At 41.9% G+C, this 67,782-nt stretch overlaps 1 protein-coding gene across 4 annotated transcripts; it reads left to right on the top strand.

The window, feature by feature from the left end:
* Positions 1-18,015: 18,015 nt before the first annotated feature.
* LOC133445696 (interferon gamma receptor 2-like) lies at positions 18,016-55,862 on the top strand. Of its 4 annotated transcripts, none has more exons than XM_061723052.1 (9): positions 18,016-18,061; positions 24,670-24,754; positions 24,848-24,968; positions 38,847-39,022; positions 39,127-39,293; positions 40,271-40,424; positions 42,847-42,974; positions 49,154-50,759; positions 55,518-55,862. In XM_061723052.1, the coding sequence occupies exons 2-8, from the start codon at positions 24,673-24,675 to the stop codon at positions 49,844-49,846; spliced, it is 1,521 nt and encodes a 506-aa protein (XP_061579036.1). In that variant the 5' UTR covers positions 18,016-18,061; positions 24,670-24,672; the 3' UTR covers positions 49,847-50,759; positions 55,518-55,862. The 4 variants fall into 4 exon arrangements, with proteins under 4 accessions (XP_061579036.1, XP_061579039.1, XP_061579038.1 ...); XM_061723055.1 differs by lacking the exon at positions 18,016-18,061 and having other exon boundaries at positions 24,483-24,754; positions 49,154-50,108; positions 50,171-50,759; XM_061723054.1 differs by lacking the exon at positions 18,016-18,061 and having other exon boundaries at positions 24,483-24,754; positions 49,154-50,108; positions 50,140-50,759.
* The last annotated feature ends 11,920 nt before the right edge of the window (positions 55,863-67,782 follow it).

Below are 67,782 nucleotides of genomic sequence, written 5' to 3'. Positions count from 1 at the left end.
GGGACGGTAGTTATTGTTCCAGGTATTAGTCAGACCCTCAGGTGTTACCAAGGAAACTGAGTTATGGCTTGTTAAAAAACTTTGTAACTTACCAGGTTCCAACGGCTGCAGACGAGAGATTAAATAGTCGCTCAGCCGCTCAGCTGTGGTTGTTATAAAACTAATGATTTCTCTGCTTTCTTTACTGTGTGCCGTGTTCAGGATGAGCCTTTACATCCTCATATGGTGACAGGTCTCTGGGTTGAATGAGCTGCTGGAACAATGAGCTGCAGGTGATCAGTATTCAGGAATGGGTGCACATTCATGCAAACATATTCAAGTTTTATGCATTTGTGAATCTGTAGAATCTTTCTTTATGGAAGATTCTTTTAAGTGTAGAACTTCTCACATAGAAAATTTCATGAATGCTAATTCTTGGCATTATGTTAAAAGACACTCCTCGGCTTCACTTTTGCTAACTAAATAGTGGCAAATAATTTAAAAAAAAAAGTTCTATATCGCTGTTTCAAAAGGTTTGGGGAAACTGTCCTACTTTCCATAGCGACAGCCCAGTCTGTTAAGCTCAGGCTTCCACACCCAGATCAAACACACTCAACCCTTGTGTTGTCTTCGGGTCAAAATGACCCAATTCTTCTATCCTTCTTTCCTCCTGCCATGCTCTCTCCTTCCTTCTTCCTTCCCTCTTTTCCTCCTTTTTTACCCTCCTTTACCTTCCTTTTTCTTCCTACCTCCCTTTCGTCATTCGTTCCTTTATTACCTTCTTTGCTTTTCCTTCCTTCTTTCCTTATTTTCTCTGTTCCTTCCTTCTTCCCTCCCTTCTTTCTTTCCTTTTCTCCCTTCTTTCCTTCCTTTCTTCCTTTCCTACTTCCTTCCTTCTTTCCTTCTTTTCTCCCTTCTTTCCATCTTTTCTCCCTTCTTTCCTTCCTTCCATCTTTTCTCCCTTCCTTCCTCCCTTTCCTACTTCCTTCCTTCTTTCCTTCTTTTCTCCTTTCTCCCTTCCTTCCATCTTTTCTCCCTTCTTTCCTCCCTTCCGTCTTTTCTCCCTTCCTTCCTCCTTTTCCTACTTACTTCCTTCTTTCCTTCCTTCCATCTTTTCTCCCTTCCTTACTCCCTTTCCTACTTCCTTCCTTCTTTCCTTCTTTTCTCCTTTCTTCCTTACTTCCCTCTTTCCTTCCTTCCATCTTTTCTCCCTTCCTTCCTTCCTTCTTTTCTCCCTTCACCCTCCCTTGACCCAAAGACAGCACAAGACATCTTTTTGGGGACCCTGTAGGAGGTTTAGAGCATCTGAGATTGCGTAACAGTCCAGCAACAGAAATGTCCAAAGAAAAACCATTTCCTTTCATCTAACGACACTCTTTGAGTGGTTTAGTTTCAGTTCTAGGAAGGATCACTCTTTATTTTATTTGATGTTGTACGGCGACCTTGAGTGCCATGAAAGGCGCCCTATAAATAAAATGTATTATTATTATTATTATTATTATTAAACCAGTGTTTCCCAGCACGTTACCATCAACAGACTGGGATTGTTCCAGTCCAGACTCTGGTGAAGCTGCTCCTCCCGGCCGGCACCATTCCACCTTCTCTTCCAGGCCGTTGGCACACCGGCCAAACCTCCACACAACGCTGTAAAAAGAGCTGGGAAACCAATCACGCGGCCACAAAAATGGAAGGATATGAGCTCATGCAGCCTGACATCATTCTGGTAGTGGACTAACCCGTTCCTGCTCCTTAACTCTCTTCTTCTCTGTTTTATTTGATTTGTTTCTGAGTTTAATTAAATGTGTAAAGAAAACTCATATGTGTTTATAAATTGGTGGAACAAGTTAAAACTCAGAAAAGAACAGGATGTTACAGAAAAGTATTAGGGCCATAAAGGAAAAAAAATATTAGATTTTTTTTTTTATTGTGCACTTCGAGAAAAAAGTCGAAATGTCAAGAAAAAGGTCACAATGTCGAGATTAATGTTGAAATACAATTTTGAGAAAAAAGTTTTCTCAACATTTCGACTTTTTTCTCTAAATTGTATGTAGAATAGAATAATAGAGGCCCCAAAATCAAATTTTGCTTAGGGCCCCATGGAGGCTTGGGCCGGCCCGGAGCAGTGTGTTTATATTTATTGCATTGTCAACTCTGTTTTTCTGAGCTGTTTGACAACTGATTTTCCCCAGAGGGGACAATAAAGGTTTCAATCAATCAATTCAAATCAATCAATCAATCAGGAGCAGGAAGTGCATGAATACAGGTGTCTTTAATAGAACAAAAAACTAAAAAGCTGGTCATGGCTAATAAAGAACTTGTTCTCCAATATATTCATCTTCATCAGTTAACAGGATCTGTGCAGGGATTACAGCTCCTGACAACCAGACAGAAAAGTAGAAGCAGAGTAAAGTTTCTAAGGTTTATTCAAACTCCCCAGACTCCAGTGAGCAGAAGCTCAGAGGTCGTAATGCTGCTTCTCTCTGTTGCTGATGCAACAAAGTGGAGGTTGTGAGTATTTTCCATGCAACAGGAGAGACTCACTGTTGCAGGATATTACTGTTTTCCTAATCCCCAAGCAGAGGAACATGACCTATTTAATTCAACACTGGTAAATGATTTTCTAAATAGAGAACATGACTGTCCTTTAAACAGTGCATGGATGAATGCCAGGCCAACTTCTCCGTGCACAGACGGGCCATTCAAGCGCGAAATTAAGATGCATGTTGTTTTTCCTTGTTGGGGAAAATGTGATCCAGTGACATGCGAATAAAACTCGCAGTGGGGGAAACACACTGTAGCTCCCAATGTATGTAGCGCAAGAAAAACAAAACAGGTGGAACAAAAAATGTAACTATGTTTTCTTTGTGCAGACATGACAAAACTCTTACAAAGAATGAGAGAGAAAAGAAGGAGAACTGGAATATTCCTGGCTTTGCCTGGGTTGCTGTGACACCTGCTAGTTTTGGAGGTTGAAAGGCAATGAGGGAATGGCTGTGGTGAAACACAGATTTGGAGGAAGTGATTCACATCCCCGCTGCTTCACCCTCAGCTGCAAACACCAGCAGTTCCAGGTGAAGAGCCACGCTCACCAATGCTACCCTGATCCATTCATCATCTGCAAAAAAAAGTGATAAAATCCTGAGACCATTGAACTTGAACCCCACTGTTTTTGGGTGTACAAATAAATGTTGTCCATAAAAGTTAATTCAATTCAATTCAATTTTATTTATATAGCGTCTAATACAACAAAAGTTGTCTCTAGGATCTTTCCAGAGACCCAGAACATAAACCCCCAAGCAATTATTACATAAACAATGGCAGGTAAAAACTCCCCTAGTGGGAGAAAAACCTTAAGCCCCCTTTAGGAGGGAAGAAAACTTGAGCAGGACCTGGATCATAAGGTGGGACCCTCCTGCCGAAGGCCAGACTGGGGGTCGGGGACGTCAACAGCACAGCAGGCAGGTGGAAGCAGCAGCGGGATGACCGGGGGTGGGGACCGCAGGCCAGCATGCAGCTCCCGAAGCTCCGGCCCAATCAGCAAGTCCCAGGTTAGGTGCAGGGTCGGGGAAAGGTTGAGAAGGGGCAGGGCCAGGGAGAGGTGTCTTGACGGACAAACCTCTCCCCCGCCTGACCGGGCCGTTACCCTGCCCCTCTCACTCCCACGCTGCAGGTTCCGGTGTTGTGCATTCAGAGATGCTCTTCACCACCGGCAGAGGATGCTGCACCATGTACAAAAGAGAAAAAAGAGAAAAAAGGGGGGCCAGCACAAGAAACTACAGGAGCGATGGACTAAAATGATAGCTATGAGATACTTATAATAAATAACAATGAAAATGGAGAATGACTACTGACTCTAACACACTAGAGTTTACACTACCTAGAGATTTACCAACACCAGCTAGAGGTTTACTAAACACTAACTATAGGCTTTACTAAACAGAAAGGTTTTAACTTTAGTTTTAAAGGTGGAGGTGGTGTCAGCCTCCTTAACCCAGATTGGAAGTTGGTTCCATAGTAATGGTGCCTGATAGCAGAACGTCCTCCAAATCTACATTTGGATACTCTAGGAACTACGAGTAAACCTGCAGTCCGAGAACGGAGAGCTCTGCCAGGAACATAAGGCACTATCAGGTCTTGCAAATAATGGGGAGCTAAGTCATTTTTGGGCTTTATATGCAAGTAATACAATTTTTAATTGGATTCTGAATTTTACGGGTAAACAATGGAGTGACGCTAACACTGGAGAGACGTGGTCTCTCCTGCTGATTCCTGTCAGTACTCGTGCTGCTGCATTCTGGATCAGCTGGAGCCTATTCAGCAAATTACTTGGACATCCTGCTAATAACACATTACAGTAATCTAGTCTAGAAGATACAAACGAATGAACTAGTTTTTCTGCATTACTCTGCGAGAGGATTTTCCTAATCTTTGCAATATTACGGAGATGGAAAAATGCTATTTTACAAGAACAATATAGGTGACAAAGACCAGCCATCATGGAGTTTTTTTGGCCTCAAGTAGCATCCCGGATGGGTGATATAATCGGAACCAGTATACCTTGTAATCCAATTATTTTGTTGTTAAGCGGTGACTCCCACCTATCACTCTTTTTAGGCTTGACAGCCACAAAGAAAATGCTGATAATGAGGTGGAAACCCCCACACTTACTCCATATCTCCCAGTGGACTGCCATGCTGTATGACATCTTGACCTTAGAACTTTCTATTGCCTGTTCTAACGGGGCCAAAGCAGAATGTTGAGGGTCTGTCTAAGGCAGGGGTGTCCAAAGTCGGTCTTCGGGGGCTGTCCTGCACGTTTTAGATCAGGGGTGGGCATTCCTGGTCTTCAAGGGCCGGTGTCCTACAGGTTTTAGACGTTTCACTGCTTCATTGTACATTGATACAAGTGACTGTGTCATAAACAGAATTGTGCAGACCTTGATGACAAGCTGATGACAATGATTAATTAGAATCAGGTGTGTTAAAGCAGGGAAACATCTAAAACAGGGGTAGGCAACCCTGGTCCTCGAGGGCCGGTGTCCTGCATGTCTTAGATGTTACCCTGCTTCAGCACACTGTGATAAAAGTACCTGTGTCATTAACAGAATTGTGCAGCCCTGGATGACAAGCTGATGACGATGATTAATTAGAATCAGGTGTGTTAAAGCAGGGTAGCATCTAAGACATGCAGGACAGTGGCACTCGAGGACCAGGGTTGCCTACCCCTGATCTAAAACATGCAGGACAGCGGCCCAAGGACCAGGGTTACCCACCCCTGTTTTAGATGTTTCCCTGTTTCCACACACCTGATTCAAATTAATGCTTATCACCAGCTTGACTTCAAGGTCTGTTTAACTCTGTTAATGACACAGCCATGAAAAAAAAACATGGAAACATCTAAAACCTGCAGGACACTGGCCCTCGAGGATCGACTTTGGACACCACTGGTCTAAGGCAATTGAGAAAGTTAGAACTATGTAGATAAAATAAATGTATTTAAATGCACATTTAATTGTAGAGAATGAAAGGAGGTAGTGACCTCCTAAATTCTTCCTCATTCCGCTGCCCTGTTTGTCATTGAATGAGAAAGAAAAGAAGGTTTTTGAAAGTTTTTCTTTTTAATATCTTATATTATAGATATTATTTATTTTTCTTTCTTTTTGTTTCTCTTTTTTCTTTCTTTTCTCCTATGTTTATATACCACAGATTCTGTAAGCCAGCAAGGGGAGGGGAGGTAGGGGTGGGGAAACAGCCCAGTTATCTAAGCTATAATGCCTGCAACAATGTAAAGAAATGTACGATTGTGTATGAATGTAGTCTCTGTAACTATGTATATATGATTTATTGTTGGTATGCTGTTGAAACGTTGTCTTGGTTTGTACTGGGACTAGCGGCCCATAGCAACCCGTGTTCCTGGACCAGGAAACCCCAAGTACAAACACCTTCTCCAGGTCGACACACTGACTGGTTGGGCAAACTCCTACGCTTCCTCCAAGATCTTAGTGAGGATCACAGAGCCTGTCAGCATTGTTCAGCATTGTTACTCCTCAACTTGAGGTCAGAATCCACTTTTCTGATTGTGTTGTGTCTTTCATGACAGGAACAGATGGGGAGATGTTTTCCCATTTGCTCAGCTGTTGTGGGCAGCTAATTACTAATGTAACAACCAACACTGTCATCGATATGAAATCAACATAATTCATTAGATAATTATTCTTAAATCACCATTACTGAAGTTTTGTTCCCCTCTGGACTTAAAATGTTCCTTGCTCAAAGGCAGAGGCTGACGGCGTCGCTTTGGCCACTCTGCTCGCCAGGCCATTCATTTTATTCCAATAGCAGGAGGCACACCCCCCCAACTTTACTCACATATAAGGGATAAGGGATTTACTCTATTTTTTGAAACTAGAGAAAATAAAGCATTCCATGAGAGGCTCTGCTAAAACTTTTTCTAAATTGTGGAACCCTTTCCTGAAACCCAAATCAATAATATCCAATTGTCTGCAGTCCCATAATCATTGAATCCTGCCTACCAATTTAAAAAACCACCATGCTTCATTTCTCCTGATCTCCATGCGTCATGTGTGACGTGCCTACTATTAGTATTGTCTTTTCTTTTTTTTTCTTGTTGGTTTTGTTGTTGTTTTCATACTCTGTGCTCTGACTTTACATTTTGCTGAGGGCATCACTTCCTTTATTGTACATACCATATTTTACATTGTAGTTCATGTATGTGCTGCCTCTACCTAGATGATGACCATAATCTTGTTTTTTTGGTCTTGGTTTTTGTACCTGTCTTTACTAAAAATTGAAAATCTTAATAAACAAAGTTTAAAAAAAAAAATGTTCCTTTCAGATAAAAACCTTCAAGGACTTTGACCCAGTTCACATGATGTACAACATTGACACCCAGTGGTTTAAACTGATATTACGTCATGGCGTCATTATCAGCACACACACGTGTCATTATAAAACTCAACTCTTCTCAGAAGCAGGAACTTATCAGGAGTAATTTTCACATTCTACCAGATAATTATGAAGAAAGCTTCTAACCTATGTAGGCTATCATGCTAGATACCTATAAATACCAGGTTTATCTTGTGATATGCAAACAACATTCAAAACCCAACTCAAAACTCACCTGTTCAAACTCACTCACTGTAACCAGACACTGCACTACAATGCAGGACTGTCTCCGAAAATTAGAATATTGTGATAAAGTTCTTTATTTTCTGTAATGCAATTAAAAAAACAAAAAAGTCATACATTCTGGATTCATTACAAATCAACTGAAATATTGCAAGCCTTTTATTATTTTAATATTGCTGATTATGGTTTACAGTTTAAGATTAAGATTCCCAGAATATTGTAATTTTTTGAGATAGGATATTTGAGTTTTCTTAAACTGTAAACCATAATCAGCAATATTAAAATAATAAAAGGCTTGCAATATTTCAGTTGATTTGTAATGAATCCAGAATGTATGACATTTTTGTTTTTGTAATTGCATTACAGAAAATCACAATATTCTAATTTTCTGAGACAGTCCTGTACACCAGTTTGTTTAATGTATTGATTTATTTACTCTTTTATGCTGTCTGTTGCTGCTTTGTTTGTATTTATTGTATTTTAACTTATAAAATATGTGTTTTTAACTGTATGTCTTGTAAGGTGACCTCGTGTGACCTGAAAGGTGCCTCTAAATAAAATGAATCATTATCATTATTATCATTATTATTATTATTATTATTATTATTATTATTATTATTATTATTATTATTGTTATTATTATTATTGTTATTATTATTATTATTATTACTATTATTATTATTATTGTTATTGTTATTATTATTATTATTATTATTGTTATTATGTGGCAGGTTTAATTTTAAATTTGTCCGAACATCATAAGTAAGTGAAATTAAAAAAACATTGATGTCTAAAAATATCTAAATTCTGCCATTTTTTAAATGAATTATACTGTCTTTGAATATTGTTACGGTACACGTCATGACAACTATATGTGGGGTGAATATTTACCTTATCTGGTACAATTATATAAAACCATACAGAAGAAATAATGACACAGTTGTTGTCCTTACATGTTAGTAGTAAGTGATTTATTAGGACTGACTTAACTAAACAGTGGAGAAACTGTTATGTTTGGCTAAAAACTCATAAGCGGTTACAGAAGCACAAGACAAGGCAAGTTTATTAGTACAGCACAATTCAACACAAGGTCATTCAAAGTGCTTTACATCAACATTAAAAGCAGCAAGACACAATTAAACAGTAAATAACAAATAAAATGAAATAAAATGATTAGAAAAGAGGGAAAATATTAAGAAGCACAAGTTGTTAAAAAGTAAGGGCAGTAGATCCAGCAGGTTCATCTCATTCTTACAATGGCAAGAATTACGTTTCTATACGATCAAAACGTACAAAGACCGGGTCAAATACAGGATTACAAAAGTAATCTGTGCTGATTCGTGCAGTGAATTCTACGTCACAATGCCTGCATTCAGGGCTTATCCATCACTTTGCGCGGTTTTCAAAAAGTATTTAATTTAAGAGTATGCTTAAATAACAAATAAAATGATAAATGGTAAAATGGTAAAATAATAAAAAGCATAAGTTGTTTAAAAATAAGGGCGGTAGAGTCCAGCAGGTCAGTATTTCATTGGCACACCCTCCACCGTATTATTTACTCACACACCCACTACTCTCTTCATCAATAAACCACTAAATATCATTTGCTTAAACTTTGGACCAAAATACATGCTGGATCCGTTAGTTCCTATGAAGCTCCCAGACCCCTGAGCTTCATCTGGATCTGTTAGTTCCTATGAAGCTCCCAGACCCCTGAGGTTCATCTGGATCTGGTTTATTGTGGTTCCAGAACCAGAACCAAGCAAGGTTTCATCAGCGTTCAGTTATTCTGCTCCTCACCGGTGGAACAAACTTCCTGTAGACCTGAGGTCTGCTCCAACTGTAGATCCTTTAAATCAGGCCTAAAAACATTACTGTTTACTGAAGCTAACCCCTAAATGAAATACTTATGATTTTTGAAAACCGCACAAAGTTACACTAGTGATGGATAATCCCTGAATGCAGGCATTGTGACGTAGAATTGTCAAATTGGTCTGATTCACCGCACAGATTACTTTAGTAATCCTGTATTTGGCCCGGTCTTTGTACGTTTTGACCGTATAGAAACGTAATTCTAGCCATTGTAAGAATGAGATGTACCTGCTGTACTCTACTGCCCTTACTTTTTGATAACTCTGCTTTTTATTATTTTACCTCTTTTCTAATCATTTTATTTCATTTTATTTGTTATTTACTGTTTAATTGTGTCTTGCTGCTTTTAATGTAGATGTAAAGCACTTTGAATTAGCTTGTGTTGAATTGTGCTATACAAATAACTTGCCTTGCCTTAAATCGGTACTATTTGCATTTGCACCAGTCACGTGTGAAAATGGCAGTCTATCTGTAGAGCACATCTCATGAAGATAGCAGCACCATTTTAACGTTTCATAAGACAACATTGAGGTGAAGAGGTACAATCGAACATGCCAAGTGAGCACATTAACATATAAATGGATGAGAGTTGAAGAATGAACGCGTCTCGATTGCACTGCGTTGTATTGACCAGCAGATGTCCTACTGGTTTGAAACCTCAAGTCATGAAGCATTTTTAGAATCAAGTGATGAAGTTTCAACAAGGCCTCAATCAGCCGTCAGCTTAGTGATGGTCTTATGACCTTAACTTTTAACATTATTGTCTATATTGATATATATTGAGTTGTATTATATGTACAGTATATAATTGCAGGTAAATATATGAACCAATGTATATATACAGGACTGTCTCAGATAATTAGATTATTGTGATTTTCTGTAATGCAATTAAAGAAACAAAAATGTCATCCATTCTGGATTCATTACAAATCAACTGAAATATTGCAAGCCTTTTATTATTTTAATATTGCTGATCATGGTTTACAGCTTAAGAAAACTCAAATATCCTATCTCAAAAAATTAGAATATTCTGGGAATCTTAATCTTAAACTGTAAGCCATTTAGTACCTCTTTATTTAGTGCCTGTTAGTACAGTTAACAGCACAAGGCAGAATTATCTTTAAAATAGGATAGATTAACCTCCATTAGGTCTTTATTCACAGTCTACAAATCAAGTTCACCATTGGAGCCAAGTAGCTTAATTGTCAAACTAATGGTTTGACACCATAGATGTCCAATGAAAAGAGCACGTCTGTAATTATAACAAATGTAATATGAAGGTGAATGAGATTAACTTGATTTTATACTGAGACTCTAATGACGAGTCAATGAACCGTAATTTTCCTAGATTATGTCAGACTAACTCATTTGACGGGTGGTGTTGGTTATGTTGGCTATGTCACTTTCATGGGGTCCATTAAGTGTGAAGTTCAGATGCTTAGTGATTGATCTTGTGTGGTTTTAAGGTAAAACCAGGTATTATTATTAAGAATGATCCCCTGCAGATGACGTGTATCGCTGCTGCAAGCATGTTATCCACTTACAAAGCTCTGTTTCTACACTGTTACAAATATTGTGCTTGATCTACTTTAAAAAATGAAGGCAACTTTTTTGCATGAGATTATTATGTAGATCAAGAAAGACTAGTCTTTGTATAAACTACTTAATTTTTTGTATGTAAATAATACAATTTGCAATGTTGCATGTTGTACATACTAAAAATTAAGTAGTTTATAAAAAGACTAGTCTTTCTTGATCTACATAAAAATCTCATGCGAAAAGGTTGCCTTAATTTTTAAAAGTAGATCAAGCAAGATATTTTCTACTGTTGTGTTCTACTTAAACAAATAAAGCATGTTTCATCTAAACATTGGTAAATCTGCCTAATAAATTAAAATTGTAAAAGGAAAAGTAAATACAACAAGATCATTGCTTGTTGTTTGTGTGTAAATGAAAAGATTACTGGGATTACATAAATACTGCTTGTTAAAGGAGCTTGAGGCCGGATTGTGGCAAGATTTATGAAAAAAATCCGTATACATTTTAAGTTTTCTAGTAATAATGTCAGATGAAGCGTTCCAAACCCAAAAGAATGATTCCTCTAGTGTATCTCTCCGTTGCCTTGAACAGGCTGTGTGCTGCAAAATGTGCTGCAATTCGGTCCCGAATTTCCCGCGCTGTCCTGCGGATGTGACGTCACATGACGCTGCATGTGCGTTCTCCCCGTTCTCCTGTGCCGGCTTCACTGTTGGCTGCAGTACCCCCAACGGCCGTCGTGGTGAAGGGTGGCGCTAGAGAGTCTCATTTCTTAAAAGGAGCCTCAAGCTCCTTTAAGGAATAAATGCACAATGTCTTGTTTTTTGAACAAATGCAGATTAAGTTCAAAACTAGATGTATTCACGTAAAGCAACAAACTTCATTTTTAATTGTTAATATCACAGATTTAAATATGTTATATTTACATGTGCTTAGATTTATGTTTTTCAGTGTACCCAAACTAAGTTTGTCTCCAGACTGTTCCCCACTTTGAAGGCAGACTTGTGTTGGTGAGATGAGCAGGATGGAGGTTTTATTGGAGGAGAGACCCAGGAATTGAGCCAGGCCTTGCTGCCAAATGTGGAACGGTTATTTTCCGTGGCTCATGTGGACCTGCACTTTCCTTCCCAGAGAGGGAGGCACATATTAATGCTGGTTTAGTTTCTAGTCTGGAAGCAGGAAACACACCATCCTTTGTATTGCCACGTGGTAGAATAGATTATCTAATATCTCGTAAATGTTTGGAAGATACTCAAGTGTTTTGCAATATATGGCAAGTTCCCTTATAGTTTTCTCTCCACTGTGTCCTCTGGAGGGCTCCATAGTCCAGAACTGCTGTTTCTGACAGGACATGAGCACATTTGGACATATTAGCTGCGTTGAATTTCAGTCAAACATGCATTATTAATCTGTTTAAAACCTTTCATAGATATAATTTAATCTAAATGTACAGGACTGTCTCAGAAAATTAGAATATTGTGATAAAGTCCTTTATTTTCTGTAATGCAAAAATGTCATACATTCTGGATTCATTACAAATCAACTGAAATATTGCAAGCCTTTTATTATTTTAATATTGCTGATCATGGCTTACAGCTTAAGAAAACTCAAATATCCTATCTCAAAAAATTAGAATATTCTGTGAATCTTAATCTTAAACTGTAAGCCATAATCAGCAATATTAAAATAATAAAAGACTTGCAATATTTCAGTTGATTTGTAATGAATCCAGAATGTATGACATTTTAGTTTTTTTAATTGCATTACAGAAAATAAAGAACTTTATCACAATATTCTAATTTTCTTAGACGGTCCTGTATGTGCATTATTTCACACTTTTTTTTGTTTTTAATAATTTATTATTGAAATATACAAAACAACAGGTATACAGTAACAAACAGCACATTGTTGACAGTACATGAAAGTATATCAATTACATTAGGGGTAGTTATATATATTAGTTATAAAAGTAAGTCATTACAAGAGATGGTTTAAGAAAAAAAAAACTAAATAACACATACATCGAGAGTACAATAAATAAATAAATAAATCAAACAGGGGTTTCAGGAAAAAAACTTTTCATAATGGATCAATAAGGTATTACTTTTTTTGTTATTTAACAAAAACAGACATTAAAGCAAAGAGTTAAGTACCAGGAGAAAAGGAGCAATGTTAGGTAGTGATTTTGGCATTATTTGACACTTTTTTTTCCTGTTGTCATAGTAGGCTATGTTTTTTTTTTTTTCAGATCACAACTTGTGCAACAGCAGCAGCACAGAGCACATGTATCATCAACAACAACAAGAACATTTGAAAAGAAAAGAAATAAATAAAATTAAATAAATAAAGATAAAAAAAATAATAAATACATACAAGAAACAGAACCTTGGGGTGACAGACTTTATAATATTTCGCATAAAATGAAAATTATATTTGTGACAGCTTAATGGTTGAAAATCTCAGAATGGATATCCATCATCGATATACATTTCTTATTTGTGATTAATTTAAGAGACTTGAGATAATAATTAACTTCAAACTACATGAAAAGGAGCAGAGACATTATTATCCCACTTGACCTGGAATGTTTGCTGAGCATACCAATACATAAGAATTCTAACAATATACTTATACTATTAATGAAATAGCGTTTTCAATCTGATGTTTGTCCTTTAAGACATTATTTGACACTTTTTTTTCTCTCTCAACTTTATTGAAGCAAAAGACATAAGTATACACAGAATTGAGAGCAACATCAGACATATGTGTATACAACATAAACTACACAATTATACAGTCACAAATACGCCAGGGGAATTAGTCATTGACAAAGAAAAAAAAAATTAAACAAATATCTTATATAGCTTACAAAGGTCATACGTTTTAACAGCTTTTTTATTTACAGAATCAGATATGGAGAATATGTATTGTTTGACATATGCGGACAGCTCCGGAAAATTCGGCTTTTTATTTAAAAATTTGGATCTGTGGATATAGAATTTAGTTAAAATAACGAGCAAATTGATCAAATAAAATGTACAGTTGAGATTCCTGTCAAATTCAGTATATCCAAACAATACTTTTTTCCAGCACAAATTAAATTGGGGGTAGATGTGATGGTCCATGTTAAAAACCTTGGTCACACTAGCAGTATGCAGAAGTAAGATTCTAAAGAATAATCGACTTAATAAACTTTCAGCCAACTGTGGCGTATTTATTCCAGCTTCAGTAATGCACATACAGGCTGCTCTCATCAACAGGTGCAGAGGAAGAGAGTGAGCAGGGCGCGAACACACCCTTTTATACGACGTACCGCTGACGTCATCACGTCAGCTCCTCTCACATCAAACAGCAGTACAGTAACAGTCAGTCATATATTAACATTTAACACTCCCACTTATGAATGTTCTGTATACTGTACAGTCTTTACAAAATCAAATAAATAAAAATAATAACATGGCAGTCAAATGCTAAACATTTACACACCAAACATGACCCCTACAAATTTCCTCAACTTTAACTTGGAGGCAGGTTTGGTCATTGCATCTGCAACCATATCATCTGTGGGACAGTAAACCAGTATCATCTTCTCCTCTCTAATAGTGGACCTAATGAAATGGTATTTAATGTCCACATGCTTACATCTTTGCCTGCACACAGGATTTTTCACAAGTGCAATAGCTCCTTGGTTGTCTTCTAAAGATTTGATTTCCTCATCCATCGCTCTCTGCCATTTTTCTGACGCTGATGATGTCATGGCCTCTTTAAAGGTTGTCGGTATACCACACACCGCTCTATAGCAATAGTCTATGCTGGTGAGTGTGCTATCACCCTCCTCACTGTCCTCCTGAGTAACATAATCCCTCAGATACCCCGGCGGTTTACGCTCTCGGGTTGGATATCTCCCACTGCTTGAGGCATGTGACGTCACCTTGGGGTGCTTCTCGCCACCATCCTCAGTTGACTGTGGGCTAACAGCCCGCTCATCTATGCTCACACTAGACTGTGGTGTATCTATTTCCTCACCACCTGTTCTAGAGTCCATTCCCAGCATTTGCGTCTGCGTCTCGTTCTCACGTGTCGTCTGGGTGACAAACTTCACCAGTCTGTGCTTCTGCACTTTCCCTTTATCGGGATAATAAACTAGAAAAGCAGGACTGCCCTTGTCATGCCCTACAAAAAGTCCTCTATCACACCTGGATTCCAGTTTACCTCTGTCCTGTTGGTAAGCGTAACACACTGATCCAAACTTGTGCATCCTGGCTAGATTACACTCTTTCCCCGTCAGTGCTGTGTATGGGGTGGTACCTGTGTGCTTATTAAAGCACCGGTTTCTTGTGTACGCTGCTTCCTGAACAGCATGGTGCCACAGACTCTTAGGTAAGTTGCTGTCTATAAGCTTACATCTGGCCATCTCGAAAAGAGTACGTCCTTCCCTCTCAGCTATCCCGTTCTGATGCGGGGAGTAAGGACAGGACGTCTCATGTCTGATCCTGTTCTTCCTCAGTAATGCCCGGAACTCGATGTGAACTCGGTTCCGTTGTCTGATCGTATGCATTTTACGTTGCCATAAGGCGCTACATCGGCTAAAAACTTCTCAGTAGCCTGAAGTGCATCACTCTTCGCTCTCAGAAAGTAAAAAAAAACACTACTCCGGTACACACATCTGTGAAAGACTGCATATACTTAAAACCGTCTATAGACTTGTTGTTTACTGGACCAGCAAGATCTGTGTTCACCATCTCAAGTGGTTTATTTGCCTTTTCAGTTGGACCTCTGTTTCTCATTTGAGTGAATTTTCCCTGTATGCACACATCACATTCTTTATCAGGCCTGCGCTTTGCACCTTTAATATGCATGCCTACTGTCACATCCTGCAATTTCAGTATATCCTCGTAATTGCAATGACCCATTATCTCATGCCATGTCTGGATATCATGGCTGACATTACACACATCATATTCATGGATTTTTCCATCATGAGTGGGAATCAAAAAACAAAAAACGATTGGTTTATTTGATTTTCCTTTTAAAACAAAAAACAAATATTGAATTACACTGCATTTTTTCTTTTTCTGTGTTAATATGATTTAACAAAGATTCAAAATACGCTTTTATTTTCGTTTTCTATTTCATATAAGAAAAATGAAATTACTAGTCAACAGGAACGAAAAAACGAACCAAAAACAACCGTTTATTCATATTCAGTGCAGTGTTTGGCGGGTGTGCTTGTGAGAACTGGGGTCCCTGGAGGTCCTGGAGAGCCAATGTCCCCGTACCGGGAGCTGTCCCCGGTCCTGGCCGGGATCAGTGCAGTGTTTGGCCGGTGTGCTTGTGAGAACTGGGGTCCCTGAGGGTCCAGGAGGCAAAGGGAAAGCCCAAGTAGCCTACCCCCGTACCAGGACGTGGTCCCGGTCTTGGCCGGGTGCAGTGCAGCGTTTGGCGGGCTGGGTGTGAGTGTCTGGGGTCTCTGGGCGCCTGGGTCCTGGTCCCGGGACTCGTGGGTCCCTGGGTCGGGTCCCGGGACTCGTAGGTCCCTGGGTCGGGTCCCGGGACTCGTGGGTCCCTGGGTCGGGTCCCGGGACTCGTGGGTCCCTGGGTCCTGGCCACTTTCGCCCGATTTTCAGACACTTTGGCCGGCTTTCGGCTTCCTTCGGGCCCGCCTCTGCGGCGCTGCTCCCCCCGACCTCCGATCCACCAGCAACGGGACTCGGGTCTCGGCAGCCCCGTGCGGGGAGACCTCGGGAGCGGCCGGAACCTCGCCCCGCCTCGACGCACCGTTTTCTGGGCGGGCGGGTGGGTCCGCTCGGGCTGGGGGTGACCGGCAATCCAGGGCCCGGTTCAGCCGTCTGCGGCGTGGTAGGGTTTGAGAAACGCTGTTTTTCCCGGAGGACTAACACCACCGCCAGAGCGGCAGCCGACGTCGGTGGTCGGCCTGCCCGGCGCCGGCGGGGCTCCGTGGGGGGACACCTGGGGCGGACGGGTCGACTCGGTCTCGCTACCGAGAGGGAGGCGCTGCAAACCCCCCGGTGGTCGGGGGGAGCAGCGCCGCAGAGGCGGGCCGAAGGAAGCCGAAAGCCGGCCAAAGTGTCTGAAAATCGGGCGAAAGTGGCCAGGACCCAGGGACCCACGAGTCCCGGGACCAGGACCCAGGGACCCACGAGTCCCGGGACCAGGACCCAGGGACCCACGAGTCCCGGGACCAGGACCCAGGGACCCACGAGTCCCGGGACCCGACCCAGGGACCCACGAGTCTCGGGACCAGGACCCAGGGACCCACGAGTCCCGGGACCAGGACCCAGGGACCCACGAGTCCCGGGACCAGGACCCAGGGACCCACGAGTCCCGGGACCCGACCCAGGGACCCACGAGTCCCGGGACCAGGACCCAGGCGCCCAGAGACCCCAGACACTCACACCCAGCCCGCCAAACGCTGCACTGCACCCGGCCAAGACCGGGACCACGTCCTGGTACGGGGGTAGGCTACTTGGGCTTTCCCTTTGCCTCCTGGACCCTCAGGGACCCCAGTTCTCACAAGCACACCGGCCAAACACTGCACTGATCCCGGCCAGGACCGGGGACAGCTCCCGGTACGGGGACTTGTGCTCTCCAGGACCTCCAGGGACCCCAGTTCTCACAAGCACACCGCCAAACACTGCACTGAATATGAATAAACGGTTGTTTTTGGTTCGTTTTTTCGTTCCTGTTGACTAGTAATTTCATTTTTCTTATATGAAATAGAAAACGAAAATAAAAGCGTATTTTGAATCTTTGTTAAATCATATTAACACAGAAAAAGAAAAAATGCAGTGTAATTCAATATTTGTTTTTTGTTTTAAAAGGAAAATCAAATAAACCAATCGTTTTTTGTTTTTTGATTCCCACTCATGATGGAAAAATCCAATGACCAAAAGATACACGGACCTGTGATCTACAATAAAGCGGGACAATTTACTCCACAGTTTTTTTGGTACAGGCAAGACCAAAACATTATGCTGCGTTCCATTTCCCTCGGAAATCGGAACTCGGAACTGGGAATGCCGTCACAGCCGAGTTATCAGCGTTCCAGTTACAAAGTAGGTAAACAAGTTTGTAGTTCGCATATACCACATGAAAAATGTAAATTACACTATGGCAGCATATATATGCCGAACAATACTTGTATACAACTGATTTAGTGTGACCAAAACTAGAATGAAGTGCTACAAATTTTTACAGAGCTCTCTGCTACTGTTTACAACCGGGGCAGCCATCTTGGAATGTGAACTCGGGGGTGGTGAAGACTCTCCCACTTTCCCAGTGGGAAATCCCACTTCGAGGGGCGTTCCAGTTGAAAATTCCGACTGGGAACTGGGAAATCCCCACTTCCGAGGACAAATGGAACGCGGCATTATTTGACACTTATACACAGTAGGGAACCGAAAGTTGCGTAACCCATGTTGTGGGCGTGTCGTGCGCGCCCCCGCTCAGGTCTCGGGAGTCAGTAGTTTCTGCTGGAGTCACCGGGGCGGACGCGCCTGCTGTCGGTAAGTCTGAGAACAACCAAAATAAAAACCTTTATTTTATTTTTTACAAGTATGAAATGAAAGTCAGAAAAGTCCGTTCTGCCATTGTTTCTCCGGTCAAGTATAAAGTGAGTCGTTCTTCCACTTTAAGGCAGTTAAATACTCCGTGCGGAGGTTTCTGTGTCAGTCAGCCTATTAAAGGCGGATTTATGGTCCCGCGTTTAATCGACGGCGTGACCTACGGCGTACGGCGCGCGTACCTTACGCCGTAGGCTCTGCGTTGGTGTAACGCAGAACCATAAATCGCACTTTGTCCCGTATTACTGTGAGAGTCATAAATAGTCATAAAATGCCAATAGAAAATGGCATTGAGCTGTTGAGTTCATAAGTTATTGTTTTCTATTTTACTACAACTGTAGCCTACAGACATGGCCTTTGAGGCACAAATATGTTTACAAGTTTTCTACAGACTTTCTGTCTGCACTTTTGTTGTTGCACTAAAAATGTGCAATATTACAGAATGGATGTTCTGCTTTCTTTCTATTGTTTTATATTCATTTATACAATTTTAAGTTAAGCAGGACAGGTTTCTGTTTAAGAATGATACTTATTTTATTCAGTTTATTTTGTATTAAAGTGAATTGCTGGATAATAATTTGTTTTCCATGTGTTCATGGCATTTTAAAATATGCATCTAATTCAATTCAGGTTCAAGTCGAATAGTTAAAAAATCGTTTCACTCACAAAAAAAGGGGCAAAAGAATTTCACCACGCCAGGAAAGGTTTGATTTGATTTGAAGATTTTATTTTGAACATGCGTGATAAAAAAAGAGTACAAAAAAGTAAAAAAAAAAACAGAATTCAAATATATATATAACTATATAAAGATTGTATCATATGGGGAGAGATAATTTGTGCTGATTACAAATAATATAATATATTACAAATAATAGCAGTGACCAAAACACCTGCAGAAATACTGCAGGAATGACATAGCAGCAGTTAAATGCAGCCTTCTGTAAGCTTTAAATATCCACTGGGCTTACATCAAATACATCAAAACACAACAATAAAAAACACTTTTCTGAACTTATCAATATGACTCTGTCCTTCACAGGATAAGGAAAATGGATCACTGCAAAAACTCACAATCTTAACAAGAATATTTGTCTTATTTCTAGTTAAAATGTCTCATTTTAGTAAAAAAAAATCTCATTACACTTAAAACAAGACTCATCACTGGAAAAAACAACAATTTTCACCTGTTTCAAGTAGATTTTCACTTAAAATAAGTAGAAAAATCTGCCAGTGGAACAAGATTTTTTTGCTTGTAATAAGAAGATAAATCTTGTCCCACTGGCAGATTTTTCTACTTATTTCAAGTGAAAATTTACTTGAAACAGGTGAAAATGTTCAAATAAGTTATTTTTCTGATGTTCTTTTTCTGGTGATGACTCTAAATATTGAAATAGCAGTAAAACCACATTCATTGATGAAATGACATAAGGGATGGAAAGGAGGGATGGCAGTTTTACAGGGGGGATGATTTGGACCGTTTTTATTTCAGGGGGGGATGATTTGGACCGTTTTTATTTCAGGGGGGATGATTTGGACAGTTTTTATTTCAGGGGGGGATGATTTGGACCGTTTTTATTTCAGGGGGGGATGCAATCCCCTCTCATCCCCCTTCATCCCCCTCAACTCCAGTACTGATTATATGTATATATAAATATAGTCAAAATCAAAGCAAATCAGGGCAAACAAAAGAAAAGAAAACAATCTCCCAGCATGAAGTTGTGCTACTATGTTTGCATGTACACGGCCGGCCCTGCAGACGAGGTGGCCCTTATTTATTTCTCAGGGAGTTGGCAACCCTCCCAGCTGTAATTACAGCAGTGTGCGTGTTTCTGTTCCTGTTTCCTTTCTGTCCCAGTCTCAAGGTTGGAAGAGTCTGGTCCTTTAATCCTCACATTCTTTCACTTCATTCAGGGTTTGGGATATTCCCATATTTAAGGTCCCACTGGCCCAAAACAAGCAGCGACTAACATAGTTGGATCCTTGCAGGTATCATGTCGCTGTTTCACCAAACTACCGCCCAGAACACTGTTAATTACTGTAGCTTCGTCATTTAGTTGTGTTGTTCCAAACTGCGGTCCTTGTGTCACCAGCATGGATGACATGCTGCCATGCTGGTATGGGAGGTTCATCAACACAAATATTTAGAAAGGTGAGTCTGGGAATGCAGAAGTACGTTGACGATGTTTTATTTATAGTTGCTCAAATATGTCTGCTTAAAGCTGCTCTGGGAAATACAGTTTCATTCATCTGACAACTAAACAACAAAAAAGTAAATTCTCCAGCACTGTACTGTTGTACAGTTAAACCGGAATAAGCCAGTTGTGAACCACTGTATCAACCAATTTATGATGTTGGAAAAGAAATGTATATACGTTTTGATCAGAACAAATACCACAAAATGAACAAATAACATAAAAATTAATTACAAATAATTAAGTAGATAAACAGAAAAGAAATGACGTAGAATATTTTTAAAAATGAATAAATAATGTGGTCCTAGGAGCCGCAGGTTTTTCCTAACCAATTTCCCATCAGCTGGAACTCTATTTACATCTGCTGGAACTTTATTTCTTGTATCAGCGACTAGGAGATAAAAAAAAAAAGACAAAATATGTTTGTCATATATTCCCTTACATACTCAGTGCACGTACTGTATGAGTATGTATGAGTCAGCCATGCTCTGGTTACAGTGGTTTATTCAATCTGATTCAGTCTGATCTCAGAACAGCATGTGTAATCAGACAAGTGATCCAATCTTCTGCATGTCATTATCTGATCAGATCTGCAACCATGTTGAATCGCTGCATGTGTACGTACTGACTGTAAGTGCGAAGGCCCTATTGTATCTGTAGGAATTTTTCTTTATTCCTCTTTATTCTGACGAAAGGAGGGCCTTTTTGCCCCCCTAAACGTGCCCTAAAAGTCACCAAATTTTGCATGCAAGCCAGGCCTGTCGATAATTGTGATATTTCATGGTTTGCATTAATGGGCGTGGCCTAACGGCTCAACAGCGCCCCCTAGAAAACTTTTCTCTGCCATAACTTTTGAACGGGTTGTGATAAAGACATGTGGGTGGTGTTATCGGACTCTGTATTGAGTCCTTGACCATAACTGGTGAAAATTAGCCCTGCCCCTTCTTCTGATTGGTTGTCCCTATTTCCTGCTATAATTTTTGAATGGTTTGACATAGAGAGTCATGGGTGGTGTCATGGGACTCGGTTTTGAGTACTTGACCTTAATTGGTGCAAATTCCAAGCGTGAGGGCCCGTTCATCCCTGCTTTAATTCTGTTTTGTTTTGTGCTATGCTTAAAGCTATTATTTTTGGGGTCATTTCTATCTGATGCATTTGTAAGACTTGATTTTATTGATAATGTTGTGGTGGTTGGTATGCGATTGAAATATGAATAACGTAAAAATTAAATTCACCATCACTACTGTCTTATTTCTACATAACATTATAACAAATTGAGGTTTGGGTGTATTCCCAGCTACCAAAGTCAAACCACACATATCTGGTAACTACGGTGGTTTGAGATCGCATTGTTCTTAGTTTTCTGGAAACAGACTCCAGATTTTCAAGAGTGCAATGCTTCCTACTAAACTATCTTAGTTTTATGCTATCTTCAGTCGTTATACAGAAAACACAACCCAGGTTGAGGTCTGGACTTTGGACATTTCAAAACCTTGATTGTTTGATTGTCTTTTTGAGCCATTCTGATGTAGATTTAACAGCTTTGTTTGGAATCATTGTTCAATTCCATAAAGTCCAAAAGTCTAAATCCACACCCATCCAAGGCAGTGCGTGACTGTTGATACGTGACAGCAGAGTGCTTGGAATTATCTGTCCATAGGACATTGATCCCCAAGTCTTGTGGTGTGTTCAGATACAGTTTTATGTTTTGTGTTGGTGTATCTTCATATAGTGTAGTGTATATAGTGCAATTGTTCATTTGGATGCAGATGGAACTCGGATATACTGATCCATAAAAGCAGATGGGACCAGTGAGCTAGCTGAACCTGGAGGATCACTAAGGGCCAATTCCAATACACCCCCTACTTTCTACCACTAGCCCTAAAAATGAGTAAGGCCCTTGTAATGTTCCCTAGGGATTGGGACACCACTTGCTACGTCTCTGCGTGGTTTACTTTCGGGTACGTAAGCGACTGCGTAGTTACGTTTGCACATACGTCACACCATATCAGGAAGCCCAGAGCTAAAAGCTGTTTTAATTTCAGCTGTAGGGCTGTTAATATGCCACTTTATTAAGTTTTAATATTTTTTCAAGTAACCGTTAAGATCCCCAACCTGGGCTCAGTTTATCCAAATAACGCCTGTTAAGAAATTTGCTCCAATCTTTTCGGGGGATGAGAAGAGCCACGATTTATGGTTCAGCGTTACACCAACGCAGAGCCTACGGCGTAGGGTACGCGTTGGTGTAACGTGGAACCTTAAATCAGCTTTTATTCTGGCGAGATCTGACGAGATACAACGCAACAACGACCAAGCAAGTGATTATGTACATTCACTGAGTGAATATTATGAAAGTAAAATCAAAACGCATTTTTATGCAGAAACTAACTCAAAATATTGATTTTATTCACTAAAAAATAGAAATGTCCGCCATGTTTTTTTTGTTTGATTCAGTCTGCAAATGATGACGTAAAGCATTCTGGGAAATTTTCTCTAGCCCTCGGTCGGTGAGTCAGAATCTGAAATCCCTCACTGTGAAGGGCTAGCCCTCGTTATGTCCACTAGCCCTCGTTATGTCCACTAGCCCTCGTTATGTCCACTAGCCCTCGTTATGTCCACTAGCCCTCGTTATGTCCACTAGCCCTACATGAAAAGAGGAATTGGGACACCACTACTCTCACGGGAACGCACAAAATTTAGGGGTAGGACTGAAAAGTAGGACTAGGGGGGATTGAGACTGGGCCAGAATCATCAGTTATGCTGCTGTAGGTCTAGATGGCTGTGGTTCCTCCCATGATGCACTGGACTCGGTCCTCTCCAAACTGTTTCTTGTTTATAGTTGGGTACTTGTACCACTGCTCTTTTCTAGTGGAGTTGGAGCGCTGTCTGATGCTGTAGATAACGTTGGGACATGGCATCATTGTAACATTTTAAAGAAATATAATCTGTTGAGCTTTGACAGTTTTATTATTTTATGTTTTCTTAAACTATTTTTCAAATGTATTAAAAATGTGGCCCCAGAGCCACTCTCAGTGTTCATTCAGAGACAAAACAGCAGCAGAGTCACCAGGAGCTCTACAAACTGTAACTGTCCATTACCTTACCGCAGAACAACATTCGGACAATCAGCTTTCTCAGTAAAGAGCGGTCATCTCTGGAATGGACTCCCGAATGAAATGAAATTGGTATCAGATAGCAGAATCTTTGCATCCATGGTTAAGAACTGGCTGAAAACACAACAGGATTGTACCCACTTTTGAAATGTTGTTACTGTGTGTGTTGTGATGCGTGTTGAGAGGCAGTGAATGAGTGAGGGAGTATGTGTATGATGTGTGGAGATTGTGGGATTATGTGACTGTTTATTTTGTGATTGTTTTTAAATAGATGTAATTTTATATTTTGTATTATAGGTCCTAGATATTGTTGTATTGTATTTTATTGTTAGAAAAGCCCAACTAGGGACAGGAGTTGCAAATTAGCAATAGCTATAAACTCTATGTGCAGAACATCAGTTGCTGTCATTGTACTGAAACTATGTTTAAACTGCATTGTCCCTATCAACTAAACCAGGGGTCGGCAACCCAAAACGTTGAAAGAGCCATATTGGACCAAAAACACAAAAAACAAATATGTCTGGAGCCGCAAAAAATGAAAAGTCTTTTATAAGCCTTAGAATGAAGACAACACATGCTGCATGTTTCTATATTGGTTAGAACTGGGGGAAGATGTTTTAAAATGTCCACATTAAATGTTGAGAAAAAAGTCTAAATGTCCAGATTAATGTTGAAGTACAATCTTGAAAAAAAGTCGGAATGTCGAGAAAAAAGTTGATATTTCGGGAAAAAAGTCGAAATGTCAACATTAATGTTGAAGTACAATCTTGAGATAAAAGTCGAAATGTCAAGAAAAAAGTCGAAATGTTTAGGAAAAAGGTCAAAATTTCGAGAAAAAGTTAAAAATGTCGAGATTAAAAAGGAAAGCAAAACGGAAGATATAAAGGAAAAAGAGAAGAAAAAAGAAAAAAAGGTAAATAAGAAAAAAAGAAATAAAAAAAGAAAAAAAGGAAAAAGGAAGAAAAAAAGAGAAAAAAAGGAAAAAGAGAAGAAAAATAAAAAAGGAAAAAAAGAAGAAAAAATAAATAAAAAGAGAAAAAAAGAAAAAATTGAAAAAATAAGAAAAAAAAGAAGAAAAAAATGGTCAAACATTTTTGAAAAAGCTCCAGGAGCCACTAGGACGGCGCTAAAGAGCCGCATGCGGCTCTGGAGCCGCGGGTTGCCGACCCCTGAACTAAACCAATAAAATAAAAATAAAACACTAACAAACCATGAAGACTGACCTTCCTTCCTGTTGTTGGTGCAGGTGATGACCATGGCAGAGGTTAGGGCGGACGTACGCGCCGTACTCCTGCCCCTCCTTCTGTACCCGCTCTTGTGTCTGGATTCCGGTAAGTGACCACAACAAATGGCTGGGTCAGTGGAAGGCATCCCTGCACTGTTTCTGGAGCTCATTCCTCACTTGTCTATCATTTTTTTCACAGCACTCTCGTCCCTCCCTGCACCCATTAATGTTCGCGTCATTTCAATCAACTTCCACCACGTCCTCCATTGGGAGCCGGGGCCCGGGACCGTCAGTGGGACTCAATACAAGATCTCCTGGAAGTAAGTGTCCGGTTGCCATCACACTAACTCCATCTCTAACCACTTTAGGGCTGAAACGATTCCTCGAATAATTCGAGTAATTCGATTGCAAAAAATGATCGAGGAATTTTCTCTGCCTCGAGGAATCGTTTAATTTTGCAGCTCAAAGCATCGTATTTCGCCCGGACTACGTTTAATGCGGCATAACGCGCTGACGCCACGCACGTAAAAAGGTAGAAGAAAGAGGAGGATATGTTTGTTTTGTAACATGCCATGCTCAGGCAATGAGTCTGCAATGGCCCAGACGGGAGACACATGTAGCTCAGTGCTTAACTTTTATTTTTAATCCTCTATATTCTTCTGGTCCGTTCTCCTATATGTTCCCCCTCTAACCCGGTACATACATAGGTTCCTCTAAACATCTGTTCCCGCTACAGTTTTAACTAAAACAAAATGTGTTCCAATACAGCAGGTCTCATCATTTTATTTTGAACACTGCCAAAACTCTAACTTAAAGACTTTAACTTAAAACTTAACTAGAACTTAAAATTAGCTTGACACAAATGAAAGTTCAATTCAATTTCAATTCAGTTTTATTTGTATAGCGTCTAATACAACAGAAGTTGTCTCTAGGATCTTTCCAGAGACCCAGAACATGAACCCCTGAGCAATTATTACATAAACAATGGCAGGTAAAAACTCCCCTAGTGGGAGAAAAACCTAAAGCCAAACAGTGGCAAGAAAAACTCCCCTTTAGGAGGGAAGAAACCTGGACCAGGACCTGGATCATAAGGGGGGGTAGAAACCTGGACCAGGACCTGGATCATAAGGGGGGACCCTCCTGCCGAGGGCCAGACTGGGGGTCGGGGACGTCAACAGCACACAGCAGGCAGGTGGAAGCAGCAGCGGGATGACCGGGGGGGGGGGGTACGCAGGCAGGTGGAAGCAAAGTTCAATTGAAACACGTGGGAAAAACAGCTAACCTTTTAAGTTATGTGTGTTATCAGGTGTAATGGCATTTTTAGGTTAGAAATAAGAACATTTCTTGGTAAGATCCTTAGTTTTTTGAGTGAAGGCAGTGAATTTGGTCGACTGGTGTAAGTTCAGGGTTTTTAAATGCACAGCCATGGACCTACTGGATTATATCATTTAGTCTTAGTGATGTCAATTAACATCTAACATCTTATGTATATTTATAATTTCTCTTTAACTAAACAAAAATATGTTTTATCCGATTACTCGATTAATCGATGGAATTTTCAGTAAAATAGTCGATTACTAAAATATTCGATAGCTGCAGCCCTAAACCACTTGCATCTACACACCATCTATAGCAGGTGGTCTTCCAGAATTAGGGTGCTGACACGTATATCTGTCATGAATATAAGGAATTTGTGGATGACGGTCAGTGCTACAGGGCTAAGAGTTTAATTCATAGTGTAGCGTAGTTCATTCACATCTTCATCTGAAACAAGGACTTTGAACCCTCCAGCCTAGCTCCAGCAGAGCTCTGGCAGCCATGTGCCACTAGCCAGCCGGCCCCCGACCTTCTCTGGCTCAGCTGGAGCTGCTGTCCCTATGCAGCCGCTGCTGGGAGTCCTCCAGGTCGGCCTGGGAAAGCCCTGGGGTGAAAGAGTTCTTCAGAGCCCCAGGTATTCAGCTGCTAGCTCTGAGTTTCTGTCCATGGTTCCTCCTGACAGTCTGCAGGGACTGGCCCGCTGCTGGTAAAGTTCAAACCAAATCAGGCAAATAGGGTGAAACTGCAGCCAGTCTTTGGGCCAATCCCAATGTTCACCCTACTCACTACCACTTCACCCTCAAAATGAAGCCACAAGGGGTAGGGCTTTATAATCTTCCCTAGGGATTGGGACACCACTTGCTACGTCCCAGCTTCACATTGAAGGTGGGCAAAAGCACGCAAACACATAAGGAAACTTACAATTTAAAAAAATACTATTATCAATCTACAATATCTAGGCCATTCAAGCCGCGCCATCTGGAGAAACTCTTGTAACAAGCAGGTTTACAGGTGACTGCGGGGGGACGTTAAGCCTGAATTATGGTTCCGCGTTACACCAACGCAGACCCTACGGCGTAGGCTCTGCGTTGGTGTAACGCGGAACCATAAATCAGCCTTTATTCTGACGAAATCTGAAAAAACTTCGCAACAACGAGCAAGCGAGTGATTATGTACATTCACTGAGTGAATATTATGAAAGTAAAATATATATTTCTCGCTAGAAATGTAATCAAAACGCATTTTTATGCAGAAAATAACTCAAAATATTGATTTTATTCACTAAAAAATTAGAAATGTCCGCCATGTTTTTTTGTTTGATTCAGTCTGCAAATGATGACGTAAAGCATTCTGGGAAGTTTTTCTGGCCCTCGGTCAGTGAGTCAGAATCTGAAATCCCTCACTGTGAAGGGCTAGATTCATACACACTAGCCCTCGTTATGTCCACTAGCCCTCGTTATGTCCACTAGCCCTCGTTATGTCCACTAGCCCTACATGCAAAGAGGAATTTGGACACCACTACCCTCACGGGAACGCACAACATTTAGGGGTACGACTGAAAAGTAGGACTAGGGGGGGATTGGGACTGGGCCTTTGTGCTGCCTTCTGCTGGACTTGTCTCAGGATGGAGCTGAAGCTTACAGTGGCCGAGACATCTCAAACAACCCTAAAAAGCCACACCACCACCAAAAAACCCACAACGGAAGTAAACAAACGACTTTCAAACGTCTTAAGTGCGAGGTACATGGTATTTGTACTGGATAACATGATCTGTGATTAATATGTGACGGTCAGAATTGGCTCATGTTGTCTATTGTCCATGTAGATACGTATGTGTGTACTGCCTTTTTTCCTGGTGTTGTGGCTTTTTTTGGTTGAAGGTGGAGGGATCATAGTGCAGGGGACTGAAAACCAGGAAGGGAGCTGCTGGAGTCCAGCTTAGGTTTTGGAAATCACGTCCTTGTTCTTGCTTCATTTCATGCAAAATACTTTGCATGAAATACTAAGAAAACCACTCACTGATCATTTGACTGGCTTAAGCTTGTGCTCGACCTTAATCACGGTTTACAATGAATGTGACCTAACTAGTGCTAATATACTGTCATGATACAACTAGAGATGCACAAATCCACTTTTTAAAAATTCAAATTCAGAGAGTAACGTCTCGCAACTCCTTTATGCAGATGACCCATTAGATCAGAGACATTAACAAAGTTGACACAGTCTCTGAAGTCCACACAAGGAAGTATAGATGGTTATATCAGCAGTCTCTCTTGCTGGGGTCACTGACACTTTTTGGATTGTATGTCAAATACATAAACTTGGAAACTTAAGGAAACTGCTTAATCTTTAAAAAAATAACAATCTTGCGTTGTAAATGCCCGAATTCCCCTGTCTTCAGGGAAATTCCACTTCAGTCCGCTTCCTCTGGTCTTACACTAATGTTTTCAGATAACTTATTTCCTGTACCATCTCTGTGTTTCCTGCACCCTCTCTGTGTCTCACATCCTTTTTTACTTCCTGTCAAATAATGAAGAAAAAACATGATTGTTTTCAAGAAGGTGATTTTCAATAAACATTGTTTGCATTATGAAACTAAATCATTAAGTTGCCTGGTACTAATCTGAACGACAGCCATCATTTGTGAAGGCTTGGGGGCCAGAAAAGAACTGTCAGTTATTTTATTATTTTACTCTGGCCAAGGGAAATTCTTGGTCACCCTTTCTGTCAATCAAAGCCAGTAGTTGTTCGTGGAAACATCAGCTAGTTGTACTGGCATTTCATTTCATTTCATTTTATTCTTTATTTCATTCAAAAAATAAAACAAACAATTCAATACAAATACAAACACAAATGTTCATAAATTGTGAATGAAAAGGGAGCAGAAAGAAGAAGAATATTATATTATACAGGAAGAAAACTAGAGCTGGTGTTGTGGGCTTCCTGTGGGGATAGAGCTGAGGGGCAGGCTGGACTGGTTGACTGTAGACACATAAACAGAACTGGACAAAGTGTCTGAGACGTCACCACAGGTCTCTGAACAATGTTTTTCATTCCTATTTTGGTCTCATTGCATGGCACCATTAGGGCTGGGTGTGGTTAGGTTCTTATTAATACTGATACCGACACAGATTATTCATATCAATACTCACAGATCCTTATTGATAGTCTCTATAATTTTGTAATGCATTTTATTACTTATTACCAGTACGTAGCCAACCGTACTGCCCCGGACCAAACCGCTCGGTGGAAATCAGGCTTCATTTAAGCCAGGTCTGTTGCAGCAGAGCAACATCTAAAACCCGAGAACCAGGCTGTTAACACTCCACTATGCAATGGCTATCAGACCGGTGGCTACTAGAGGATCCCGGCCCAGCTCCAGCACAATCATTTTAGATCCATTTCTGAGAGCGGCATCTAACATCAATGATACGTTGGTATCATAGGTTAGCATAAGCTTTTAAAATGCTCTGTGAAGTACTCACACACTTCTCACAAAGTGGAGATCCTCTATCCATCTCAAACATCTTCATGGATGTTTCTTTTGTACCCAATTCATATGTTGGCTTCACCTTTTCGAAACTTGAAAATGACTGGGTTATCGTTTTAACTGTAGCTTCCACATTGTCTGGCCTGCTTCTGATAACCGTTATAATCCTCCCAACAGATATGCGGCTTTATTTTAATGTCTCTGGAGGTGTATTCTCGCGTCAGCCCTTTCACTCGTGTCTGCACTCCAGGCATCTCAACCTCAACCTTTCATTTAGACCCGTTCTGAGTCAGAACACGGTGTCTGTGGTTTACTTGAGCGTGTACTTCAGTGGAATCTCTGACACAGTGCTGATGTCTCTGTCGTTGTCCTCTGGGGCCGAGCACCCCCCTCACCCACGGTGGTGGTTTCCATCAATGTTTGGTGCAGCTGTGACCACAGACTTGCTGAAAACACTGTCAAGAAGAGGAAGTGGAAGGGTTTTCTCGTGATCGGCTCTTTTTCCACTGTGAAGGCGGATGTTTTTGCATTTTTGCATTTGTCCTCTAGTTATTGAAGCAGTAAAATTTGAAGTCTGGGTGTTGGTAGCACGACATATCCATCACACGTGCAAGGCAGCCTTGAAAGAGCCAGAATAGCTCCCGACGGGTTCCCAATTTGTCCATATGCCAGTGTTACGGCCTCATAAAAGTAAACAATTAGGTTCAATGAGACCACAACATATTAAGGACACCACACAAAGATTTCAAGGGTGACAAACTAATTTTATTGATTTGTTGTTTTTAATTTGCTGGGGAGACAATAAACAAGGAAAAAGGTTAACCCAAAAGTAATGAACCAAAAGGAGATAGAGATCCCCGGCCAAAAAGAACAATGGACAGAGGAAAAATGTTCTGGGGAACAGGTAATTTTATTACCTGTTCCCCAGAAAGGGAAACAAAACAAACCTTCCCCTGCTACTGCTGCCCCAGAGAGAGCGAGGACTTCCTCCTCCTCCTCTTTATCCCTAACCTCCTGATTGCTAACGGACTGTAACTCCAACCTCCTGATTGCTAACGGACTGTAACTCCAACCTCCTGATTGCTAACGGACTGTAACCCCAACCTCCTGATTACTAACTGACTGTAACTCCAACCTCCTGATTACTAACTGACTGTAACTCCAACCTCCTGATTGCTAACGGACTGTAACCCCAACCTCCTGATTGCTAACGGACTGTAACTCCAACCTCCTGATTGCTAACGGACTGTAACTCCAACCTCCTGATTGCTAACGGACTGTAACCCCAACCTCCTGATTACTAACTGACTGCCAGCCTGTGGAGGAGGGAACCAAGAGGAAGGAGAGGGGGAGAAGACAGCAGCATTAACACACACACACACCTACAGATGTACCGTATTTTCGGGACCATATGGCGCACTGTGTGGAAAGGCGCACCCTCAGTTTTGTGTGTCATTTTTGGTTTTAAAACACACATACGGCGCACCGACCCAAAAGGCGCCGTCTACGGAGACGGAGCTGCACACACACGCGTTGCAAAACACACACGCGCTAAAAATACAGCAGAAGCAAAACTTAGTTTGATATTTTATTTCACTTTTCACATCAATCAAACCCTTCAAAGGTTCATATTCTGTTTCTGCATTAAAGAATTTAAAAAAACCACCGGGTTGCTGCACAAACCTGTCTCAGCCACTGATCATCTCCTCATCCATCCAGCCCTTTTCATTTCACTCTGGCTGGAAAAGTCTCTTTAGGGAACGCTTTTCTTTTAAAAATCCCGACCGCGGCGGTCCCGGGTCCCGCTCCCCGTTTGCTCCCTCGCGCTGGACCGGGTCCCGGGTCCCGGTCCGCCCCCCCCCCGCGCTGGTCCCGCGGCGGACCGGGTCCCGCGTCCCGGGACCCTCGCGCTGGACCCGCTCACACACACACGCTGTCGGGGAGCCGGTACCGGGGTTTGTATCCGACAGGAGCTCCGTTAATTCAGCTGCGCCAGTCCGAATTTCCAGACCTGTCTCGGCTTCTTGATCATCATCCCTTCATCCAGCCCCCTCTTTTCATTCACCCTTATAATGACTCCGGCTGGAAACGTCTTATGCAAAGTTTTTCTTTTAAAAATCACCATAAGTTTCTGTCCATCAGCTGCGCCAGTCCAGCACCACATACATGAGAATCTGTGTGTCGCGCCGCGAATACACACACGCGCATGTCGGGATCCGGTACCGGGTTTGTAACCGACAGATTTGGCTGCAAATCTCGGAGAGTGAAGCTGATCTGACCTGAGACAGACCCCAGAAATCTCTGCTCTTAAAGCGGCCGGGAACCAGGTCATCGGACCCGCTTGGGGAACCAGGAAGTCGGCTGCGGCAGCGCGCATCACCGCGCTGCTCCAGCCGCTGCTTTAACCGGGGAATGTGGACGGTTCCGACCGGCCGGGACCGGAGCAGCCCACATGGACTGGTAGCAGGGGCTCCCGGGGAAAGAGCACCGGCATTTCAGCCGGATCTGCCCCGGGAAAAGCGGCGATCGGACCCGCAAACCCACGGCAGGTGCGATCGGTTCCCGACATGCAAAACACACGCGCGCTGCAGAACACTCACACACAAGTGTGCTTATTTAAATAGAGCGGAGCAAAACTTAGTTTGATTGTATTTTATTTCACTTTACACATCAAGCAAATCCTTAAAAGTCTTCATCATCTGTTTCGCATTAAACAGCTCAGTGGATGGTCTCATTCAGCTTCACCCGACCCCTTCTCTTTTTACCTTCTCATGGTGGCGACCTGACATTACTGTAATTCAGGTAATAGACACGGCGCACCGTTTCTTAAGGCGCCCGGCACATTAAAAAAAAAAAAAAAAAAAAAAGTTGCGCCTTATGGTCGCGAAAATACGGTAGGTGTGGAGCAACCCATACATGGCTACACATAGCAGCCAGGAAACCACCAGAAATCCTGTTATCAAAAAATCTAATTATGTAGGCCTCTTCAACATCCCCGACAAATGGTATGGACGGACACACGACCCTCCACCTCCATGAGTCCGGCGTGTATCTGGAGGAAACCGTCCGTCGGGCAAGAGGGCTCCCCTCTGCCCAGTCTACCCATCATTAATGTAGATTTGCAGGGCGGGCGTTCTGCTATCAGGAACCGTTACTATGGAACCAACTTCCAATCTGGGTTAAGGAGGCTGACACCACCTCCACCTTTAAAACTAAACTTAAAACCTTTCTGTTTAGTAAACCTCTAGTTAGTGTTTAGTAAACCTCTAGTTAGTGTTAGTAAACCTCTAGTTAGTGTTTAGTAAACCTCTAGTTAGTGTTAGTAAACCTCTAGTTAGTGTCAGTAAACCTCTAGTTAGTGTTTAGTAAACCTCTAGTTAGTGTTTAGTAAACCTCTAGTTAGTGTTAGTAAACCTCTAGTTAGTGTTTAGTAAACCTCTAGTTAGTGTCAGTAAACCTCTAGTTAGTGTTAGTAAACCTCTAGTTAGTGTTTAATAAACCTCTAGTTAGTGTTAGTAAATCTCTAGTTAGTGTTAGTAAACCTCTAGTTAGTGTTTAATAAACCTCTAGTTAGTGTTTAGTAAACCTCTAGTTAGTGTCAGTAAACCTCTAGTTAGTGTTAGTAAACCTCTAGTTAGTGTTTAGTAAACCTCTAGTTAGTGTTTAGTAAACCTCTAGTTAGTGTTTAGTAAACCTCTAGTTAGTGTTAGTAAACCTCTAGTTAGTGTTTAGTAAACCTCTAGTTAGTGTCAGTAAACCTCTAGTTAGTGTTAGTAAACCTCTAGTTAGTGTTTAATAAACCTCTAGTTTGTGTTTAGTAAACCTCTAGTTAGTGTTTATGAAACCTCTAGTTAGTGTTAGTAAACCTCTAGTTAGTGTTTAATAAACCTCTAGTTAGTGTTAGTAAACCTCTAGTTAGTGTGTAGTAAACCTCTAGTTAGTGTTAGTAAACCTCTAGTTAGTGTTAGTAAATCTCTAGTTAGTGTTAGTAAACCTCTAGTTAGTGTTAGTAAACCTCTAGTTAGTGTTTAATAAACCTCTAGTTAGTGTTTAATAAACCTCTAGTTAGTGTTTAGTAAACCTCTAGTTAGTGTCAGTAAACCTCTAGTTAGTGTTAGTAAACCTCTAGTTAGTGTTCAGTAAACCTCTAGTTAGTGTTTAGTAAACCTCTAGTTAGTGTCAGTAAACCTCTAGTTAGTGTTAGTAAACCTCTAGTTAGTGTTTAGTAAACCTCTAGTTAGTGTTTAGTAAACCTCTAGTTAGTGTTTAGTAAACCTCTAGTTAGTGTTAGTAAACCTCTAGTTAGTGTTTAGTAAACCTCTAGTTAGTGTTAGTAAACCTCTAGTTAGTGTTTAATAAACCTCTAGTTAGTGTTAGTAAATCTCTAGTTAGTGTTAGTAAACCTCTAGTTAGTGTTAGTAAACCTCTAGTTAGTGTTAGTAAACCTCTAGTTAGTGTTTAGTAAACCTCTAGTTAGTGTTAGTAAACCTCTAGTTAGTGTTTAATAAACCTCTAGTTAGTGTTTAGTAAACCTCTAGTTAGTGTTAGTAAACCTCTAGTTAGTGTTTAATAAACCTCTAGTTAGTGTTAGTAAATCTCTAGTTAGTGTTAGTAAACCTCTAGTTAGTGTTTAGTAAACCTCTAGTTAGTGTTAGTAAACCTCTAGTTAGTGTTTAGTAAACCTCTAGTTAGTGTTAGTAAACCTCTAGTTAGTGTTAGTAAACCTCTAGTTAGTGTTTAATAAACCTCTAGTTAGTGTTTAGTAAACCTCTAGTTAGTGTTTATGAAACCTCTAGTTAGTGTTAGTAAACCTCTAGTTAGTGTTTAATAAACCTCTAGTTAGTGTTTAGTAAACCTCTAGTTAGTGTTTATGAAACCTCTAGTTAGTGTTAGTAAACCTCTAGTTAGTGTTTAATAAACCTCTAGTTAGTGTTAGTAAACCTCTAGTTAGTGTTAGTAAACCTCTAGTTAGTGTTAGTAAACCTCTAGTTAGTGTTAGTAAACCTCTAGTTAGTGTTAGTAAACCTCTAGTTAGTGTTTATGAAACCTCTAGTTAGTGTTAGTAAACCTCTAGTTAGTGTTTAATAAACCTCTAGTTAGTGTTAGTAAACCTCTAGTTAGTGTTAGTAAACCTCTAGTTAGTGTTAGTAAACCTCTAGTTAGTGTTTAATAAACCTCTAGTTAGTGTTAGTAAACCTCTAGTTAGTGTTAGTAAACCTCTAGTTAGTGTTAGTAAACCTCTAGTTAGTGTTTAATAAACCTCTAGTTAGTGTTTAATAAACCTCTAGTTAGTGTTAGTAAACCTCTAGTTAGTGTTTAATAAACCTCTAGTTAGTGTTAGTAAACCTCTAGTTAGTGTTTAGTAAACCTCTAGTTAGTGTTTAATAAACCTCTAGTTAGTGTTAGTAAACCTCTAGTTAGTGTTTAGTAAACCTCTAGTTAGTGTTTAATAAACCTCTAGTTAGTGTTAGTAAACCTCTAGTTAGTGTTTAGTAAACCTCTAGTTAGTGTTAGTAAACCTCTAGTTAGTGTTAGTAAACCTCTAGTTAGTGTTTAATAAACCTCTAGTTAGTGTTAGTAAACCTCTAGTTAGTGTTTAGTAAACCTCTAGTTAGTGTTTAATAAACCTCTAGTTAGTGTTAGTAAACCTCTAGTTAGTGTTAGTAAACCTCTAGTTAGTGTTAGTAAACCTCTAGTTAGTGTTTAGTAAACCTCTAGTTAGTGTTTAGTAAACCTCTAGTTAGTGTTAGTAAACCTCTAGTTAGTGTTAGTAAACCTCTAGTTAGTGTTTAGTAAACCTCTAGTTAGTGTTTAGTAAACCTCTAGTTAGTGTTAGTAAACCTCTAGTTAGTGTTAGTAAACCTCTAGTTAGTGTTAGTAAACCTCTAGTTAGTGTTTAGTAAACCTCTAGTTAGTGTTAGTAAACCTCTAGTTAGTGTTTAGTAAACATCTAGTTAGTGTTAGTAAACCTCTAGTTAGTGTTAGTAAACCTCTAGTTAGTGTTTAGTAAACCACTAGTTAGTGTTAGTAAACCTCTAGTTAGTGTTAGTAAACCTCTAGTTAGTGTTAGTAAACCTCTAGTTAGTGTTTAGTAAACCACTAGTTAGTGTTAGTAAACCTCTAGTTAATGTTTAATAAACCTCTAGTTAGTGTTAGTAAACCTCTAGTTAGTGTTAGTAAACATGTAGTTAGTGTTAGTAAACCTCTAGTTAGTGTTAGTAAACATGTAGTTAGTGTTTAGTAAACCTCTAGTTAGTGTTAGTAAACCTCTAGTTAGTGTTAGTAAACCTCTAGTTAGTGTTAGTAAACCTCTAGTTAGTGTTTAGTAAACCTCTAGTTAGTGTTTAGTAAACCTCTAGTTAGTGTTAGTAAACCTCTAGTTAGTGTTAGTAAACCTCTAGTTAGTGTTAGTAAACCTCTAGTTAGTGTTTAGTAAACCTCTAGTTAGTGTTAGTAAACCTCTAGTTAGTGTTTAGTAAACATCTAGTTAGTGTTAGTAAACCTCTAGTTAGTGTTAGTAAACATGTAGTTAGTGTTAGTAAACCTCTAGTTAGTGTTTAATAAACCTCTAGTTAGTGTTAGTAAACCTCTAGTTAGTGTTAGTAAACCTCTAGTTAGTGTTTAGTAAACCTCTAGTTAGTGTTAGTAAACCTCTAGTTAGTGTTTAGTAAACCACTAGTTAGTGTTAGTAAACCTCTAGTTAATGTTTAATAAACCTCTAGTTAGTGTTAGTAAACCTCTAGTTAGTGTTAGTAAACATGTAGTTAGTGTTAGTAAACCTCTAGTTAGTGTTAGTAAACATGTAGTTAGTGTTTAGTAAACCTCTAGTTAGTGTTAGTAAACCTCTAGTTAGTGTTAGTAAACCTCTAGTTAGTGTTAGTAAACCTCTAGTTAGTGTTTAGTAAACCTCTAGTTAGTGTTTAGTAAACCTCTAGTTAGTGTTAGTAAACCTCTAGTTAGTGTTAGTAAACCTCTAGTTAGTGTTAGTAAACCTCTAGTTAGTGTTTAGTAAACCTCTAGTTAGTGTTAGTAAACCTCTAGTTAGTGTTTAGTAAACATCTAGTTAGTGTTAGTAAACCTCTAGTTAGTGTTAGTAAACATGTAGTTAGTGTTAGTAAACCTCTAGTTAGTGTTTAATAAACCTCTAGTTAGTGTTAGTAAACCTCTAGTTAGTGTTAGTAAACCTCTAGTTAGTGTTTAGTAAACCTCTAGTTAGTGTTTAGTAAACCTCTAGTTAGTGTTACTAAACCTCTAGTTAGTGTTTAATAAACCTCTAGTTAGTGTTAGTAAACCTCTAGTTAGTGTTAGTAAACCTCTAGTTAGTGTTTAGTAAACCTCTAGTTAGTGTTTAGTAAACCTCTAGTTAGTGTTTAGTAAACCTCTAGTTAGTGTTACTAAACCTCTAGTTAGTGTTTAGTAAACCTCTAGTTAGTGTTACTAAACCTCTAGTTAGTGTTAGTAAACCTAAAGTTTACTAACAAACTAAAGTTGCCAGAAATACCCCTGTCCCTTCGGTGTTTACTTGGTCTTCTGCCTCCTGCTGAACAAAGCTTCAATCTCAGAGCCGTCCAGGACGAGCCGACAGGGTTGGAGTGGCCCAGTGAGAGAAGCAGAGCTATTTTGGTGCTGTATTGTTAGTACAGTGAATGTTTCCAGCGTGTCCACACACACTCACCTATTCCAACAGCAATCCAGAGTCAACAGTCATGTTGTGGAATTTTGGGAGGGAACAGAAGTTCATTCAAAAAGCTGATGTAGACGTGAGGAAAATAAACAAGCCAAACTGGATGTAAAGCAGGAAATGTTTAGCTTTGAGACGGCAGTGGTAACCACTAGAGAATCCATTTCCCTTTGGGGATTAATAAAGTATTTTGAATTGAAAACCTTGCACATTCCTGTCCTGGACCTTCCCCAGCTGGAGCATCAGCTGAGAGGTGCAGCACGCCTGGACACGTTTCTGGTTGTTACTACAAATAACCAGAGCTGGTAGTAACGAGTTACATTTACTCCATTACATTTACTTGAGTAAGTTTTGGCAAATGTTGTACTTTTAGGAGTAGTTTTGAATCACTATACTTTTTACTTTTACTTGAGTAGATTTGTGAAGAAGAAACTGTTCCTCTTACTCCGCTACATTAGGCTACGTTGAGCTGTTACTTTTCTTTTATCCCTTTTATCCACGTACGCGTCAATCTCATGACATCACTGGGTGATTCTTTGGGAAAAATGTTAGTTTTTGCATGTTTTGTCACATTTACACAGACTCAAACACACACAGAGTTTCTATGAGTTCATGTTTGTTCTAGTTCTGCTGGTTAAAAAAGAAAAGTACAAAGGCTGGACATTTTGTGCTACTTCTGCTTAATTTATTTTTTTATTCTGTTATTATTTTATTTATTTTATTATTTATTTAGGTACTTGAATTTACTTTAAGATTAATTAATTTAATCAATTTTTTATTTTTTATTAATTTTAATTAATTTTATTATTTTATTGATTTAATTTGCCTGAAGATGATTATTTTGTACTTTTGTCTGTTTGAATGGTTTTGTTAAAAAAATAAATCAGACGTTACTCAACAGTTACTCAGTACTTGAGTAGTTTATCACCAAGTACTTTTTTACTTTTACTCAAGTAATTATTTGAATGACTACTTTTTACTTCTACTTGAGTCATATTATTCTGAAGTAACAGTACTTTTACTTGAGTACAATTTTTGGCTCCTCTACCAGCTCTGGGATTAAAGGACCAGACTCCTCCGAGCCTGAGACTGGGACAGAAAGGAAACAGGAACAGAAACACGCACACGCTGTAATTACAGCAGGGAGGGTTGCCAACTCCCTGAGAAATACAAATAAAATACTTCTACTTGAGTCATATTATTCTGAAGTAACAGTACTTTTACTTGAGTACAATTTTTGGCTCCTCTACCCAGCTCTGCAAATAACCCACCACTGTACACAATCACATGCAGAAGCAGGCTACATTTATTTGCCTTTGTAAAAATATAGACTTTCAGGAAATAATTCTGGTGATCATCCACTTTAGTTGTCTCTGTGGTTTTCCAGGTCTTTTAATGTGATTCAGCTCACCAGTGCTCTCTTTTTAAGAATGTACCAAACTGTGAATTTGGCCACATATGAGGTGTTTTGTTTGAATCTTTATAATGGATTTCTGTTTGTTTTTTTGTTCGTTTTGGTTCAGCCCAATGATGGCCTTGCTCAAATGCACTGAGATGTCCTTGGACTTGTGTATTTGTAGCTCCACTCAAACATCTGCTAAATGCCAACCACTGACCTGTGGTTTACTGTTTATGAATTCTAATGTGGTGGCATATCTGTCAAACTTAATCAGACGGCTACAATAATGTTCTGTGTGTATCTTTAATCAGGAGAAGAGATAAAAGGAAATGGACACACCTGTCAGACCTAACTAACTCAACAAAGATTGAGATGAAAGAGATGAAAATGGAGAGTGAATCGTATAAATATCATTTGGCCGTCCGAGCTTCCTACAACGGAACCGTGTCTGGAATGTCCAAGATCACCTTCGAACCTTTCACGGAAAGTAAGTCAACATCCAAGATTCAAAAGGACCAATTTGATTCAGAAAGTGAGGACAACAGGGGTTGTAATAGTAATTGGAGCATTATTTTTTGTAATTGTCATCAGCCGTAATAGGTCCTGCAGAAGTGTCGGTGGAAGGCTGTGGCGCATGTCTCCAGATCAATATTTCACTGCCCCAGCCTTACCAACACTCAGAGGTCAAGGATATGTACAAGCTCTACCAGCCTACATTCACAATCCTGTGGCGGAAAGGTAGAGAAGGAAGACTGGAGGTGAGAAATCAATTCTGCTTTTACTCAGATTTTACTCAGATGCACAAATCATGAGCTGGTTTCTGTCCCAATCTGGGAGCTCCATGAAATGGCTTTCAGAGTGTGGACTATGGCTATGAAAAGTCAAACACTCTTTAATAATTATGTAAGGATAATGCCCAACGAGGTGTACATTAACATAAATATATGGACGATGCGGGGGCGTGAACCGTCCGACGTGAAGTATTTATGATAAAATATTTATGTTAAATATTTATGATAATGTACACCTGGAAGGGCATTATCCCGCTTATACCACGGCCACTTACCACAAAACACAAATATTAAATCAGTTATTCATGCTTTACAGGACTGTCTCAGAAAATTAGAATATTGTGATAAAGTTCTTTATTTTCTGTAATGCAATTAAAAAAACAAAAATGTCATACATTCTGGATTCGTTGACACCCAGTGGTTTAAACTGATACTGCATCATGGCATCATTGTCAACACACACATTTCTTTATAAAACTCAACTCTTCTCAAATGCAGGAACTTATCAGGAGTAATTTTCACATTCTTCCAGATAATTTCGAAGAAAGCTTCTAACCTACAGGACAGTCTCAGAAAATTAGATTATTGTGATAAAGTTCTTTATTTTCTGTAATGCAATTAAAAAAACAAAAATGTCATACATTCTGGATTCATTACAAATCAACTGAAATATTGCAAGCCTTTTATTATTTTAATATAGCTGATTATGGCTTACAGTTTAAGATTAAGATTCCCAGAATATTGTAATTTTTTGAGATAGGATATTTGAGTTTTCTTAAGCTGTAAGCCAGTCATTTCCCTAACCCTCTGCAGGATCAGGTGGTTAGGGTTAGGACGGGGTTGTGTGGGTCACCATGTCCAGGCTGGATCACTAACTCTTGCTCCCACAGCTATCATGTCTGGAACTGATTTTAATAAAAATCTTCTCCTTTGTGCACTTTCAGAAGTTAGAGAAACAAGTACGGACTGTTGTTCTCAACAACTTGGAGAAAGCTGTGGAGTACTGTGTACAAGTACAAACACAGACTCGTAGTAACGCCAACACGCGTCCTTCTGCCTGGACCTGCGCCTTCACCAGCCTGCCGGAGCTCAGTCAGGGTGAGTCCTGCTCAATCAGGGTGAGTCCTGCTCAGTCAGGGTGAGTCCTGCTCAGTCAGGGTGAGTCCTGCTCAGTCAGGGTGAGTCCTGCTCAGGCAGGGTGAGTCCCGCTCAGTCAGGGTGAGTTCTGCTCAGTCAGGGTGAGTCCTGCTCAGTCAGGGTGAGTTCTGCTCAGTCAGGGTGAGTCCCGCTCAGTCAGGGTGAGTCCTGCTCAGTCAGGGTTAGTCCCGCTCAGTCAGGGTGAGTCCCGCTCAGTCAGGGTGAGTTCTGCTCAGTCAGGGTGAGTCCCGCTCAGTCAGGGTGAGTCCTGCTCAGTCAGGGTGAGTCCAGCTCAGTCAGGGTGAGTCCCGCTCAGTCAGGGTGAGTTCCGCTCAGTCAGGGTGAGTTCTGCTCAGTCAGGGTGAGTCCTGCTCAGTCAGGGTGAGTCCTGCTCAGTCAGGGTGAGTCCCGCTCAGTCAGGGTGAGTCCCGCTCAGTCAGGGTGAGTCCCGCTCAGTCAGGGTGAGTCCCGCTCAGTCAGGGTGAGTTCTGCTCAGTCAGGGTGAGTCCCGCTCAGTCAGGGTGAGTCCCGCTCAGTCAGGGTGAGTCCCGCTCAGTCAGGGTGAGTTCCGCTCAGTCAGGGTGAGTTCCGCTCAGTCAGGGTGAGTCCCGCTCAGTCAGGGTGAGTCCCGCTCAGTCAGGGTGAGTCCCGCTCAGTCAGGGTGAGTCCCGCTCAGTCAGGGTGAGTCCTGCTCCGCCCCGTCTCCTGCTGAGACCAGAGCTGGGATAAGGAGGGGCATTTATTCTTTCCTGACATATAAGAAGTGTAATAAATGAGGGGCCGTCGGGTTTCTGTAGGCACCAAGTCTGGGAAGGAGCAGCCTGTGACACATGCACACTCAGATCAGATCTTGAATTGTTCCAAATGTGATACCTACGGTGGCCGAGACCCGCCATTGCTGAAAATTAAAGAAACGCTGCAAATAAAGTAAACGCTTTGCAAATAAAATAAATGCTGCAAATAAAAACAAACGCAGCTGCAAATAAAAGAAACGCTGCAAATATAAAGAAACGCTGCTGCAAATTAGGGCTGCACGATTAATCGTTAAAAAATCGCGATCTCGATTCATGCTTGAACGCGATCTCATTTCCAAATGACGACGATTTAAAAAAAAAAAAAAAAAAAATTTTTTTTTTTTTTTTTTTTAAAGATGGCTGCATAAAAAAAGGACTAGGCCTATGTTCTAGGTTGTTGTAGTCCTGTCATGGTCAACTATCATGTTGTCATGTTTGTTATATTTTGTTAATGATTGTGGATTACATTTGGAGAAACATCTACCTTTCTCATCACCTGACACATATTGCACATAAATATTGTTAAAATTGTTATTGTTAAAATTATTTAAAGACAAGAGAGATGTTTATTGTTTTTATGTTCAATGTCAGCTATTACAGCAAAAAGCAGCCAGAGGAATAATTTGTTGCCTCAGAACTACAGGATCTGTTACAAGTCCCCTTTCTGAAAGGGTGTTCAACTCAGGGAGGAACAAATATTGTTCAAAATTTTTATTATTGTTTAAATTATTCAAAGGTTTGTGTAAAGAAGACAAGAGATGTTTATTGTTATTATATTTTTGTTCAGCTGTTGCAAAGTTAAAGTAATAAGTGCAATAAATTTTATATTGGAAAAAAATCGTGAGAGAATCGTGATCTCAATTCTAAGCAAAAAAATCGTGATTCTCATTTTGTCCAGAATCGTGCAGTCCTACTGCAAATTTAAAAAAAACCACGCAAATAAAAAAGCCACAACGGAAGTGAATTACCGGGGACTATTCTTGCTGATAGATCTGGTTGTTCCGGTCCAAGATCCTTAATCAGCTTCTTTTCCTCCGGCGAACGCATCGTGAAATTATTATTTTGTAATGAAACAACTGAATGTAGTTTTTCTGCTGCCATCGTCTCCTGTCTTGTCGTTGTGACTCCGTTTGTAGTGAGTGACAGTTACAGTCGCACTGTCAGGGGTGTGACTTTAATTGACAGCTCATGAATCACTAAGATTGGATGAAGAATGACAGAAAACACGCTGATTGGCCACGGAGGAGAGTCTTGGAGTAACCAATTAGAGACCAGCATGAAGTCACATGGAAGAAAAGTTTAAGAACATACAATACACACTCATTTGACCATTGAAACCTATGTATTTCTGTCTGCACAAAAAACAACTCTGAATAAACCCAGTATGGGATGGGAAGGCTTGGAAAATTAAGTCAGACACACTTTATGAGTGCACAGATGTGATAATTACTTTTTATTACGTCATTTATGTGTACTGTCTATATTTTTCCCTGTAATTTGAATGGGGGCGGTGCCCCAGCGCCGTCACTGATAAGAAGTAAAAGGACAGCCCCATTACCAGACTCAGACTCTCCTGTGTGTGTTTTCAGGTGTTATTGTGGGTGCTGTTACAGCGGTTCTGATTCCTGTCCTCCTGGTTGTCATGGTGATCTTCCTCTGCCTCTACTACATCGGCTTCCTGGGGAAAGTGAAGGAAACCAAGCCCGGAGCACTGATGGTGAGCTGTAAACCCGCCTATTGTCCTGGGCAAGACTAACTGAGAGTTAGATTGATTTATTTTCACATTTTTGAAAAAAGAAAAAAATACAATGGAATGCGTTTAGAGAAAATAAAAAAAAAGTAATTAAAAAAAAACATAGAAGAAAATGTGCTGGAAGGTCAGAAACCTGAGAGAGCTTATCGAGGGGCCTCCCCTCTATGACTACGTTTACATGCAGTCAGAACTGGGGTTAAGGTCAATATTCCGGTTACTGAAACATTGGGAATAATGTGTTTCCATGCGTGAGCTAACAGGGTTATCCCTGTTTACATGGTGATTAATCATTCAGGATATCTGGATCAAACCAGCGACGCACGGAGAACATCATGACACAATTACCGTCATTTCTGCTTCTTCTTCCTGTATCCAAATTCAAAACAACAACAATAACAGCAGCACGGAGGATAATCAACAGCCCAGTAGAAGTGGTTTTGTTTCTCGGCCCTCTAGTTCTCCTTTTCCAGCGTCTTCCAGCGGAGCTTGATCTGGTCTGGAGTTCCTACAAATGCAGCTTTGCGCAACTTTTCTCTCACCTTCTTGTAAATCTTCTATCCCGGTACTTTCTACCGTCTACAAATGCAGAAATGTTCATATCCTTCATTACATTTATGAAGTGATTAGTCTCCTCCTGGTCTTGGTTTCTCCGTGTTTATAAGAACTTCCTGGACTCAAAAGACCAGGATTCCTTGTGAACAGAACATGTGCAGAAAACTAATTCCTGTTCCGTTTGATGGGGATATTCCGTTTGGTGTTTACATGACCCAATATTCAGTTAGAAAAGGAGTAACCCAGGGCTCATATTCAGGTTTTTAAAAACCGGAATATGAGCAACTTCCAGTTATTCAAAGGGTTATTGCTAATATTCCGGTTAGAAAAGGGTTATTGATGCATTTAAACGTAGTCTGTGATAAACGTCAGACACTAAAACAAGAAATACTTTAGAAAAAAAACACAAGATGGTTAAATAATAGTTAAAATAGACATCACAAAAAATATGATAAAAGGAGCAGAATGTAGCATAAACCAAAACAAAGAGCATCTGGATATCTAGTATATACAGTGTACCGTTTACTTCTATGTACTTGTATGTACATGTAGAGACGGACACACAAGCTACAGCAGACCTTGATGGTTCTGGGTCACCTGCAGTGTTGTGCTAGTTACTAGTTACCATTACTAGTTACTTCATTAAAAAGTAACTCAGTTAGTAACTCAGTTACTTAGACCAAAAAGCAAGGAGTTACTATGAAAAGTAACTTTTTAGTTACTTAACCCTTGTGCTGTCTTTGGGTCAAGGGAGGGTGAAGGGAGAAAAGAAGGAATGAAGGAAGGGAGAAAAGATGGAAGGAAGGAAAGAAGGAAGTAAGGAAGAAAGGGGAAAAGAAGGAAGGAAGGAAGGGAGAAAAGATGGAAGGAAGGAAAGAAGGAAGTAAGGAAGAAAGGGGAAAAGAAGGAAGGAAGTAGGAAAGGGAGTAAGGAAGGGAGAAAAGATGGAAGGGAGGGAGAAAAGGAAAGAAAGCAGGAAGGAAAAGCAAAGAAGGTAATAAAGGAACGAATGACGAAAGGGAGGTAGGAAGAAAAAGGAGTAAAGGAGGAAAAGAGGAAAGGAAGAAGGAAGGAGAGATCATGGCAGGAGGAAAGAAGGATAGAAGAATTGGGTCATTTTGACCCAAACACAGTACAAGGGTTAAAAAACATTATTTTAAATGCTCCCATTAATGCCCCTTTAGCCTTCATTTCAGCAGGTACTGTATGGATTTAGATTGTTTCTGATTTAGATTCATTCTGCATTTTGATTGGCTAAACAGTCTCCCCGCTTCTTCACTTCCTGTGTCAATAACGTTGGTTGCTTAGCAACAAGCTGAGAACGACCAATGAGCTTCAGCAGCAGCTCAAGAACCTTTGATGAATCGTTCATTACAGTCTCAGATATAATCCATGGTGTCGGTTTAGAAGAATCTTTTTGCCCAGAAGAAAAAAGACAGAAAACAACTGCCCATAACTATTTTCTTCTCTGGAAAAAACACTCCTGCACCGCGGCTTTAGGAGAAAAAGACGCTACAGAGTCTGGATGCAGCGGCTCAGAAGAGCAGTGGAATAGCAGACCACCATCCTCTTACTTCCTCTTGCTCTCAAAATCTGCTCAGGATCCAGTCACAAACTCAACAAAACTGCTAAAATAATCAAATGTGGAACTCTACTAATTAGATCTCCCTCATCCAAATTTCTACATCTAAATTATACAATACAATAGGGGTGTAACAATATATCGTGCCATGAAATTTAGCGATACAAAAATGTCACGATACGTGTCGTGGAGGTGACAAACTGTATCGCGATATTGGATTATTAATATTAATCTATTGTGTTGACTAGTAACGACCGCGCCTCGACCCGCGGACCAAAATGTTCCTCCGCTCAGAAGAAACTAGTACCGTTTTGGTCCCGATCACGGGACTCTTGGGGGTTTAGAGCTCTGAACTTTTACTGATGTAAGGCTGGTGTAGAGTTAAGCCTTACCTTATTAAATTAAACCTTTTTGGGGTGGTGAGTAGGATAAACACGGGGAAACTTCTGCTGAGTTCCAGTGTACTTTAATGTCCCTCAACAGTGTAGGATTTTAGAACATCAATACAGCACCTAGTGCCGTACTGTGGCGTATCACTCCGCCCAATCTAAAACAGACTAATCACTACAGATAAACTGACTAGTGTCATTATAGTCCCTGATTTACATCAGAATATAAAGAATATATTTATAAAATAATGAACCCTGAATTACCAAAATAACCTTCTTAACAAAAATAAATCTGCTCTTACACTTATAAGGTGACCATGAATCAATCTTTTTAGGATGTAACATTGTATGTATTTATTTACTTGTATTTATTTATTTAATTTTAGTTGTTACATTTCTGGAAAAGAAAAAAGTCAAATCATACATGAGAGAAACTATTCAGTTTGTGGCTAAATATTTGTACTTGTATGAAACTGAAGATCATAATGCAAACCTGACATTTACTTTTAGTTCAGTTTGTGGAAAATGGTTGGCCTGGCTTTCTCTTTAAAACTTAAACAGTTATAAAGCATTACAAACTGTAACAATAGGGCAAACGCACAGTATTGTTTTATATTTTATGTCTTGCAAACAATTTTTTCCAGTCATATGTTCCTCATTCAAGGTTGTTTAAAAAAATACTGCTATAATATCGTATCGTTATCGTGACCTCAATATCGTGTATCGTACCGTATGGTGAGATTAGTGTATCGTTACACCCCTAAATACAGTACACTGTATTGTCCCCATAGTGCTGTGACCTACACGCCTCCACGGAGTGATGAAACTAAACAGACATAAAAGATTGCGCATACTAACATTGTAAACTACAAAATATTGCACATAGGAAGGTGTAAAACATATTTCACTTACTCTGTGGTTCCATCATAAAAGCTATTGCACACCCCCTGCAGCCTCAAACAACTAAAGGATATGGAAATGGGAACACATGAGTATTTAAATCAATTCCCTCATTCTCCCAATTCCCTCAGTTAGTCTAACAGAAACCTGGCTATGTCAACATGAATAAGTTACTTAGAAGAAATCTACAGCGTCCTGTCATCTTGATTTTCATGACATTGGCGGAAGAGGAGGCGTGGAAACCTTAGCTTTGTAAAATCTTCCCCTGATTCCAAGTATTTCATTAATTGCCCTGATTACCAGCTATACTTGTTTTGAAAGTGTCCCCCTCTGCCTTTCTGAGCCACTCAAGAAATCTCCAAAATCCCTCCTTCTGCCACACTGCGGAATACAATTTCAAGAATAAAGTCGAAATTTCGCCTTTTTTCTCAACATTTCAACTTTATTCACAAAATTTTGACTTTTTCTGAACATTTTGACAATCTTCCTCCTCTAAAATATTATTTTTATCTTTCTCCTGCCTGGCCCTAATACTCTTCCGTAGTCGTCTGTCGACTGAGTCTCCTCCATGTGATCTGCTCAATTCCAGTCATCCTTCAGGAGACTTTTATATCCATGTTGACATAGAAAAGGACGGGGTCAGCATTACTTTCAGTTCTCTATTGGATTCAGTTGGTTTCTATTAAAAAAGTCAAGTAAAAATAGACTGAACCACTGCCACTAGCACACACTTAACATCTGGCGTTAATCTAGACAAATGAGTGAGACTTCCTCTCTGCCCAATCATTTTTTACTAACCGCCTCCATGTTCCCAGGACCAGACTCTGCACCCATGGGTGACAGGGATTTTATGGCACTTTTATACCAGTACCTACTCAGCGCGATTCGACTCGCCACGCCTCGTCTGTTTTTAGACACCCAGATCAGAAGTAGGAGGTTGGAGTGAAGCTGCTGTGACGTATTTGATTGTGTATCTAAAGGAAGAAGACAACAACACTAAGGATGTAGAACCTGTAGGAGATGATAGATGTGCTGCTGGGTCTGTGGCTTGTGTTCCATATCAAGTTAAAAAATGCGAGTGAGAGAAGCTTCAAGCGGCGATGTTTTTTTTTAAATTTTGTTTATCTCAGCGCTGCTGAAAAGTCAGCTGGAGCCGTGAGCAGCTATGAAGAGACAGAGCTCCTGGTAGATCTGGTCGTTCCTTATCTCCGTCTAGATCCCTTTTTAATTCTCTCCTCAGCACCAGGTTTATGAACATCTGACCCTCAGAGTTGAATCATGAAACAGACTTTTGCTGCCATTGCTGGTTGAATAAAATGAACAAGAATCCGTCAGAGTCTCTTTCTCTGATTTCCTCCTCCTGACTCAGACGTCTGACTCCAACCCCCCGACCAATCGGTGGCCTGTAGTGTGATGATGTCAGATACAGCCGACTCTGCAGCTTAGAACCTCAGCAGAATAGATACAGAAAAGTATCTACTCAGCACGTTTGACCCCTAGTGGGAAAGAACCAAACTGAGTAGAGGAGAGTCGGGCTGAGTAGGTACTAGTGGAAAAGAGCCATTAGTGTCGCTGCCCCACGTCTCTGGAATGCCCTCCAAACTACGGACAATTTTAAGAAGAGGACTAAAAACCTTTCTTTTTAGCAAAGCATTTTATCACTAAACAATGCTGTTGTTTTTTTCCCTAGTTGATGTTTTTAATTCTTTTATTCTCTTTTCTGCCATGTCTTGACTTTTTACCCCTTTTATCTCTTATCTTGATTTTATTATTTCTGTTTAATTATCAAACTGTAGCACTTTGAGATTCTCAGTAATGTAAAGTGCATAAAAATAAAATGTGCTATTAGGACCCGAGTACTTACAGTGGGAAGGCCCTATTGTATCTGTAGGAAGGTTTTTCTTGTTTTTTGTCTCGTTTTTATTTTTCTGATGAAACGAGGGCCTTTTTTCCCCCTAAACATGCCCCAAAAGTCACCAAATTTTGCACCAAGCCAGGCCTGGCAAAAAATGTGATATTTAATGGTTTGCATTAATGGGCGTGGCCTAACGGCTCAACAGCGCCCCCTAGAAAACTTTGTGCCTCAAGCCCCACAATACGGTTTGACGTACATGCACCAAAATCGGTACACACCTGTATCATGTCACAACTTAAAGAAAAGTCTCTTGGCGCCATGGCCGAAACGAACAGGAAGTCGGCCATTTTGAATTAATCGTGTCATTTTGGCGCAATTTATGCCATTTCTTCGGCCGCTTCTTCGCCCGAACCGTAATGTGCACCTAGGTGTGTTATACATCAAAATGTGCGTCGCAGGATAGAGACACACATTTTGATGTTTTCTCTTTCAAAATCGTTACCGTGGCGAAGATAGACGGCAAAAAGCGCTCCCCCTTCATCTGATTGGTCCATATTTGATAGTTCCTACTTTCTGCAATAACTTTTGAATGGTTTGACATAAAGACTCGCGGGTGGTGTCATCGGACTCGGTTTTGAGTCCTTGAACATAATTGGTGCAAATTAGCCCCGCCCCTTCATCTGATTGGTCCATATTTGATAGTTTCTACTTTCTGCCATATTTTTTTAATGGTTTTAACATAAAGAGTCATGGGTGGTGTCATCGGACTCGGTTTTGGGTCCTTGACCTTTATTGGTGAAAATCTTATGCGTGAGGGCCCGTTCATCGCTGCTTGCAGCTTTAATCATTATTGTTTCTGTTGCAGATACTTCTGATCCAGGGCAACGTGTTGAACCCGGACAGCACCCCCTCAGACTGGATCTCCATCATCCCTGACCCGGACAGCCAGAGGAAGCAGTACCCTCCCACCACAGAAACTCCCGCCAGCAGGGACGGAGACTCGTCAGAGGAGGACATGGACGAGGAAGACGAGGACCAGAAGATGTACATGGACAGAAATGCAGAACTGTCTGGTGCTGATACTTCCAACCAGGACTCTGATTGTGCACAGAGCTCCCAGGCTGTAACAGAGCATTCTGGGAGTTTGACGGAGGCGCCACCAGGACCAGAGGCAGGATCTGAAGCAGAGGAATCACAACTTTTTATCCAGAAAGATGGTCCTACCGGAGTCCAGGGACAGGTGGCCGCTGAGGAGGAGGAGGAGGAGGAGGAGGAGGAGGTGCTGCAGGACGTCTGCAGTAACATCAATCTGTTCTCTGTCACCCTGCTGTCAATGGCTGGAAGGGAGGACGGGGAGGAAGAGGACGAGGCAGGAGTCTCAGGTTCCCTGAAATATCCAACATCAGTCTCAAGGAGTGGACAAGACCAATGGACAGCAGCATCCCAGATGCTGAAGACATCTGAGGACATCTCTGAAACTGTACACATGTGGGAGGAAGAGGGGGAGGAGGAAGAGGAGGAAGAGGAGGTGTTCTCTTCATATCTGGGAAACAGGTGACACAGGGAAGCAATTTCTTCTTTGTGAACATGAGTGGGGCCCCAGGTCCTCTACGTGAACACGAGTGGGGCCCCAGGTCCTCTACCTGAACACGAGTGGGGCCCCAGGTCCTCTACGTGAACACCAGTGGGGCCCCAGGTCCTCTATGAGAACACCAGTGGGGCCCCAAGTCCTCTACGTGAACATGAGTGGGGCCCCAGGTCCTCTACCTGAACACCAGTGGGGCCCCAGGTCCTCTACCTGAACACCAGTGGGGCCCCAGGTCCTCTATATGAACAACAGTGGGGCCCCAGGTCCTCTACGTGAACACAAATGGGGCCCCAGGTCCTCTACGTGAACACCAGTGGGGCCCCAGGTCCTCTACGTGAACACCAGTGGGGCCCCAGGTCCTCTAAGTGAACATGAGTGGGGCCCCAGGTCCTCTATGTGAACACCAGTGGGGCCCCAGGTCCTCTACCTGAACACCAGTGGGGCCCCAGGTCCTCTACCTGAACACCAGTGGGGCCCCAGGTCCTCTACGTGAACACCAGTGGGGCCCCAGGTCCTCTAAGTGAACACCAGTGGGGGCCCAGGTCCTCTAAGTGAACACCAGTGGGGGCCCAGGTCCTCTATGTGAACACCAGTGGGGCCCCAGGTCCTCTACCTGAACACCAGTGGGGCCCCAGGTCCTCTACCTGAACACCAGTGGGGCCCCAGGTCCTCTACCTGAACACCAGTGGGGCCCCAGGTCCTCTACGTGAACACCAGTGGGGCCCCAGGTCCTCTAAGTGAACACCAGTGGGGCCCCAGGTCCTCTAAGTGAACACCAGTGGGGCCCCAGGTCCTCTAAGTGAACACCAGTGGGGCCCCAGGTCCTCTAAGTGAACACCAGTGGGGCCCCAGGTCCTCTAAGTGAACACCAGTGGGGCCCCAGGTCCTCTACCTGAACACCAGTGGGGCCTCAGGTCCTCTAAGTCAGGGGTTCCCAACCTTTTTTGTGCCAAGGACCAGCAGAAGTATAAACAAAAAGCTCAGGGACCGGCTGACAATTTGTCAAAAAAAAAAAAAAAAAAAAAAATGCATTTTAAAATGCAGGCTATCATTGTTTTACTAACTTTACAATGGTTTCAGGTGCATATATTTATCCACCAACAGGTGGCGACAAGCACTCATTTTACGAAAATAACAGCCTATTTCAATTGCCAGACCGCCGACATTTTGGCCCCTTTTATTGCTAAAGACAATATTATTTCAATAAGCAACTCACCCAGTGATTACAGCCTATCATTTCTAAAAGTAAATGTAGAGATCACGCTTAACAAAATTTTGTAAAATCTAAAACCAAACAAGAATATACTTGCCCAGACCAACAAGAACAGAACAGTTTGAATGTGATCATAAACTTATTTATTGACGGTATATTGATAGAGTTCCTATTTAGCTGTACACAAGACTTGTCAGATGTTATCCTGCGGTTCCATTAACAATATGCAATTAGAATCAGAATACTTTATTGTCAATGTACCTGGGTACAGTGAGATTTGAAGCAGCATCACCTCTCCAGTGCAAGACAATTAACAGTAGTGCAAACAATAAGAAATAAGAAATATAAAAAATATAAAAAAAAGGTTAAGGTGCATTTGAATGGGTTTTTTTTTTACAGATGATAGTATATATACATGTAGGAATATTGCACAGAGTCCGGGAGAAGTATTGCACAGTTAAAAAAAAACAGTAACGAAGATAATTCACTTGTTGTTCAGGGAGATTATGGCTTTGGGGGAAACATTTTTTTTGAGTCCGTTTGTTTTTGACCTGATGACTCTGTAGCATCTTCCTGAAGGCAGCAGGTCAAACAGGTCAGAGCCGGGGTGAGAGCTGTCTTTAATGATGTTACTGGCTCTGCTGAGGCAGCGGGAGGTAAATGTCCGTCAGGGGGGGGAGAGGGCAGCTGATGATCCTCTGCTTTCACCTCTGGAGCCTTCCTCTGTCCGCAGCAGTGCAGCTGCCGTACCAGACTGTAATGGAGTACATCAGAATGAAGAATGAATTATGCATCCAAAACAAACACAATGTTCAAAACCAGGATACAAAACAAAAAACTTTATACTAATGAATAACTTACTTAAATTAGTGTCAGTGAGACCCCTGGGGCTGTTTGCCGGCCACAAGGACGTCATACCGGGGCGTGATAGGAGACAGTGAGACGCGCAGGGTATTCCTCACATCCAGTCTGCTTCTAAGTCTGGTCTTAGTGATGGTCATGGCAGAAAACCCTGCCTCGCACAAATACGACGTTGGGAATGGGAGCAGCGTCTTCAGAGCGAGCGTGCTGATCACGCTGTATTCTCCTGATGCTTTGATCCAGAAGGATGACAGTGATGTTGAATCAAAAAGTGTTTTCAGTCCTCCGTCATTCCTGAGGTCAATCAGCTGGTCGTCTTGTTTTGATGGGAGCCGGTCTCGACCATCGTCGTTTAGAAATGGGTCACGCATCCATCCTTTGCCATTCCTCGGGTCCTTTGCAGTTGGAAAATAGCGCTCAAACGCATCGGACAGTGATGTCAGGTGGCTGTGTATCACCCTGCCAACTCTCTCTGGCTCTTTCGTAAAGCTGGACAAGTTGTTGAACATGTCAAAAACACCCCGGTTGACGCGCTGTGCCCAGGTTGCCAGTTTGGCTTTGAATCCGGCGATTTTGTCTGCAAGTCTGAATGTATCAGCCATCCTCCCCTGCAACGTCAGATTTAAGCCATTCAAGGCCATGAACATGTCGCTCAAATATGCGAGTTTTGCCAGCCAGCTCTCGTCACTAAAATGCTCTGCTAATGGTGACTGTCGGTCGTAGAGGAATTTCTGCAACTGCTCCCTTAACTCGAACACTCTGGTTAAGGCTTTTCCTTTGGACAGCCACCTAACCTCTGTGTGTAGAAGAAGGCGCTTGTAATCGGCATCCATGTCCTCGCACAACAGTTCAAACAGCCGCGAATTCAGGGCATGGGCTTTGACGTAGTTAATTACCCGTATGGTGTTGTTCAGGACTGTGTGGAGTTCAGGGGACATTTTCTTGCTTGCCAGCATCTCGCGGTGAATCATGCAGTGAGTCGACTCACATTCCGGCGCCACTTCTTTCAGCTTGGCAGTGAACCCGGACAACCGGCCAGTCATCGCGGCAGCCCCGTCAGTACAGACCCCGACACAAAACGCCCAATCCAGTTTGCCTGCAGCGTATTCTTTCAACACTCTGAATATTTCGGAGCCGGTGGTTGAGCTCGGAAGTGAAAGACAACAGAGTAAATCTTCATGCACCTCATCTTGATACACATATCGGACGTACACCAACATCATTGCTTTATTTTCCACATCAGTAGATTCGTCCACTTGTATTGCATACCATGGAGATGCTTTTATTCTGTCCAGCAATTGTCCCTCAATATCCTCGGCAATGTCATCAATTCTCCTGGCAACAGTATTGTTGGAAAGTGGAACCTTTCCCACTATGCCAGCTGCTTTTTCCCCCAAAAGTTCGAGGCAGATGTCCTTTGCAGCGGGCAGTATTAGCTCCTCTCCAATTGTAAAGGGCTTTTTAGCTTTTGCAATCCGGTGAGACACGAGATATGAAGCCCTCGTTGCAGCGACGTTAGCTGATGTTGTGGCCTTTAAAACTCGCTTCTGGCAATCCAACTCACGTTTTTTCCTTTCGAAAAAATCCACTGGTTTGTCTTTGAGAGAAGGATGTTTTGTGTTTAAGTGTCTTTGGAGCTTGGATGGCTTCATTGCTTCGTTGGCGAGCGTTTCTCCACATAAAAAACATAGTGGGTTTGGCGCCTCCAAATCGCCCGTTGCAACAAATCCGTATTTTATATACACAATGTCGTACTTGCGATTGAAGCTTTTGCTTTTCTTCTTGGTAGGATTTTCCACTTGTTCATCAGCATTTCTTTTACTCGAACAACCAGGAAAGAAACGGCTCATGGAGGTTTGCTGAGGTCCGCTCATCTCTGCAGCTGACTGTACCTGCACACACATAGACACAAGTACGTTTACATGCAGCAAAGAGATCAGATTTCTGATAGTATCAGATTACAACATGCAGAAAGATCGGATTGGATTATGGGTTACTATTTTGCAACAAATCTGCATTCCCAGTTGCAGTGTTTACATGCTGTTCAGAGATCAGATCAAGAGCATGGCTGATTCTGTGATGCTAGGTGGCGCTGTAACCATTTCAACAAAGAGCCACCTCCAGTTGACTTCCACTTAACAACAAGTAGAGAAGATGAGAAACTACTCGACAACGTAAAATATTGACTGTGTGACTGTTGTAATAAGTACCTGTAGCTGCTAAAAGGCTCTGGAGAGAACACTTGAGCCTCCGAAGTAATACTACACAGGCCACGTGGTGCTACCCCGGCGGTTAGCATGATGCCATCACACTCAGATTTGGGCTAAGCATTGTTAACAAACACATAAACACGACGGGTTGGCTATATGGTGGTTACTCCGAACACCGAAATAAATATTACCTAACTAACAACTATATGGAGGAAATAATGATCTCGGCTGTGAGTTTGTACTGAGCAGTACGTTCACATGCAGCAGAGAGTTCGGATTTCTGATTGTATCAGATAAAGACATGCAGAAACAAAACATGAAAAGTTTTCTTACCGAATCAGGGCAGATGATAAACAGCGCTGAAGAAAATGAGGCAAAAAAAAACACAGGTAGTGGTGGTGGATGGAAAGTCCGCTGAATCCGCTCCGCAGGAAGACGAATTCAAAATGGGACCGAATGAGCTTTGCCGAGGTGAGATAAGGTGAGATGAGACCCCCCCCACCACGACGTCGTGACGTCACGACGCTCCTGTGCGATTCCTAAAAAATAAATGATAAAATAAAATAAAACGTCTCGTATTTTTTCTCCATCAAGTGGTTGAAATGGGTTCTGGATGGCAAGACGTACTCTGGGTTGAACTGGTGTATCATCCGTGAAACCCGTCACCATCAACCATGAGAGCTGCTCATATCACAGATCAGCTGCAGTTATTGATCAGTGAGGGCAGTCTCCTGTTGCGGGGTACACGTCTGCTTCTTTTGCAGAAAGGGGTCCATGGTGGCTCTTCATCGGTCTGCATGCATTTAATTTAAAATACTTTTGTCAGGCACAGTCAGGCATAACGTTAAAGCTTTCTTTTAAAGCCAAAATACGCTTAATATCTTACCAAGCCGATTCGTTCAACTGTCCGACGTGATTTCCCTTCAAATGCTCCTGCATTACAAACGTGCTCCGGTGATAAGCAAGGTCTCCTTTGCAAACCTTGCAAGTCTTCTTTTATTCGCCGTATCCAGGCTAAAATGCTCCCGAACATTTGAAGTTTGAAGTTTTGTTACCCGCAGCTGAGCTGGGACGCAAAAAAAAAAAGGCTGCGCTGAGAGGCTGTTGCGCAACTCTCCGCAGGGATTGTATGAGGTGAAGTGAAGTGAGATGCCTCACTCCATTGGGAAAAAACCGTCTGGTGACAATTTTGATTATCGCTTTTTTGTCGACAACGTCGGCGCATCGTTGCAGCCCTAATTATGATCGGAACCCAAGCCATTCCACGGCCCGGTAGTAACGGCTCTACGGACCGGTACCGGTCCGGGGACCGGGGGTTGGGAATCACGGCTCTAAGTGAACACCAGTGGGGCCCCAGGTCCTCTAAGTGAACATGGGTGGGGCCCCAGGTCCTCTATGTGAACACGAGTGGGGCCCCAGGTCCTCTACGTGAACACGAGTGGAGCCCCAGGTCCTCTACGTGAACACCAGTGGGGCCCCAGGTCCTCCCTCACTCGCTATTACAAGTGCAGTAATATCAACGTATTTTACAAACTTGTAACATGTAAAGCTGGAAATCTGAAATGAAAGTGTCACAAATGGTTCAAACTTTAGTTTAACATCAACTCAAACTCTGGACTCTTCGGGAGCCTGTACAACTTTGCAATATAATAGAATTGTTCATATACTGCTGGAAAAATAAATATGATCAAAACTTAACAAACAGTTGTCTCGTATTTTCTTTGCATCTTTATCAAATATTGAATATTGATGAGGCATTGTGACACCGTGGCTGACGTGAAACTCCAGCTTCCTACCCCCTGCAGGGCCGACACCTTTGAACAGACTTGAACCACGGGAATGCCATATGACGAAGTTCCTGACTGACTGATATGTTAATACCAACTCATTTAGCCACAGACTTGAATAACGAGAACACCCTATGGCGTAGTTTCCAACTGAATGATATTCATGCCCAATGCCCGAGGACGGCATTTGGCCACAGATCACATCTGACTGTAAATACCCTTTAATTGCTTTTTGTCTTTCACCTTTGGCTTGTTGATTCTTGCCTTTTGTGCTTTGAACTTACTGTTTAAAGAGTCATGATTTCAACCATTCGTGGTCAAAACACCAACCCAGACACGCTCTGTGTAGATCTGCTCACCGCCGGCTTACTGAATAAAACTCACTACACCACAGCGGACTTCTGAACTGGATTTTATATTATTCTTCAACAATTTGGTGCTGTGCCCGGATGACAATAGACCTTCGATGGAAACTCCCTTTTCCAGACCAATGACACACCAGTGACTTCTATCCAAATTATTGAGAGGTAAGGGGTCCGTTTACAAAATCCCAAATTATTGTTGCTGGGTTGTTGTCGAAAGTCTGTGAATTGGAGTGCCAGAGAATGGTTGACGTCATCCCAAAGTTTTAGGTAAGTTCGCTGTGTGGTTGTGAGCAGGGGTTATTGAGAAGGTTATTGTAGAGATGTTTAGGAATGCTTTCATAACACTTGAATTTGATTGTGTTATGAGAATGTTTCGCTTCTCCTGCCTTAGAATTTGACTTGCTCTTCTAAAAAGGTTTAATATCTTGGGTAACATTAAAGAGAGAATGGCCAGAGTGCCATGTAGGTCTGGGTACCAAGAGAATAGTCCAGTGGGACTTATAGCATATGCAGGACTTGAGGTCCATAAGAAGAGTTTGGAACACTGAGAAATTTGTGGGAAATAGACATATATGTAGAGGAACTGGTTTTAATAAGTGGGGATGATTTTCTCTCCCAAATACTTGGAGATATATTTCATTTCAGTAAGGATCTGACTCGCTCTCCTTACATCAACAGGAATGATTTGTATGCTCTGAAGTAGACTAATGATTGGAAGAATTAGCAAGTGATTTGTGGGTAAAAGTAAGTGTAATTGAAGGTTTTTTGGGAGGGATCTTACAGAAAGTAAAATGGGAAGTTTTTTCAGTAGAGAGTCAGAGAAAGAGTTGACTGGTCCTATTAAGTACATGTACGATAATTACGGTACCGATAGTTTTATTTGTTACTTATTCTTATATGAGGCGTACCCACATGATTTGAAGTTTAAACAAATAATATTAATACTGTAGGTGAGACTAAGGGTTCAGGTATGATAGCCGTCGCCATGGGGTTTTTTGACCAAACACAAAGGAGGCAGAACTTTGGGAACTCACCAGTTTATTAAGCTGAAGGAGTCTGTGTGGTCTACAGAACAAAATAACAGATCCATAGAGAACAGTTAGGCTATCTGCAATAAACATCTATACTAAATAACACCAGAGTATCATAACTCTCTCCTGCTTTCATAATAACCTTACAAAAAGTATTATTATAACAAATAACAAATTTAGGCAAATTAATAAAATAAATACCACAATAATGTACATGTTTTAAAATTTCTTGGTAATATAACTATAACTAAATAAACAGGTTTGTATAAAATGTATCCAAAGTAAATTCAACAATCTGCCTTCAAATGATCGCCCAATGTGGCAATATAATAACACTTTAAACAGGAATACAGGTAAAACATGTACTTACTTTTAGAAATACATGCACACAGTTCAATTCAATTTTATTTGTATAGCGTCTAATACAACAGATGTTGTCTCTAGATGCTTTCCAGAGACCAGAACATGAACATAGAGTTTACACTACCTAGAGATTTACCAACACCAGCTAGAGGTTTACTAAACACTAACTATAGGCTTTACTAAACAGAAATGTTTTAAGTTTAGTTTTAAAGGTGGAGGTGGTGTCAGCCTCCTTAACCCAGATTGGAAGTTGGTTCCATAGTAATGGTGCCTGATAGCAGAACGCCCGCCCTCCAAATCTACATTTGGATACTCTAGGAACTACGAGTAAACCTGCACTCTGAGAGCGGAGAGCTCTGACAGGAACATAAGGCACTATCAGGTCTTGTAAATACTGCAGAGCTAAACTGTTTTGGGCTTTATACGCAAGTAATAATATTTTAAATTGGATTCTGAATTTTACGGGTAACCAATGGAGCGACGCTAACACTGGAGAGACGTGGTCTCTCCTGCTAATTCCTGTCAGTACTCGTGCTGCTGCATTTTGGATCAGCTGGAGCCTATTCAGCAAATTACTTGGACATCCTGCTAACAACACATTACAGTAATCTAGTCTAGAAGATACAAACGCATGAACTAGTTTTTCTGCATCACTCTGCGAGAGGATTTTCCTAATCTTTGCAATATTACGGAGATGGAAAAAGGCTATTTTACAAACCTGATTGACATATGGTTTAAACGACAAATCCTGATCGAAAATAACACCAAGGTTTCTCACAGTTGCACTGGAAGCCATCGCAACACCATCTAATCCCTTCCTAAGATGCTCTGGACCAAGAATGATAACCTCTGTTTTATCTGAATTTAGAAGCAGGAAATTTCTGGACATCCAGTCCTTGATGTCCCTAAGACATGCCTGAAGTTTAACCAACGATTCTGTCTCATCCGGTTTCATAGACAAATAGAGCTGCGTATCATCAGCATAACAATGAAAATGTATGCCGTGATTCTGGATTATACTTCCCAACGGCTGCATGTATAAACTGAACAAGATTGGCCCTAGCACTGAACCCTGCGGAACACCATAACAGACCCTTGACTGTTCTGAAGAAACCTCATGTACATGAACAAACTGGAACCTGTCAGATAGATATGATTTAAACCAACGTAGAGCTGTCCCTTTAATCCCAACAACATGCTCTAACCTGTGCAGTAAAATGCTGATCAGTGTCAAAAGCAGCACTGAGGTCCAGTAGAACCAGTATGGACACTAATCCCTTATCTGAGGTCCAGTAGAACCAGTATGGACACTAATCCCTTATCTGAGGTCCAGTAGAACCAGTATGGACACTAATCCCTTACCTGAGGTCCAGTAGAACCAGTATGGACACTAATCCCTTATCTGAGGTCCAGTAGAACCAGTATGGACACTAATCCCTCATCTGAGGTCCGGTAGAACCAGTATGGATACTAATAAGATAAGATAAGATAAGATATCCTTTATTTTCTCCCTCAGTGGGGAAACTTATTTTGTTGTCGGCAGTACACTTAGCACACACATGTAGGGGAGGGGTAAAAAGACTGAAAAGTCAGAAATAAAAAATATATAAAAAATACAAAAATATACGTATAAAATATGTATAACCACAGAATATGAACAGTATATACAGTTGGTTGAAAGAAGAAACAGTGCAGAAAAAGCAGGTGGAGTGTTGTGAGGTAGACTGGCAGATTGGCAGATATTGCATATATTATATTATTGCACATCTTATATTATTGCACATCTTATATTATTGCACATATTATTGTCCACTATCCCTTATCTGAGGCCATAAGGAGGTCATTGGTGACTGGAACCAGTGCTGTCTCTGTGCTATGATGCATTCTGAACCCTGACTGAAAGACTTCAAACAGATCATTTCTATACAAATAGTCACATAACTGGCTTGAAACTTCCTTTTCCAGAATTTTAGACACAAATGGAATGTTGGAAATTGGTCTATAATTGGCTAAGGTGTCTGGGTCAAGAGAAGGTTTTTTAAGTAAAGGTTTAAACACAATGGGCCGGTACAGACCAGTGCTACATGTGTCTGGCTAAGGCTCTGGAATCAAACTGGTAAAATTAACCTAAAACTACTGTTTTCTGCTCCGGTCTCCTCCTCTTCTCCTCCCAGGGCTTTTCCAACACACCAGGTTCACTGCATGTGCAGTCAGCCCTGATTGGCTGCTGCTCAACGAGAGATGGGAGGGTGATGCTCATGCACACCATGATCTCATGTCCACTCTCACCCCAGAGTCTCTTAAACAAATACTTTCTCCTCATTTAACACTGATGACAGAGACTTGAGGAAAGGAACGTTTACAATCAAATCCCTACGCCATCACCTTACCAACATAATATACAATCAAGAAGATTTTTGACAAACATATTATTTGTTGGACTGAAACTAAATGTCTTTTTTTTTTTTTTTTTTTTTATTTTCACCTTGTCTGCACACATATTATTGATTGATACCATGACGGTAGAAACCAAAAGTGTATATATGTGCATTATTACTATATTTAATAATAATTCATTTTATTTAACGGCGCCTTTCATGTCACCCAAGGTCACCTTACAGAATAAAAACAAAACAATACAATAAAGGAAATACAATAATAATAAAGTAGAAATTATAATACATACACACATACACAATACATACAATCAAGGAGCAACAGTACAGATAACAGAACAGTATGGTGGGAGGTAGTGTGTGGTGACCGGTCAAAGTGAATGGGCAAGTTTAAACAGGTGAGTCTTGAGTTGTGTTTTGAATGTGGTGATGGAGTCTATTTGTCTTATGTGTGGGGGGAGGGAGTTCCAGAGTCTGGGTGCCGTACAATTGAAAGCTCGGGCACCCATGCTGCTAAGGTGTGAGGTGGGAGTGAAAAGAAGTCCAGCAGAGGTTGAGCGGAGGGTACGGGAGGGGGTGTATTCTTTCAGTAGGTCACAGAGGTAGGTGGGGGCTAGGTTATGAAGGGCTTTGTGGGTGAGGAGGAGGTTTTTATAAATGATACGGTATTGGACTGGGAGCCAGTGGAGTTGGATAAGAACGGGGGTGATGTGGTCAGATGACTTGATGCGGGTGATGATCCGGGCGGCCGAGTTCTGAATGAGTTGTAGTTTGTTGGTGAGTTTGGTTGGGAGGCCAGTGAGGAGAGCATTACAGTAATCGATACGGGATGTGACGAATGAGTGGACCAGAATTTCGGTGCTGGATTGGGACAGTGCTGGACGAAGTCTGGAGATGTTGCGGAGGTGGAAGAATGCAGTCCGGGTGATGTTGTGGATGTGAGGTGCAAATGAGAGTGTATTGTCCAGAATGACGCCGAGGCTCTTGACGTGGGGGGAAAAGGGTACCGGGAAGCCGTCGATGATGATGGGAGGGGCGGGAGAGGGTTGTGACTTGGTGAGGGTGGATTTGGAGCCGATGAGAAGAGCCTCAGTTTTATTGCCGTTGAGTTTTAGGAAGTTATTGCTCATCCAGGTATTAATGTCGTGTAGGCAGGTGGTGAGGGAAGCGGGAGGAATGGCAGCGGTGGGGTTGGAGGAGATATATATCTGAGTGTCATCGGCGTAAGTGTGAAAATGGACCCCATGGTGACGGAGAATTGAACCTAGGGGTAGGAGGTAGATGGTGAAGAGAAGTGGACCCAGTACTGACCCCTGGGGGACACCCATTGTGACACCCGTGCATCCAGATTTATGGTTCTGTAGTTGGACAAACTGTTGACGGTCAGTGAGGTAAGATGAAAGCCAGGAGAGTGCAACACCAGTGATCCCAATGCCAGCCAGGCATTTAATATATATACATATATATACGCACACATATGCGTACACATACATAAATATACACATACAAACCCAGTGTTTTTTTGTTTTTTTTGGGGGGGGGTGGGGGGGGTGACGACATCCACTGCCAATCCAGGAAGCAGGAACACACGGAGACACACGTCAAGCACTGGAAATCTGCAACAAAAAAAAAAACCACAAACAAAGCACGAAACCGGCACGGAGCCAACCAAAACAATAACAGCAATCGACCTAAATCTTGAGATCTGATCGCAGTCTGAGCTAAGCTATCGCTACCGCTACCTAAACCCAAAAACTAGAGAGCCAGCATGCAGGTGAACAAGCCAGTGTGTATGTCTATGTGTGTGTGTGTGTATGTATATGATCATGCGTGTGTGTGTGTGTGTGTATATGCATGTGACTAAGTGACTATATGTGTGTGTGTGTGTGTGTGTGTGTGTGTGTGTGTGTGTGTGTGTGTGTGTGTGTGTGTGTGTGTGTGTGTGTGTGTGTGTGTGTGTGTGTGTAATAAACCAAACAAAGCTCCACCTGAAGTGTATCTATAGTGGGGGAGGGGGGGGAGCAACCCCGCCACCCGCGAGACCAGAGGCCGACACGGAAGAGCCCGGAACCCAGGCCACCGGCAACCCCACAGAGGGGAGAAGTAGGAGGGAGGCAACCCACCGCCTGCGAGGCCCCCCCCCGGCGGCGGCCGAGGGGGCCCGCGGGCGGGGCCCCCACGGCGCGGGAAGAAGCAGCCAGGGATCCCGCGGCGGCGGACCGCGACCCAGGCAATCCCCGGCCACCCGGTCCGGGCCGGACACGCGGCCAGGAGGCCCTCACCCTTCAGGCAAACGACCCCCACCCGGCAGGGGGCCAGCCTGCCCGGAGAGACAGAGCCCCCCGCCGCAGAGGCAGCGGGGGGGACCGGAGACGGGCCCGGAGAGAGGGGAACCCCCCAACAAGGCGACACCCGTGCAGGCCCGACAACGGAGGGCCCCAGACCCAGGCATCCCATTCATTCATCCATTCACCTATCCGATACCTATACTAATAATAATATAATATACTATACATAATAATAATACTAATAATAATAATAATAATAATAATAACCATCTTTGTATAATATAATATTCATAAATTATTAAGTTTTGATGTCCTGCCAATGGAGGCTCAGATCCTCCATGGCAGGACCCTTCCATACCGCATTCTCACCGACACAGACATACAATCACGCACCGTTTCCCCCTCCCCGGGGGGGTCCAGCACCGCCAGAAGGCACCCCAGGCTGCACGGCGGGCCCCGCCAGGCCCGGGTAACCCGACCCACCCGTCCCAGGCCGGTGAGGGAACGCGGGTGATGTGGGACCCCCTCCCGCCCCTGGTGTTGAGTGCGTGTGATTAATGCCATAAAAACAGGGAGGGGGGAGGGCCAAGTATCGATTGACACCGACCCCCCCCCCCCTCCCGAACTACGTGTCCTTGTCAAATGTATTTATTAAGTGTTGAATGTGCAGTGTCTATTTTGCTGTTAAAACCGTGAGGCGGGGAGTGCCGGGCCACGCGGGACGGTGCCCCCCACGACCCGGACCCCCCGCCCTTCGCCTATGTACGTATGAATCGTGTAGGGGGGGGAAAGAGGGGGAGCGGAGGCCGAAGCCAGGAAGCAGGACCAGCAAAGCCGGCCCTGATAAGACACCCGCGTCCCCCCACCGGCCATCCAGTAGACGGGGGGCGGCCCTCCGGGCCGGGCCAGGGCCCCACCGTACCTCCACGGGCGCCCCCGGCACCGCCGGAGCCCCCAGACGGAGGGGGAAACGGTCCAACATCCTCCCATTCATACTGACAACATAAGACATAGATACCTGGGAATGGTGCCACCCCGCCGTCGCGCCCGCCCGTGCACCCCCCGGTCAGGGGAGGCCCGCTCCCCGGACCCGGCCCCACCCCCCCCCGAGGCCACCCCGGCGGACACCCCAAGGGTCACAGAGTCCCCACATCCGCAGGGGCACTTGGCCCCCGCCCAGTGCTAAATGTCTAAACTAAATGTCTAAAATTCCCTGTTCTATCTGAATCTCAACTAATCCATTGCAAAATTATTATCTGTCTATCATATGAGCTTCTAAGAAAAATGTTTGGCATTGATCACAACAACCCTTTTTGTGATGATGTAGAAAGTATTTTGCTTCTGTGACTAGTGTGACTTAGATTTCATGTACCATTGTCTGAGAACAAATAGGATTTTCTTTCTCCCATAAAAGTTCTTCTCAAATTCAACAACATTTTCAATCACAAATGTAAAATATATATATATATATATATATATATATATATATATATATATATATATATATATATATATATATATATATATATATATATATATGTAGCGGGTCCCGGCTGGGCCGCTAGCAGATAGATAATCCTGGAACCGGAGTACTGGAAACACACAAATAAAATGAGTGACACCGGACCACCTCTGCTCATTCTCCAGTCCAACGGATTATATTTATTTACATATTTTCTTTAACTGTTCACTGCAACAATTAATTATTTCTGTATATTGTCTGCATTAACGCATTGGTATCAACCATATCTATGAGACATTTCCAGGAAATGTATATCTTAGTTTTTCTTTCAGAAATAAACAACAAAAAAACCAATATCCTTTGCATTTAACCAAAGACAAACACTTTTCTTTGTAATCATGCACAAATGTCTATCACTAATCATGTAATCTCATCAATCATGTACACTCTTTTCTCAAACACACATCACCAATCATGTAATCTGAGCAATCATGTACAAACTTTTCTGTCTCTTACTGAAAGAGTATTTTTGTACCTAAAGTACATAAAATAAATTAAGTGTTACTTAAAATAACAGAATAATAATTATTGCAGTCACTAACTCACGTTATATAATATTAACACAAATTAAACAACATAACTGACCGATAGCTGGACCTTTTGGCTTTGAACTCGGTCTTGCGTTACCATGGCAACAGCCGTAGCTGCTGTTAGCTTGTAGCTTAGTATTTGAGTGCTGAGCACGACACTACACAAACACTGCTGCGCTCTCACACACACACACACACAGTAATAATGCCCAACCTGAATCATGTATCATGCTGTATTATTATTATTCTTAAAAAACAACCCACAAATGCCGGGGAGCCAAAATAAATAAATCAAAAGTACACTCTAGCTGCGGCAGCGGCCGCCATCTTCACATACTCATTTGTCACGTACGCTTGGATTCACTGTTAGTTACTGAACTCGTAACTTTTCGACTTTATGTTCTGGGTTTTCATATTAACTTAAAAACATCTGAAGTCACATCAAAACATAAATAACCAACCTGGAAACACACAAATAAAATGAGTGACACCGGACCACCTCTGCTCATTCTCCAGTCCAACGGATTATGAGCTTCCCGTCCTCGTCGCGCTGTTAAGAGTCCCAGTGGCGCGGGCCGGGGCTGGTGCTGCCACCCTGTGTCCGTTTCTGGTACTAAAAGTCCTTGTGTGTTTCCTTCTTGTTGCCATTTTAGCAGGATGAAATAATAAAATAAAAAGATACAAAAACCAAAGATAGCAATAAACCAAAAAGTGACTTCAGCGGAGATAAAACAATAATAATGACAATAATAATAATTCTACAAAAATACTTTTGTGAGTATCACATCCACCCCGACAAACAAAAATGGCTCCCGACATTTGCTACTATCCAAAAAAAAATTCTCTTTTGCCCCTTTAATACACTTGTGTGGTAAGTGGAATGTAGTATGTGTAGGGCATGTACATGTGTGGCGTGTAAGGAGCAGGTGAGATGAACTGTCTGGGCATGTGGGCCATGAAAGGCAGGGAGAATGGGGCAATCTGTGGAGAGACAGAGTCTACATGGGTTTGTATGGAAGGCTGGCCCAGTGACTCATAAGTGAAAGTTGGTCTTGGCCTCCTCTCCCTGGCTGACCTCCTCACCTCCCTGTGTCCATCTTCTGCAGGCAGAGTCCCTACAGGGGCAGAGCTCAATCTTTCCTCCTGTGTGTGGTCAGCATGGTCATTTTGTTCATCCTCTTCAAGCTGAGGCTGAGTCTGCCATTCATCATCCACGAACTCCACTTCTCTTTCTTTCACAGGGAAGGTTTGTTTGTGCTCACTTTCAGGTAGGTTTGTCACATCCGGTAAGTATGTATCCATTGATTTCCACAGGGTCTGAACAGGAACTGCAGGGGGGAATGGTTTTGACACTGACCTTTGCCCTCCTACGGCTGTTGGTCTGTCACGTCCAGATTGATCACTTTCCATCCTGACAACAGGTGTTCTCAACCAGTAACTTCCCGTCTCCTCATCCTCATCATCTGTGTCTGACATCACGTCCTTTTCAGTAGGGCCTGCCCTCTGTTCTGGTTGTTTTCGTCTCTGAGGGGGTGTTACAGCTGGAACAGCTGACAGTGCTGGGATCTCGACAGGTAAGTCATTGACTAAAAGTAGCAGATTTCTGTGCATGGTTCTGTGTCTCACACTTGGGTCTCCCTCAGGATGGATGACATATACTGGGTTGTCGGAGATTTGTTCCTTCACCAGGTAAATCCTCTTCTCCCAGTATGAGCGAAGTTTACCGGGTCCACCGCGCTCACCCATGTTCCGAACCAGTACTCGATCCCCTGGTTTGAGGACCACTCCCTTCGCCTTTTGATCATAGTAGGATTTGTTCTTTGCACTTGACGACAAGCTGGCTTTGTTTGCGATCTTGTACGCTTCTTTCATCCTCTTTGACCATTTCTCCACATAACCTCTGTGTGTCACTGAACCATTGTTCTCCAGCAGTCCAAACAGGAGATCCACAGGGAGACGGGGATGTTGTCCATACAGCAGGTAATGAGGTGAGTACCCGGTGGACTCGTGACGAGTGCAGTTATATGCATGTATCATCTGTGGTAAATGCTCCTTCCATCTCTCCTTTTCCCTGTCTGTAAGTGTCCGTAACATATGTAACAATGTGCGGTTGAACCGCTCAGCGGGGTTACATTGAGGGTGATATGGGGACGTTCGTGAGTGTCCGACCCCTGACAGCCGTCCAAGGGTGCGGAAAAGGTTGTTCTCGAACTCACGTCCCTGGTCGTGGTGGAGGCGGTTTGGATATCCGAGACGAGGTATGTAGTCGTTGTATATTCGTTCAGCTGCAGTTTGTCCTGATTTGTTTTTGGTAGGGTAAGCCTGAGCAAATCTGGTAAAGTGGTCGATTACTACCAGAATGTACTCAAAGCCACCTTTGCTCTTTTCCAGGTGTAGATAGTCTATACAAACGAGATCAAGAGGGGAAGAGGAAGTCAGACCCCCCATTGGTGCACGGACATGTGTGGTGGGTTTCTTTTGTTTTATGCAGCTGCATTTTCTCGTGACATAGTCCTCAATACATTTCTTCATGTATGGCCAATAGAAACGTTCTCTGGCGAGGTGGAGCACACGTTCTGTCCCCACATGACCCATGTTGTCATGGAGATGTTTCAGCGCAACTGACCGGTATTTGACAGGTAGTACCAGCTGTCTTCTTTCTGATGTGCGGCGGTACAGGACTCCGTTCTCCAAATGCAGTTGACTCCACTCATGAAGGAGCTTGCGAGTGAGCCCGCCCACCGACCTCTTGACCTCATTGGTGAGAACACTGTTGGTTTCTTTCAGCCTTATTATTTCCCCTATCTCAGGGTCCTCCCGTTGGGCTTTTGCCAGTTCTTCAAGGCTTATTTCAGGCAAAAGTGGATGAAGCTGTGGCCTTACATCAGCAGAGGAGGTATAGAGTGCAGCGACCCATGCCACATCCTTCCTCTGAGCTGCTCTGCCTCCTTCCCAGGTTGCATGCAGAACGTCCTGTGACAGCTCCTCAGTGCATGTTGTGACATAGCTGTCAATATCGAGTGGGATGCGTGAGAGTGTATCAGCGTCAATATTGTTTTTTCCAGGTCTGTATTTAATGATGAAGCGGAACTCTGACAATTCTCCAACCCAGCGATGTCCCACTGCATTGAGTTTTGCGGTGCTCATGACGTAGGTGAGTGGGTTATTATCGGTGTAGATGGTGAAGTGTGGAGCGTAGAAGAGGTAGTCTCTGAATTTCTCACACACTGCCCACTTCAGAGCGAGGAACTCAAGTTCTCCGCTGTGAAGCCTGTAGTTCTTTTCTGCTGGTGTCAGAGTTCTCGATCCATATCCGATTACTCGCAGTTTTTCACCTTGC

This window comes from Cololabis saira, chromosome 6, assembly GCF_033807715.1.
Source record: "Cololabis saira isolate AMF1-May2022 chromosome 6, fColSai1.1, whole genome shotgun sequence".
NCBI classification, from domain to species: domain Eukaryota; kingdom Metazoa; phylum Chordata; class Actinopteri; order Beloniformes; family Belonidae; genus Cololabis; species Cololabis saira.
This window is presented reverse-complemented; position numbering and strand designations above follow the sequence as displayed.

What these genes read in the sequence shown, in the direction of transcription:
- LOC133445696 (XM_061723052.1), top strand. Translation starts at nt 24,673, where the DNA reads ATGACCATGGCAGAGGTTAGGGCGGACGTACGCGCCGTACTCCTGCCC. An exon ending in GCTCTTGTGTCTGGATTCCG is followed by an intron (nt 24,755 to 24,847) that starts GTAAGTGACCAC and finishes TTTTTTTCACAG; the next exon opens with CACTCTCGTCCCTCCCTGCA. An exon ending in GTAGAGAAGGAAGACTGGAG is followed by an intron (nt 39,294 to 40,270) that starts GTGAGAAATCAA and finishes GTGCACTTTCAG; the next exon opens with AAGTTAGAGAAACAAGTACG.